Below are 72,089 nucleotides of genomic sequence, written 5' to 3' on the forward strand. Positions count from 1 at the left end.
TCGATTTAGTGCCAAACCCTGACGTATGTGGATGCTCAAGCGCTGGGGACTCGCAGCTTTCGTTGAAATATTGTTTTTTGAAGCTTCCTTACCAAGAGAGAATGTCGTATAATCGCAAACTGCTTCGTTTAGGGAAAAATAAAAACATTTAGAATTTGTTTTGTGTTCATTTAGAGCTTTTGTCGAAAGTTTTAAGGGCAAATATATATTGTGTCTAAAAACTGCTGCCTGGTTTGTTACCCAACAGTGCCTTGGCGCACTTGTCCGAATGGACCAACAATAGCACTGGACGTGGATTCGACTGACCCTGAATGAATGATGGAGAAATATACAGTATTGAATGTTTACAGTTTAAGGGTGAATGTCATGAAACCTGGCAAAAATTCATATTTCACCCCAAAATCAAAAGATATAAATAGCAAATCTCACATAATGAAAATGAAGCACATTTTTACGATCGTTAAGATTTTAAAAGCACATTTTCCCTCCAAATCTCATTACCGTAATGAGAAAAAAAAACTTTTCTTATTACTGTAATGTGAGGACAACATGGTAGCATTTGTTACAATGCCTTAATTTATAATTATTCAAATAGTAAAAACAGTGAAATAGTGTCACAATGCGAAGAAGTATCCACAATGTTCCTACAAATACCCTTCATTTTCGTCTTAAGAGTTTTGGGGTATTTTTCTGTTGATTTTGGGGTGTTTTCTCGTGAAACTCGCCTGTGCATGTATTTTGGCGTTCAGTATGGGTTTATTACACTTATTCTACTGATTCAGTCTTTAGAAAGTCACTCAAATGGTTTTAACTTTTTCTGATGTAAATATGATTATTCCACACTGACTTGATCTAGTTCAGTGTGTTTTAATGAAATGGAATGCAAGCTGATGTTTCGATGTCCCGCTGCATGCTGGGAAAAACGATAACTGCTGTTAAATTTCATGATTTTAGAACATTTACTGGAAAGAGAGTCGACCCTTTGAGCCATTGAACAGACCAACTTTATCTTACTCAACGAGTCGGTAAATGTCATCCAAGGGTCGATATGTATTTATTTTGATTTACTTTAAAAGATACGGTGTGTATATTGCTTGCGAAATGTATCAAGTGTGAATTTTGAGACGCTTTCATGCTTTTATTGAAATGTTTTGGATTTTATCGCAGATGTTTTGTTGCTTTTCAGTGATTATATATAACATTTTAAAGGTCCATTTAGCTAAAAAAATTAAAATAATTAGTTGGTTGTATTTCATCTTCCAAACTTCCAAAACAAATGGGTAGAGATTCTTCTGAATTGAACTGAAAGGGTTTCGCTTGACGTATTTTGTATCGTAATGGCTTGAGCAATACTTGGAATTATGTCAACTACGCTGAAATGCAAGTGAGCGCTACTGAATTAGTGTAAAGAGAGCATGATATCAGTATTGAGCCGCTTTCTTTGGATGACTTTGATTCATGCTTGTCTTGGAATATCGGCTTAATGTTTGTATGTGAGCTATGAGCGTTCTAACAGTGTTATTTCATGCCAATAAGAGTATTTATACTATTGTCTTTCTGTAAAAACAATTATCAGTGTTACAATGAACTTGATGTGAATTGGAATGTTTTAATTATTTTTTTGTTCGTTTTTTTTTTCTTCGTCCTGCAGATGTTTGTTAACTATGTGAAAGGGTTTTTCCTCCCTTTCTGCGGTCTTCCATATCACTTCATTTTGTACAGATGGCACAAATCTGTCATGAAAGGTTAACTTTGTATCATATTGTGTCATTCACTTCTGGGAGATGTTTATAAGAGATTTGGTGAGATAAAGACATTCATATTTTTCACGTCAACTGGGTATGGATTTTTATTTTTTACTCCAGAATTATGTATTTGATTATGAAAGAGAACAGCAGGTTTTTAATTACAGCAGTAAAACAACTGCAAGTCATCCTATTTTATGATTACTTCGTGTGGTGATCTAAACTTGAGGCTTTACTCGGCTGCTTCCTTGCTCTGTAAAGAAAAATAAATATTCATGTCAAAGTCAATGCTGCATTACGTCGCGAAAGTGCGCACTCGGAGGAAGACTGTGATGGTTTGGGGTGCGATTTGGGACGGGGCCAACGTATTGGGTCGGCACCAATGCTTTGATCCACTAGCGACCCCTGGTGGGCATTCATGTAAGTCACGACAATTGCATCGTGAAACCAGATCTGAAATGGAGATGCAAAGTCTGAAAGGTCTTAAGTGAACTCGGCAGAAAGCTAACACTCTATTTTATCAAGAAAACTCTCAGAAAACAAAAAGGTACAACAGCTGTCACTGGGGCTTTTCAGAAGGTACATTTTGGACCTTTTAATTGTGCTTTTGAAAAGATACCGCCCCAGTGACAATTTTTGTACCTTTTTTTCTGAGAGCACTTTTTCTCTTGAATTACTTAGCATTGTTTTCGTAATATTAGTATTAATTTATGAAATTATCTAAATAAACAATCTAATGTCAAAATCTCACATTCTGTTTTTAAAGCCAAAATATCAAGCATTACAAACAACTGATACACATCTGCACACTACACGTGATGTACTGTGTACTTATTATTATTATTTTTTATCATGATTCATAAATAAACAAATTAATGCATATTAATAGAGTTAGCTATGTTTTATTTATTTATTTATTATAATTAGTCGGTGCCATTCCTAATCGTTTGCTAAATCATTCAAATAATATTTTTGTTTAATTATTTTTTTAGCCTAAAATGGTACATTTAGTGGACAAAATGTATTACAAATAATAATAATAAAAAGAAAAGAAAAAAAAAGGCAAGATTGTGAAAATGTATTTAACCATGTATTGTTTGCACTGCATCGTGGTGCACTTTGAGATGAATTGGAGATTCAAATGAAAATCCTTTTGACTGGTAAAGTTGAGAAATCAGCATCCGTGCAGTACTTTAACATTGTTTTCCCTATATTCTTCAAACCTATAACAATTAAAATGTTTAAATCAAACCATAAAGTAATTTGTATATTTTCATTTCAAAGATAAAAGTAGATTCCTTTCTCCGAATAAAGACAGCAACTGATTCTGTTATTAACAGATGTGGTGAAGGCATTACATAGATGACATTTACAACACACCTGTAACAATATAAAATATATATATATATAAAGACAGGTGAATGCTAGGGTTATTGATCAACACAAGCAATCTGATTGTAGGAAGGCTGCCATGCACTTCCATGTGACTATTGTGACTACTTCCTATTGTTCCTTATCTCTTACCTTATAGACTGACAATACAGTGATTAAGTTTTATTATGCCACCATAAATAGGCTACACATTTTAAACAACATGCTTTTAACAGCAAAACAGATGAATATTAGACAATATTTATCAGCTGTTGGCCCATTAACTTAAAGCGTATTCTAATGATAGGTTACCTCTGGCAATCGTTGATAAAAAATATAACATGGGAAACCATTTATCCTGTTAACTGTCACTCACATTTTTGAACATAGACTTAAAAGTGCATGATCCAAACCTACATTTTTTTATAATTCACGACTGAATTTTTTTTTTTACATGTTTTTTATGTATCATTTTCATGGTAATGCAATGTTTGAATTTAAAATGGGTTTCAAAGGATGGATTTTGAGATTTTAAGTTTTCAAGTGATATATAATTTCTGATGATTTCTAAACAAAGAAGACTTTTTTTGACAAAGGTCAGAACTCCTGTTATGATGTAGGTTCTTGATTTGCACTCTTGCCATACTTTAATCTATTACTTTTACTACATAATTTTTAACAAAAAAGATTGGTAAAATATATATTTAGGAGTCATAGACCTTTCGATATATAACGATATATAGTTTGTCATTATTAGATTAATATTTAATTGTAATATAGTAACGTAAACGTAGGGGGCCAACGGAGGGGCCCAGTGGCAGTTAACAGCATTTTGTGCACAAAACGAACAATTTTATTCTAAGCTTGCCCAAACTTCGTTCTAAACTAAAATGTTGAAAAGGTTTTGTGACCCGGTGAAAACCGTAATATTTTCAGAGTTGCTTTAACACGAAACCGGAAACTCATGAATATTCATGTTTACTCCGCCCAGTGACTCCGCCCACATTACGCAGACGCCGCATAGTTCAGAACACCGGAAGTGGAGTGAAGATGGAGGGTGTCGGTTTAAGCGCTAACAACAAACAGAAACAAAACCAAATGTTGCCGAATAAAACGCGCGGCGAGTTCACCAGAAACCAGAGGAAAGACTCCGAGGTAAGAGTCCGACGAAGCTGTGTGAATCCGTATGAATGTATATTGGCAGTTTTGCAGTCTGTTTTGACAGCCAGTGTTAGCCTAAACATCAGCAACATGAAGAAAATCATTAATCGAGCGACGCGGATTAAACGAGCAACAAATATGAAAACAGCATCATTACTCCAGCTTATTCCTGAACGTTTAGTGATTGAAACTCATAACCAAAGAAACAGTTACTAGTGAATATTCACAAAACCACTTAATGATTGATTCCTGTAAAAACATCGCCATAAATGATTCATTGTGAAGTGAATCTCTTCTCCTGCTGATTGTGATTATTACTTAAGAACGTTTCATATATGAACTTTAAATGTAACGTTTAATAGCACACCACAATTACAATAATGTTAACCGGTTACTTCACGTGTGCTTTAATATGCTAGTCAACACACCAAAATAACTATACAAATGGTCATTTAATACAGTTATTCACTGATAAAGACAAATGTGTTGCGTTTGTGTCTCAGGGTTTATCAGAAGCTCCTGATCTGGAGTTTGAATATTCAGATGCCGATAATTGGGCTGTTGAACTATCAGGTGAATATAATATAATTCTGAAATAATATCACAAAGCTTTTAACATTCATTAACAAACTGCAAGCAATAGTATTTTGTTGTCCTCTATTAAATGCTGTTTGTAGAGTTGTACAGCTACACAGAGGGACCAGAGTTTCTGCTCAACAGAAAGTGCTTTGAAGAAGACTTCCACACTCATAGTAAGTGCTGAGCTCTTTATTTTTCACTTGACTGTTTTATAGTAACACAAAACGGCGGGTTTCGTCATGAAAATGGTGTTTTTGTGCATTTAAGATGATCAGAATGTCATAAAAAGATCACATGCATGTGTTCCTGCAGTGCCCGATCAGAAATGGACCAAACTGGATTCGGTTCAGCACAGAGCTCATGCCATGCGTCTGCTGGATGGACTGGACGTGATCGGCCGAGAGCACCGCCTAAAAGTCGCCAGAGCCATCCTGTACATGGCTCAAGGTAAGAATCTTTATTCATGTGTTAATTGACATGAAGACACCGTGTACATTAGATCCGGTTTGTCTGTTTTCAGGGACGTTCGGCGAGTGTTCTTCAGAAGTGGAGGTGCAGCACTGGATGAGGTATAACAGCTTCCTGTTGCTGGATGTGGGAGCGTTCACTGCACTGCTGGAGCTGCTCAACATGGAGATCGAGTGAGATGAACCGCACGCGCTCATATTCATAATACACATCTGTAAGCTTTGATATCTCAACTCTGTGTTCAATGTCTCGCAGTAACAGTGCTGCATGCAGCAGTGCGGTCAGGAAACCTGCCATTTCACTGGCTGACAGCACTGACCTCAGGTACAGCAGCACACTTTATACACACACACACACACACACACACACACACACACACACACACACACACACACACACACACTCACTAGTTGTTGACTAATAAGGCAGAGAGTGTTCTTTTCCAAATTTGTAAAGAGGCATTTTTAATTTAGCTGATGAATGCATGTAGAAAAAGTGACTAATGTAAAAATTTTCGTTACATTAAACAAATATTTTTAATGATTATTTAAAGTAAATTAATATATTGTGTTATTGTAGAATTTATTTTGATTTTAAAAACTAATTTATTATTTTATTGTTACGTTTAGCTACATTATTTGGCAGTTTAATTTATTACTTTGTTAAAATTAACTACATTTTTGAACAAGAATTACAATATTTCAAATCTCTATTTTTTTATTGTTAGTAGACTTTTTATTAGAAGCTTTTTTATTTTTTTACTGTTCAATTGAACTATATTATTTGTTCATTTGAAAAGTGATTTATTATTGTATATTGTTTAAAAAAAATTTAAATGTCTATTTGTCATTTTGTTACATTGTTACATTTAAAATGATTGCTCTTTTTAAACCACAATTAAAACATATGTAAAAGATATAACTATATTTGTCAGATCATTTATTATTTTACTGTTACATTTAACTACACTATTTTTGTCAATGTGTTAAAAAAAAGTACTTTATTACAGTTAACTACATTAAACAAATTAAATAAAATATTTTAAATATGTCTGTTTATTTGACGGTTTGAAAATGATTTTTTTTTTTACAGTTAACTACATTAAAAAATGTTTTACTTATTTGTCATTTTTAATTTATTTACTTCATGTTGTACTTTTTTGAACTGATCATTGGTTTAATTTTTAAGAGCACTCCCAGTTCTCCATAACTCTGTGCGTTCGTGTTTTCAGGGTGCTGCTGAACATCATGTATCTGATGGTGGAGACCATCCAGAGTGAAGAACCCACAGACAGTCCAGAGTGGAGAACCATCAGAGAAACCTTCAAGTCTGAACTGGGTCTGCATGCGTTTCAATTGATCTAAAACTGGATGATTTATTTGAAGATATGCGTTGAGTATGGAAGACTACAACTGTTTCGGATGTTTCCTGGCAGGTTCTCCTCTCTATAACCATGAGCCCGTCTCCGTCATGCTGTTCGGGATGGTCACCAAGTTCTGCAGCGGCCACGCGCCCCATTTCCCAATGAAGAAAGTCCTGCTGCTGCTCTGGAAGACCATCCTGGTGAGTTAGCGTCCTGTTCTAAACCGATTCAGACCGAGGGATTGTTGTCTGAATGTTTCCTGTCTCAACCCAGTTCACTCTGGGAGGGTTCGAGCAGCTGCAGTGCAGTAAAGTCAGTAAACGGGCAGCACTGGGTCTCCCTCCGCTGCCCGAGGACAGCCTCTGTGTGGTGCGGAGCATGAGAGCCGCGTCCCCTCCGGCGTCCGCCTCCGACCTCATCGAGCAACAACAGAGACGCGCCCGGAGAGACCACAAGGTGCCCGAACCCAAACTTTGACAAACATTAAACTAGGGAACGTAAAATGATAAAGAGAAGATTATAAACCTTTGACATCGTTTCCTCAGGCTCTGATAAAGCAAGACAATCTGGATGCATTTAACGAGAAGGACCCGTATAAAGCCGATGACACCCGTGAAGAAGAAGAGGAAAATGATGATAACGATAACTCTATGGAGGCGGAGCCTTTCCCAATAGAGCGTGATGAGGTCATGCCGCCACCCATCCCGCATCCCCCCACTGAGAGGGTCTGCTTCCCCAAGGGTCTACCCTGGGCTCCGAAAGTCAGGTAGGAACTGTTGGATATGGTTTACTTATTAAATATACGTTTTTACTCGATTTCTTTTTTAACAGGGAAAAGGACATCGAGCAGTTCCTGGAGTCCAGCAGGAGTAAATTCATCGGCTACACATTGGGAAAGTGAGTGTGTTTCATGACGCTTCTATGTTTATTTCCTGTGAGCCGCAGTGATGCATGAGTGCGTTTGTGTTGCAGTGACACGGATACTGTAGTCGGTTTGCCCAGACCCATACATGAAAGCATCAAAACTCTCAAACAGGTAATTAACATATCAGTCATGACTGATTAACATAACCCCACCCCTGCTCATGCATATTTAATATGTGGTCTTTCAGATTTCTCCCCACATCCTTCATTATGAAATGAATGGCTTTATATTAATTCAGATTGGATTATGCTAGACCAGTATTCAGTTTGACTGATAAAACATTTGTCTGTTTATTATTTTATGGTTCCATTTACTAGATTTTCCAACATTTAATTACAATAGTTTTAAATATATAATCTTGTTTGCATTTTGTAATTTATTTACATTCCTATTTTTTAATTAATTAATTGAACATTGATTCCAAAATTTTAAGAATCATTTTTAATCCTCTATAATAATAATAATAATAATAATAATAAGTTGTTGTTATTATTAACAGCAAAATGAAAATTAAATGTAAAATATTTTTAAAATAAGTTTATAATGATATACTTCTAACCCCTTATTTTCTTTCAAGTTTTTAGATAAACAACCAAATTTATTTTTATTGGTTATAAATCAATGTCAAATTTATATTATTAAAAATGCAAGACTAATGAATGATATTAGTTGCTGGAAGAGCTATTTATCATGATTGATAATATTAAACAATTATCAAATATATACCTTATGCGTTTTTAATGAGCTATTAATAATTTAGTTGAGTTATATAATTATAAAATATAGTTGAGTCAGTGTGTGTGTGTTGCATTTGTCATGAATCAATGCTATGTTTTTATTAGTTAAAACTGATTATTATATTAATAGCTGAGTTATAATACTTTATAAACACATTAATTTGTTTATTATTGATAATTTATTGTAACTTTTATTTCATTGTGTCTTTTATACTTCTGTTGGCACTTTTATAAAAACAGTAAACCATTTTACCAGTGAATGTTATATAGAGTTCTGTGGCTAACTGCTGTAATGAAATGCATTAATGTCTGTCGTAACATTTAGTTTGTGTTCACTTCAGCACAAGTATGTGTCCATCGCTGAGGTCCAGATCGCTAAAGAAGAGGAGTATCAGAAGACCCCTCTCTCCGGCGTGAGTCACTGTACACCGACAGAGCTTCAGTATGACGTCTGATGATGAGCTTATAACACACACTGTCTGTGTTTGTGTGTTTAGGGTGAGGAAGAGCTGGAGTTGTGTGCCATAGAGCTCTTATACCAGGGTATTTTACCCAGTTTACCACAGTATATGGTGAGAAACTGTCCCTTACACACCAGTCCCACTGCATTTGAGCCATTCTCATACTGACAGGCTTCGTGTGCGTGTGTGTGTGTGTGTTCAGATTGCTCTGCTGAAGATCCTGTTGGCTGCTGCTCCCACATCCAAAGCCAAGACCGACTCCATCAACATCCTGGCGGACGTGCTGCCCGAGGAAATGCCGTAAGACACTGTTAAACAGCATAGCTTTCCCTGAATCTAATGATCTGAATCAGTCAGACAACTGACTCACTGATCCGAGTGATTATCTTAGAGAGTCAAATCAAAACACAAGCTCACCTCATCATCACTCCGCTGAGTTGTCATGGCAACAGCGCGCTCATGTCTTCAGATGCTGTAAAATTATCCCCTGCGTTATCAGTATTCATCTCATTCTCGCTGGAATATGTATGTGTGTCTCAGGGCTCTTTTAGTGTCATTTTTGATCATATTTTACGTTCTATTTTTATTTTAAATAGTTTTAGTGATTTTCTTGTGGTTTTGTCATGTAAAGTTTTTTAAATAAGTCTATATAGTTTTTTTTATTTCGGTTTTACTTATTTTAGTACAAGTAAAAGAAATGTTGTCTTGGCAGCTAACTGAAATTAAATGTTTCTATATATATATATTTTTTTTTATGTTTTATGAAAACGTTTTTCAGTTAACTAAATACCCTGTTTGAAGTCAAAGTATTATTTTTTTTCTCAAATGTTTACCTTTTTTTTCTTTTTTTTTTATAGATACGTCTTTTTATTAAAGGTGCGGTCACATATTTACCATTGCTCTTAAAAATTTCATGAGCAAAATTCTGTCATGTCAGTAGAATCCGTGAGATTTAGGGTTTAATGATAGAGTAGAAACTAAAATGTCAATAAAAAGTTTAAAATGAACTTTAACCACTTTTAAGCCCCGTCCACACGGAGACGCATTTCTGTGAATATGCAAAAAAAAAAATTTAGCGGATAGGTGTTTTGTCCACACGGATCCAGCGTTTTCGGAAGATGAAACCGCTATTTTTTTAAACCGGGTCCCAGTGTGGAAAAATCTGAAAATGCAGTCTTCGCGTTTTCATGTGGACAGCAAATCCATGTATTTTCTGAAACGATGACATCATCAGCCCACGTTTCGCCCCGAGTCAAACAATGCTACGTCACACAACAGCAACAAAAACATGAACAAACACTGAAGGATTTTTTTTTTATTATCTAACATTAACGCAGATTAATAAATGCAATGTTCCATGTTCGTTTGTGTACCACGCGCAAGGTTTATGAGCATAGTCCATGTCTTCTCCATTTTTAGTGTATCTCTGTGGCAGAATTACAGCGCCATATGCTGGTCTGGCATGTTTACTACATCGTTTTGTGCTTTTGTGTGGATGCAGACATTTGAGACAAGGGGGAAAAAAAGTTAGGATAGGGAAAGCTCTGGCTTCGTGTGGACGTAGCCTTAATAGACTTTCCTAGTATCTTAACTAAAGAGGTGGGCATTTGCTGTTGCTCTTCAAAGTTTCAATTACAATAGGAATTGACTTCTGTGTGAGCAATGCTTCATACATTAAGCTAATGAAAATAGACAATGGATATTATTTGCCCCGCAAAATTTTGATGCAACTTTGCTAATGTGAGCATACCTCAAGTGTGCATGGTTTGACAGTCTGTCTGTTACCTCTCTCTAGCACTACGGTTCTTCAGAGCATGAAGTTGGGCGTAGATGTGAATCGCCATAAAGAAATCATTGTCAAAGCCATTTCAGCCATACTGCTGCTGCTGCTGAAGCATTTCAAACTCAACCACGTCTATCAGGTACACAGACAAACAACTTTGAAGATATTTGTCCAGATAATTGTCTTACCCTAACGGTACCCCACATTTTAGACTTGCAGTAACTGCTTGTGCTTCACAATTATAGGAAAAGTTTATTTTGTGAGTACACTTACACAACTTTCCTGCTTTAGTTTGAGTACATGGCACAGCATCTGGTGTTTGCCAACTGCATCCCGCTGATCCTGAAGTTCTTCAACCAGAACATCATGTCCTACATCACTGCTAAGAACAGGTGAACCTTCATGTCAACCTCTGTTCATTTCAGACCCTCAAAAGATCTCTTCATGTGTCAGAATGACCTGGAGTATAAAGATTGCACGTCCTTTAACCGCTGTTAATTGCTCACGTGATGCGCTATGAGTAATGACATCTGCCATATCTCTTCTTGCAGTATCTCGGCTCTGGATTTCCCTCACTGCGTTGTTCATGAGCTTCCTGAACTCACTGCTGAGAGTCTGGTGAGAATAAAAATATGCACCTGAATGTGTCTAATGCTCATGTGAGTGAGTTTTTGAGCTCTTTGATGTGTTTTGATCACAGGAAGCTGGTGATAACAATCAGTTCTGCTGGAGGAACTTATTCTCCTGTATTAATCTATTGCGTATCCTGAATAAACTCACCAAATGGAAGCACTCCAGGACCATGGTGAGACGCCACACACACAAACCAAACAGGTTTTGCTTTAAAACAAGTGTTATACCCGTAAAGAGTGTTTATTAAAATTTGACGCTTTTCTAGATGTTGGTAGTATTCAAATCAGCTCCGATCCTGAAGAGGGCGCTGAAGGTCAAGCAGGCCATGATGCAACTCTATGTGCTCAAACTGCTTAAAGTCCAGACAAAGTATCTAGGAAGGCAATGGAGAAAGAGCAACATGAAAACCATGTCGGCGATATACCAGAAAGTGCGCCATCGCCTCAACGATGACTGGGCTTACGGAAACGGTGAGTAGGTGACGAACCTAGGGGTTTATAATAAATGATTGAAACCTGAAACATTTGTAGTGTCAGAACTAAACGAGTTCTGTCTCCGACAGCAGACCTGGACGCTCGCCCATGGGATTTCCAGGCGGAAGAGTGCGCCCTACGTGCTAGCATCGAACGGTTCAACAGCCGACGCTACGATAAGAGCCAGAGCAACCCCGAATTCCTCCCCGTGGACAACTGTCTGCAAAGCGTGCTGGGACAGAGGATCGACCTTCCGGAAGACTTCCAAATGAACTATGACCTTTGGCTGGAGCGGGAGGTCTTTTCCAAACCCATTTCCTGGGAAGAACTCCTGCAGTGAATGAAGCGTGTTACAGCACTTCTTCACTACAGCGGTTGTGAAAATAAACCAGGCCAAAACTCTGTCGACTACACTACGCTTACTAGAGTCCAGCAACAGGGACCATCTCCTGCGTGTTTGTGTAATATAATGACGCGTCTGTAGTAAACCTGCAATTTTTATTCTTAGAAAGGGAACTTTGATAGTCGGAGGTGTTAAGAGGTCATTTTTATGTTTATTTTATTGTTCTTGCTGCTTTTTTTTTTTTTTATTGTCTGTAACAGAATATTAAACCTGAGGTTATTGTGAAAGACTGTAATTATCCCGGAGTGTTTTTTTGTGTGTGTTTTTCATTGTATGACTTTGAGCATTACATTTTTTTTGTTTTACCTTTGATTGTTCAAACCAGTTTTTTTATAAATCGCACACAACTCCCTCACATTCAACCCACTCCAATCCAATCAATAAAAAAAACACCTCTACATAAAAAAAATGAGTGGAATTATTTTTGCTTGGTCACAATACTTTTTTTATGGTAAAATTAACGTCTTACCATTTAGGTGTAGGTTGAAGTTAATTTTGCTGACCACATTAAAACGTTTGTGGTATCTTCTCTCCTGTTCCAGCACTCTACAGAACACTCATTTGAAAAACATTTGGTAGGTAAATAAAACTTGAGGGGGCAAGACCTAAAAAAAATTAAGATAAGAAAATATAACTTTAAGGGGAATACTTGAATAAATTCAAAATCAACGTCTTATCTTGCTTCCTCCCTTAACAAACATTGGAGAATACATGGACATCTGAAAATGGCATGCAGCATGTAAGAAATTTACCTACCAATTAGATTGTTTTATAAACACCAATGAAGCAGTAGTCCGGTACTAAAATCACACCCAGTTCCAGCTGTGCGAAAACGCCAAAAAGTGGGTATTTCCACAATTAATTCTGATACTATGACAAGGTTCCCACGGTGCAAAAGACCCTCTTGTTAAGGCGGGCGTACACGGTGTGATTTTTGCTGTCGTACAAGTTCGCATGCGATTTTTTTCAATCGTGTGGAAATCGCGTATGCTCGTATGGTCGCGCCTCGTATCATTTGCGATGAATTACGATGTGGCTTACGAGCACTTCCCGACCTCCCGATCATTTTTAAACAAAAAGTTCGTGAGCTATCGGTTTGAATTCGTGACGTGTGCTGTTGAACGAGCCGATTTGTTGATTTATCTGAAGTTGACCAATCACGAACTAGGAAAACCACAGAAGAAGAAAGACGAAGACGGCAGTGCCACGGCGAATGTGGACTATTGACCAGGAGGATAAACTCGCTGAAGTCTGAGAGGAACAACGAGCACTGTATGAGGTTTCTAGCAACGTGTTCCAATGCCTTTTTAGTTCTCTCTCACACACACGCATATGTAGTTTACAGGGACACTCCATAGACGTAATGGTATTCTATAATGTATATCCCCATACACTACCTCTATACAATCACGGAAAATGCATGTTTAAAATTTCTATTAAACACCGTATAGTATTTCTTAAAGCCATTTGGTATAAGGGCACAGGAATTGTCCTCACAAACCATGTTTACATTGTAATACCTATTTCAGATATTTATAAACCATATACAAGAACACACACACACACACACACACACAGGGTGACCAAACTTCCCGGTTTCCTATTGCTGAAAAATAAGCTGTACGTGTAGGAAACAGTCACGGCTCGTATCAATATTTTATGTGCAGTTATGAGAGCGGGAGAGCAGTTATATTAGGCGCGTTCCACTTGAAGCAGCACTGCTCAGAATGATCACCTGTATGACGTCAAAGTACCGCGAGAGCGATTCGAATGCATTGTGCTCTCTTATCGCTCTCGCTGTACTTTAATGTCATACAGTGATCCTTCTGTGCGTTCAGCGGTGCTTCAAGTCAAATGCGTCTATCAACTTTGTGCGATTGCTTCTGGAATTCGCAGGTTGTAAAATCGTGTCGTATATCATTTCATCCGTACGATTTTCAGATAAACTCACTCGTGCCGTGTGCATGGACATACGATCTTCAGACCATCCGAATTCGCACCGTGTACGCCCGCCTTTACAGGAAGACTGAGCTACAATGGATCTATCGGGCTAAATTGTACCGTCCAAGCACTCCTTGTTTCATTTTTCAAGAAGACCACCCCATTGAAAAATAAGTAGAAAAGAATAATTTCTCTGCATATTCTCACCACTCGCCATTTATGGGACTGTTTTCAGTTCTAAGCAAAGTTGGTGTATGGAAGACAGAACATTCAGTATACTCGAAAGTTTCTTAAAAAGACACTTTCAAAAAATGCAGTGATTTCCTTGTTTTATTTCTTAGTTAGAATGGGTATAACTTAACATTTTAACAAACTCCAAAAGCTGAATAATAAATAAAAGCTACTGATAAATCTCTGAAATAATTAACAATCAGTTGATTAATCATTCTAATCATTTCTGATTAATCGTTCATCAAAATCGTTTCTTGATGCAGCCCTACCTCACACCTGGAAGGACAGGATCAGAACTTGAACTACTTACAGTAATTTCCGACATGCAGACATGTAATTTATGACAAATTAGAGAAGATAACTGAGTGAATCCCATCCCACATGAATGGCAGTGATAAGGCTTCTCTCCAATGTGGATCCTCTCATGTACTTGTAGATGTGTTGAGCGTTTGAAGCTCTTGTCACAGTGTGAACACTTATAAGGTGTTTCTCGATTATGAACTGACTGATGCACTTTCAGTGCACCATATGAAAAAAAAGTCTTCCCACACTCAAAGCAAACATGATCCTTTGCACGGCTGTGTCTTTTCTGGTGATATTTTAAAGCAGCAAACTCACTAAAACTCTTTCCACACAAAGAACACGCATGAGGCTTTTCCTCTGTATGAATTTTCAGGTGCTTCTTCAGGGCACTTGTCCTAAAAAACTGTTTACCACAATGGTCACAATCACATCGTCTTTTTCTAGAATGAGTACGCAGATGAGCTTTAAAAGCACTTGATATTCTGAAACTCTTCTCACACTGATCACACGAGTACGGCTTTTCTCCAGTGTGGATTTTCATGTGTTTGTTAAGGTTTCCTTTTTGTGAAAAGCTCTTCCCACATTGATCACACGTGTGCGGCCTCTCTCCAGTGTGGATTTTCACGTGATCGATAAGCGTTCCTTTTAGTCTGAAGCTCTTCCCACATTGATCACATGAATACGGCTTCTCTCCAGTGTGGATCCTCTCATGTATTTTCAGATATTCTGAGCGTTTGAAGCTCTTGTCACAGTGTGAACACTTGTAAGGCGTTTCTGTAGTGTGAACGGTCTTGTGTTGTTTCAGGTCACCATCCGTATAAAAAGCCTTCCCACATTCAGAGCAAGCGTGATCCTTCACACCGCTGTGTCTTTTCTGGTGTATTTTTAATGCAATCTTCCGAATAAAACTCTTTCCACATGAATTACATATGTAAGGCCTCTCCTTTGTATGTCCTTGTAGGTGGCCCTTCAGGAAATCTGCTCTGGAGTTATATAGTCTTTCTCTAGAATGAGTACACAGGTGTACTTTGAAACAGCTTGAACTCTTGAAACTCCTCCCACATTGCTCACATGTGTACGGCTTCACTCCACTGTGGGTTTTCTTGTGTTGATAAAGGGTTCCTCTGCGTGTGAAACTCTTCTCACACTGATCACATGAGTAAGGCTTCTCTCCACTGTGGATCTTCATGTGATCATTAAGGCCTTCTTTCCGTTTGAAACTCTTTCCACACTGCTCACAGGTAAACGGCTTCTCTCCACTGTGGGTTTTTACGTGTTCGTAAAGGGTTCCTCTTTGTGTGAATCTCCTTCCACACTGATCACACGTGTACGGCTTTTCGCCAGTGTGGATCCTCTGGTGTTCATTAAGGGTTGCCTTTTCTGCAAAGCTCCTGCCACACTGATCACACGTGTGCGGCTTCTCCCCTGTGTGGCTTTTCATGTGTTTGATAAGGTTTCCTTTGTGTGTGAAACTCCTGCCACATTGATCACACGTGTGCGGCCGCTCTCCAGTGTGGATGTTCATGTGTTCTTTAAGGTTTCCTTTTTCTAAGAAACCCTTCCCACACTGTTCACACGTGTGTAGCTTCTCTCCAGTGTGGGTTCTCATGTGTTTGTTAAGGTTTCCTTTCTGTGTGAAATTCTTCCCGCAGTGATCACATGTGTGCGGTTTCTCTCCATTGTGGACATTCATGTGTTGATTAAGCATTTCTTTGAGTCTGAAGCTCTTCCCACATTGATCACATGAATACGGCTTCTCTCCAGTGTGGATCCTCTCATGTCTTTTCATATATATTGACCGTTTGAAGCTCTTGTCACAGTGCGAACACTTGTAAGGCGTTTCTGTAGTGTGAACGGTCTTGTGCACTTTTAGTGCACCATATGAAAAAAAAGTCCTCCCACACTCAGAGCAAGCGTGATCCTTCACACCGCTGTGTCTTTTCTGGTGTATCTTTAATGCAACCATCCAACTAAAACTCTTTCCACATAAATAACATATGTAAGACTTCCGCTTTGTATGAACTTTAAGGTGGTCCTTCAGGATATCTCCCCTAAAAAGTGTTTTACTGCTTTGGTCACGGTCATTTAGTCTTTCTCTAGAATGAGTAAGCAGGTGATCTTTAAAACCACTTAATTTTCTGAAACTCTTTCCACACTGATTACATGTGTACGGTTTCTCTCCAGTGTGGATCCTCATGTGTTCAATAAGAGGTTGCTTAAGTCTGAAACCCTTTCCACACTGATTGCATACGTGCGGCTTCTCTCCAGTGTGGATCTTCATGTGTACATTAAGGGCTCCTTTTTGTGTGAAACTCTTTCCACACTGATTACACGTGTAGGGCTTCTCTCCAGAGTGGGTTTTTAGGTGTGCATCAAGGTATGCTTTTTGTGTGAAACTCTTTCCACACTGCTCACATGTGTAGGGCTTCTCTCCAGAGTGGATCCTCGTGTGTTCATTAAGGGTCGTTTTTAATCTGAAGCTCTTCCCACATTGACCGCATGAGTACGGTTTCTCTCCAGTATGAATGTTCACGTGCTGTTTAAGGGTTGCTTTTAATCTGAAGCTCCTTCCGCATTGACCGCATGAGTACGGTTTCTCTCCAGTATGAATATTCACGTGCTGTTTGAGGGTTGATTTTAATCTGAAGCTCCTTCCACATTGACTACATGAGTACGGCTTCTCTCCAGTGTGGATAACCATGTGTTTTTTAAGGTTTCCTTTTATTGTGAAAGTCTTTTCACACTGATCACACGCATACAGCTTTCCTTCAAGATTACATTTTATGCGAATATCAAGATTTCGCTCGCATGAGAGACTCTTTCCGCTTTGAGGCCAAGTGAAAGATATATTGTCTCTGCAGGACGTTTCTTCAGTTTTGACATGATGGTTCTCCCCTTCTTCAATCGGGTCTAAAATTAAAGTAAAAAAAAAAGATAAATCTTAAAAAAATTGCAAAAAGGCGCAATGTGTAAGTAAAAGGACGTGAAAACTGAGACAACAGTGGGAAGTATAAACATTTTGATGCGTTTATTTGAATTGGGTACATTTATTATCCAATTATTATTTTAAAGACTATATGCACAGGTTTTGAAGTGATAACTTTTTATAAATGTTTGATTAACGACATTTTATAAGTTAGGGTTGTAACATTTTTTGAATTAAAAATATATTTAAAAGTTAAACCATTGAGATATTTATTCTGACCTCCTAATGTTTGCAATGTATGAATACTTCTCAAACCACCTTTCATTTGTTAAAAACCAGTTAAATAAAACTATACTGGTTACTAATGTTCCCTGAGATAACGGGAATGAGCATTGCATTAGGAAGGGAGGAAGAGCTGAGGGAGTTATAACTTTCCCTTAAAGGGATTGAAAGCACATGAGGCACATAGCTTATTCTCAGACTAAGGCCCAATCCCAATCCTACCCCTTAGCCCTTCCCCTTTCCCCTGGGTGTCTCGATTCTCTTTTGGTTGGAGGGGTAGGGGTAAGGGGAAGGGCCAGATAGGCCTTCAAATGAAGATTTTTCGGGACCACACTTCAAACGAAGGTGAATGAATTATCTTGGCAACATGGCAGCTACCGCAAACAAAAAGACACATAAATGTAAGATTTTTTGGCATAAATAAAGATTTTAATGAAAAGTAATCATTTGTTTTATGTTACATTCAATTGTGAGTTCATATTAACGGTCATGTTACTCAAAGAAATGTTTGCAAAAAATCGCTAATATTTGCTAAAGTCATATCATTACAGACTGCATGATAGTGCCACAGCATAAGTCTGATCAGGGCGATAACTGCCATAGACTAATCCCCCCAATAATTAGAAATCGCTAAACCATTTGCTCAAATATTGCCTATTCGAGAGAGAGAGAGAGAGAGAGAGAGAGAGAGAGAAATGGAGGTTGCGTGTATTCACGTCTGTGGGTTTATCTTTTTATTGTGAGTTTACTTAAAAACAGCGATTGTATTCTCTCGTTGCTGGAAAATATAATGTAGCGATTCATTATTTAAACTGTATTTAATAAAAGTCGTGGGGCAGCGTTGACAAGTAAATTTTCTCCTGGATGTGTGAGCTGCGCGATTTCCGATATGTGTGTGTGTGTCAGTAAGCAGCTCATTAATACAGAGCGATAATTACAGGCTCTAATGCACACCAGTATATGTGTGTATTGTAAGAGCTAGACGACGAATGATGACGTGTGAAGTCATGGTAGTGGTGTCCCAATCCTTAGGGAAATATCTTCTCCCCTACCCCTTGACACTTTGTTTCAAGGGACAAGGGGAAGGGGTAGTGGTATAAAATAGAATTGGGATTGGGCCTAGGAACAACTTAACTGTCATTAGGGTCAAACTCGAAGCAGGACTTGTCCACTGAAGGAGCCTGCAAGTTGCTCACTCACTTGACCAAAGCCAAAACCAGCGGGAGGACAGAATTTAGCAAGAGAGACCGGAGGTTAGTCGTTCGGAGCACCTCAAAAGGAGGGCCTCAAAGAGCCTTGAGTACCATGGACAAACTGTAAGACTGTATATTGGTAAGCCACCCTCTTGAACGCAAATCTCAGGAATGGTCTGTGACGGGGGCTATATGAATATGAATTTATGCATCTTTCAGATCCACCAATAAAACCAATCCCCTGGGAGAATTTGCAAGAGCGTAGCATCCTGAACGGCTGCTTTATCAGGGTGCAGTTCAGATCGAGGATTGGCCTGAGGCTGCCATCCTTTGGAATGAAGTAGCAGCGACTGTAAAAGCTCAACTTGACATGGCTCTCGCCACAATACCCTTTGCTAGCATGGTTTGGACATTGGCTCAGAAGATGTGGGCAGAGACCAAAGTGTAAATCATGAATTAAAGCGAGGTGGTATGAGGGGGGTCCAGCCTCGGTGGAACCTAAGCTTTTTGGACTTGGAGCATCAAAACTGCTGGGGCTGCTCTGGCTTAGGGTGGGGCCCCTGGGGCTTTGGGAAGGGGCTTTGGTTAAGCAGGTGCTGATGATGCTTTAAGGCGCTGCTGAGACATGACACTTTGGATTGGCTCAATGGGGAGGAATAACATACGCTTGTGATGACTTCTGAGATGGCATGAAGTGTTAAGGCTGATTTATACTCGATAGATCCGCAAGTTCGCACGTGGCAAATATGACGCCCTCACAGTGTTGCCGGATGTTAGCTTTGAGTGCGCACAAACTCATTTCACGTGGTGGTGTGCACAGAATTTTTTGACATCCGTAGAGGCACCCCTTTAGTGTGAAACCCTTTAATTATATTTGCTTATTAAAAACTGCATATTAAACTAAACAATATTTTTAAGCCAATTAAAGAAATGTGTCCATCTAACTGTTAATGACAGGTTAGCTAGCAATAGTAAGGTCATTAAGGGACGCACAAGGCTGAAACATCCTTTGAAATGACAAATAATGTCCACCGGTGTGACACCTATACTGTCACACTGGAGGGCAAAGATGTCCCACACGATGTCTCTTTAAGAAGCATTTTAAATAAACAAGATTTAACTCCTTTTTATTTATTTATTTTTAACATGTTCAGTGTTCTTAAATGCAATAATTACATTGATCAAAATTGTTCTGATGTTTTTGTCCTTTGATGTGACCAACATAAAAAAACTACAGATTTTTTTTTTTTTTATCTTAAAATATCTTAGAAACATTTGAGTATTGCATTCATGGAGATATAATCATCACTCATCTTAAAAAGGTATCATTTTCAGCAGGTTTATAACAATGTGTACAAAAATGAAGATACATCTCTCGTGTCATTTTTATATTATTAAGAGTTTTCTTTTCTCTTAATTTTCAAGTATGAGTATAACTGTACTAGCCAATGGCGATTCTACTGCCAATGGTTACATTGCTTAACCTTTGTGATGTTATTTCTTTTAAAACAACTCAGTCATTTTTGTATAACTGCAACCACTGAATCTGATGGACTGCTTAAAGTTTTATAAACTTAGTGAAGAATCAGGAATATACACCAACCTATTTGTTGTTCAGTATCTTCCTGTTTTATTCCGCAGGGCTCTGGGTCAGTCATGTTTTCGACTTTCTTTCATATAAACTCTTTCATAAACTGTTGTGGGAGGAGCTGAACTGTAGGTGAACTCCTGTGTGGTTGGAGCAGATCTGCCAAAATCAAAAATTAATCAGTTGTTAGATTTTTAAGCAGCAATGGAGGCAAAAAAGATTACATTTTGTCTTAATTGGAATCTTTTTTTTTTTCATATTAATTGTTAGGCCTTCTAAAAAAAAAAAAAATTGTAAATGTAATGTAGACTAAGATGGTACAACAAATAGAGGGTAGAGTTCTAAGTTCAGGGACAATGCACATACTTTTTCTTAAATTTGCACACTGAACTTGGGTTAGAGATCTTAATTTAGAAATCTGAAAGTCCACCAGATTAAATAATTTATCTTTAAAATGTACAAAATGTTCTCCGACACCCTGATGGGACTGAGGTCCACCCATCATAATCTCACAAAATCATGTGGAAAAAAAAAATTGATACTGTTCTCAAAATCAAATCATCTTATAATAGAAATAAGCTACTTAAATATGTGCTTAGACCCTCTCATCTCCCTACCATCTTATCGTTAGTTACCGATAGTTTTGAACACTAGCTGGTTATGTATTTGCTCAAACTAATTATTTTGGATCATTATACAAAATAAAAAATAAAAGTTACAGACTGCAGCTTTAATGCAGACTATAAGATTAATAGAGAATATTTTGAATTTGAGACAAAATATATTTTTAAACGCGGCTGCAATAATTAATAAAATAAATAAATAAATAAATAAATCACAATGCAGCTGGATCAATCAACCTCTCGCTGTGACGCTGCACAAGATTCTGCTGGGTCTTAACGCCTTCAGCAAACGTTCACAAAACAAACAACGATTTCTCCAAAAATAAATTATTTTCAATGAAGTGCTTGTTATTCATATGGTCTGGGTGGTCAGACTGCGTAAGCCTGCGTATACGGGACTGACTAATACCTTAAACACGGGACGATTCCGTACTAATCAGAATGGTGAGCAACCCTACTGCTAGGCTAAATGTTTATTTCAGTTAGCAGACGCCAGAAAAGAGGCACAAATACAACTCTACCAGATTAAAACAACACAAAAATGACATGTACAGCTTTAGCAAACTGTGTTTTCATAATTGTATAAATATACGAATGACCTCACCTCAGAATTCTCAAAGCTGTGTGATTGGGATAGCCATGACTACTTTTTCTTCTTGTTTAAGGGATAACTGCTGCAGGTTGGAGAAATGGGCGTGGCGAAAGGGTCCTCATCGGTGAACGACCAATCAGCCTTAACCATACAAATACGTCATTGCTTTAGACTGAAAAAGGAAAGTGTGATGCTACATAAATATATTAGTATTAGGTCAGGTTAATAATGGATAAAATAAGGCGTTAAAAAATGATTAAATCATTTAACGCAAACAAGACCTGTGCGTTATCTTACATTGCATGCAGCTGTCAACTAAACAATTACAGAAAGCACATACTTTGTGCTAAAAATGAGCCCAAAATGTTACAGAATTAGCCTAATTAAGAATAGATGTAAGATACATTTCCAAAAGTACAAACATTATAATTTAAAAAAAAAGTTTAAAACGTTATTATTATTATTATTATAGGCTATTTTCAAAGGAATTATTCAAATTATTCAAAGGAATATTTGTTAGTTTTATTTATCATATGTACTTATGATAAATAATGTATTTGCAATATGTATTTGCGTATGTATTTTTGCAATATGGTTTTGTAAAATCTGGCTCATTTATTCAACCATTGTGATCTGTTTGCTATTTTTAACCCACTACTTGATTTTTTTGTTAATTGTTTTAAAACGAGTTAGTGTCAGTTCGACTCACAGCATTTTTTTGTTGTTGCTGTTGTTGTTGTTTTTTTTTGTTAGGGACAATGCTCATTGATCAACAGACAAATAACTTGCTGTAAACAAGCCAGAGTTAGCTACAAGTGCTAGTTTCCATCTGTTGTCCCTAGCCAGATCTTAACAGGCACCCTAAAATACAAAAGTCAATACAAAGACACTATAAATTTAATAAATACAATAGCGATGTAATAAATACAGCAGGAATTTTAAAACATAAATATACCTTCAAACAGACAATATATTGCTCAACTCACCTAGCCCTCGATGTAGTTACAGTATAAAGTGAATACAATATAAATAAAAAAGGGAAATGAACAAAGAAGAAAAAAGTATGTTCATGGACTTAAATATCTGGTGTATGGTTACAATTATAATTGTCCCTAAGCCAAACTTTAAGCTGTTTTTTTTTAAAAGAGGAGATACTATTACACTCCCTTAACTCATTGGGCAGACTATTCCAAATTTATAATATGCAAATTTAATTCATTATAATGGTAGTATTTGAAAATCACAACAACTGTGAAACCAAAGCATACAAAAATGTATTGTCTGTATTTAATACATAGACCATACCAGATATTTAAATTATCACTGAATTAGGAAATGTCTCTGATTTCTATTTCAGAAATCTGTATCACTTCAATTCTGCAATGGTGTCATCGCTATTGGAACACCTATGGTGTGACGAATGTTTAATGTAGATTAAATGTTGCAATGAATTATCCACACTACAAACTGGAAATAGAGAAGATATAGTTTGCTTATGTTTATGAATTTAATAAACTCAGTTATCATTATCCTGGTAGCCTTCAGTAAAATCACCAGTCTAAAATGATTAAACATGATGGGTATTTATTTACTTTTTATTCACACTGACAGGAAATAATATTTCCCAATAACTTTAAACAGATTTTTACATTTTATGAGCATTTTTTTACTTTATAATCACTGTTAATAAAAATCTTTACGATTGAACCGAATCATTTAAATGGTTGATTCATTCAGGAATGAAACACTATCATGTTGCTCAGAGATTCAAAACAGTGCCGTGACTGTGTTTGGAATGATTTTTGTTAGCGAAATAGAGCAAAAACAGGTAATACAGGGTATAAAACAAAAGTCTCTTAAATAACTTTTTTTTTATTGAGCTGATGTAAAAAAAATCAATATCACATTTTTAATCATGGTAATTTATTTGGAGAAAAACAGCACTCTTCATATATGAAGTGGTATAAACATTCACACACACATAACTTGATTTTGGAACAGCCCCATGTCTTACTATTCTAATTTAAATGATTGATTAAAATGTAAGAATTTGACAAAATATCACGAATAAATATAATAAGGTAGGTAAAATTTTAATACTAATAACTTAATATTACATGGTTAAAAAAAAAAAAAAAAAAATATATATATATATATATATATAATGATTTAATTTGATTTTGGAACAGCATAATGTCTTTGTGGGACAGTTCTGGGCCGAAACTGCCTGCTGTCTGGGTTTAGATTATTGATTAAAATGTAAGAATTTGATAAAATATCATGCATACCAGTACATCTAATAAGGTAAGGGAAAATTGCCTTATAAATGTAAAAATGTCCTTTTAGATCAATTAAAAATGTACACTTGCAATGTAGAATATATATTTCTGAAATTATTATTTCCATTACTTAAGGTTTTCTTGTTGTTCCTGTTGTTTATTTGATGTCCTCTTAACCCATTGATCCATTTGTCCACCCTGTCATCTTGCTGTCCACCCTCATAATCTTTTATGAAAATAAACAAGTTAGCAAAACCTTTTGTGTGATTTCTTTATAAAGAAATGAGGGCCAGTTTGTATTCATTGAAAGTTCGACCATATATCTTTTGCCGTTTGGTTTTATTTTAATAAAGAAAGTGCAACTTTTGCATATTTTATAGGGTTACTAATATGTTGCCGTAATTTACATTTTTCAAAAGACTTCTCCCACTAAGTAAAATGTATTGTTGAGAAAGGGACAACTTATCTTTCAGAAAACCTACATTTTATAATCATTATGAAAATGTATACTCGACTCTAAATTTGTGGCATATTTTGTGGTTTAATCAAAAATTGTCTGCTTGCAGTTATTCTATTTTAAGTGCAGGATTTCTAAAAGTCTACGAGTCTCCTTAATATAACAAATATGAAGTTTAATAGAAAATCGCATATTTTTATTTTGGAAATGATGAAGTCTCACCGGCACGTGCCCAGTAAAAGGTGTCTATAGCCACGCCCGTTTGCAATCTTCAGCTAAAAACGAAAGTTACGAAACCGCTAAAACTGCATCTTTGGCGGTATGCAGGGAGGGAGAGTTTGCGCGGAACTGTTTTCTTGGTCCCGCTCCCGCGATTTTTTGTCCATTCCCGCTCTCATGCTCCCACAACCATTCTAATAATTAGAACAGCCAGGTAGGATATAATAAAGTTTGAGTTTTTATACTTGGGGAGGGCATGAGCTAGTTTTGTCACGCAGACCTGGAAATTGATGGCGCAGAGCAGCTCTCAGTTAAGTGAAGCGTACGCTGATTTCTTTTAAAATAGCAAAACAACAGTGTTTATAACTCCATCAGTCATGTTATGCGCAAAATCGCGGGATGGCGGGACCCACGCGCGCTATGTTTTTTGGACCGCCACTTCCGCCCTCTTTTTTTTATCCTCCTTCTTTTTTTATGGATGTCAATGGAATCTTCAACATGTTTTACAATTAACAATACTTGCGTTGGGAACTGTAGGCTATATTATACCTTTTTAGAAATATATATATTTTCAAGAGAAGACATGGAATCTCGCGACAGATGAGACTCATCCTTTTATTTATATTTTTTTTATATTTGAGCCCCTAAACTCTCTGCACAGTTACATTAAGGGGTTATGATGATTTGCCCCGCCCACTATAATCAATACGTGGACGCAGACCCTCTTTGTTCTCACTCAGGTGCGTTAACAGATTACAGACTGTCTGAGCCGTTCAGGAATATGGTTTACACATTTATTTTTTACTTATGGCTTTTAGAGGGTAAGTTACACAATTTAATTGTATGGCTTTATGTAGCCCAGTCCTACATAGTGAATGGACCAACCATGCGTTTTGAAATAAGTTGAATCAATTATTTCACAAAATTATTCGGTGAATGAAATACTGGTTACGTCTGTCTGTATGACGGAGTAAATCATCATGCATGAACATGCATGAAAACACCTTTTAAAATAATATTGCAATGTTTCATTGAAAGTGTTATTTATTGAATACAATTAACAAATCCTTTAGTATTATTATATGGTCTGTATAGTATGCCTTTATGCGTTTGTTAGTTTTATGGAGAGCTTGGTTAATCAAGGACAATTCTTCCTTTTTTAAGTACAAATGTGTCATTAAAATAAAAATGCATTACTTATTTGAAAGCAAGCAAAATTAGCAAAAAGACATGAACTTATGCTTTTAGAGGGCACAATTATAAAATTTACCTCAACCTACTTTAAGTATCATTTATTTAGTCGTGTTTCACCATGTCAGATAGTGTCTCTAGAAGTAATTTATAACTTCAACTAGAATGAATATTTCATCATGTTTCATTTATTTGACAAGCAACTTTGTTTTGTAGTGCCAGGGGCATCATGCACTTATTTTTTTGAGGGGGCACAAGTATGGCACGGGGTTTCTCATGCTTATCATGTGACACACTGCAGCCGCAATACCACTGTATAACTGATATAGACTTATGTCCCTACTGAAAAAAAAAAAAACGTATATGAGTTAGCTTTATGCGCATCCATTTGGATTACTTTGAATGGTTTATGCTCCAGGGAGAGAGTTTAAAAGGTATGAAGTGTGTAATGATGGACTAAATATCCCTTCCCTGATTGTTCTCACTCAAAAGTGCCCTTCGGAGGCAGAGCGTTTGAAACATAGCCCTAGATAGTTACTGGAAGGTGAGTTTGGAACTAAACACATTGAATAATAGTGGCAATCATGACTTGATTCAACTGATCAAACTTTAATCAAATATAAACCTCTGACAAATGCATACATGTGAGAAAAAAAAAGGTAAAGTTTGATAAAAGGCCCCCCCGGGGTCAAAGCAGTATTTTCATCTCATCATATTTCACTCGTTAACATCATTTACAAAATGTATTTTTACTTTTAAATGTTTTGCAGGTTTTAAGTTGACACTGCAGGGAATTCAGTCATATTCTTTCTCCCAGAATCCATCACACTTGAAAAAGTCCTCGAGCTTATCGACTGGAAATGGTAAATAATTATCTCCTTGGATGTAGACCAGTAATGTCAGGATGCTCCTTGCATCTGGTGTGTTTTTATCATTTATATGCTTAGCATTTTTAAAATTTCACTCATATTTTGTTATTTTAAAGACAGACTCTGCAATATATCCGAGAAGAGATTCTGTGATTTGTTGTTTTGTTTTTAAGTGTGTTTTTTTGTTCATACAGTTAAAACAGTGACGATATCCGTGATGGAGGGAGATTCTGTCGCTCTAAACACTGGAGTTACTGAACTACTGACAGAGCATCTGATACTGTGGACATTTAGAGATCAAAATTCAGAGACTCGTTTAGCTGAAATCTATAAAAAGATCAAATCTGTATATGACATTAAAGAGAACAATGAGAGATTCAGAGACAGACTGCAGATCGATGAGCAGACAGGATCTCTGACCGTCACAAACATTAACAAATTACACTCAGGACTTTATAAAGTACAGATCATCAATGGAGATGTGAAGCACAAGAGCTTCAGTGTTGCTGTCAATGGTGAGGTGCTGTCTAAAAAGTTGTTGTTTAAAATCAGCATCTGTCCATGCATTTTATATTTGATTATTTAAATTAATTATGATCTGTACACACATTAATTTCGGCTATTGATTTCTCCTAATATATTTTTTCTCTCATGTTTCAGGTCTTCTGACTGCTCCTGTCATCAGTGATTCTCCCCGAAACCTTTCCATTTTAGAGAGATCACTGAAGCAGTATTGTTCAGTTCTGTGTTCAGTGGTGAATGTGAGTCATGTGACTCTCTCCTGGTACAAAGGAAACAGTTTATTGTCCAGCATCAGTGTGTCTGATCTCAGCATCAGTCTCTCTCTACCTCTGGAGATCGAGTGTCTGGATGATTCATACAGATGTGCGGTCTCTTATTCATTCACTAACCAGACTAAACACCTCAGCAGCACTGATCTCTGTCAGACATGTTTAGGTATGTCCACACTGGAGGTTTTTCACCAAAATATGTCTGCTAATACTGTTTTGCAGCGTTTATCTCTAAATGATAAATAAAAGTGCTCATTGTCACATTGCCTGTGCTGTACCTTGGCACATAAACTACACTTTACTGTTATACACTGCAGTGTATTTTAATAACTAGAAACTTTGCATGTTTTAAGCAAATAAATGGCAGATTAACTGACTATTCAAATTTAGTTTAGTTCCCAAAGAAGTTCAAAATCAGTCTCACGGTCCTTTTCCTGAGTCTTTACTCGTTTTCAAGAAACATCTAAAGCACCAGCACTTAACCAACTAATACTAGCACTTTTCCCTTTCTTGTCTTTTCATTTATATATATATATATATATATATATATATATAAACCTGGCTATGGGTTTTGTACTAGACTAACTGAGACTTGTCATGGCACTTGTATACTGTTGTTGTTCTCTTGTTGATCTGGTTGCTTCTGTTGTTCTCATTTGTAAGTCGCTTCGGATAAAAGCGTCTGCTAAATGATTAAATGTAAATGTAGTTGCGTCTTTTAAAATATATATACCCCACTAGATCTGTTGTTGTTTCATCTGGATTGAAGTCTGGTGAGACTGGTGTACAGTAATGACTGGTTTTGCTTTATTCATTGCAGATGGTCAAGCTGTGTCTGTGAAAGCGCTGATAATCGCTGCTGTATTTCTGCTGCTTCTGCTAGCGGTCTTAGTTTTAGCTGTGAAGATGTTCTGTCGCAGCAGGAGATACAAAGAAGCAGCACAAGAAAGCAAGTATTACCTCTTTTTATGACATTATAGTGCACAAAATTGCAGACAAATTCTTGTAACCTTCATTTCAAATCTTTTATTTTTATTTATTTTTTTGTAAATGTATTTTTACTAAACAGCTAGGACTACTATGGAAGAGGTGGATCATGCTAATCAAACATTTACTAAAAACAGAGCTCAGGATACGGTAAGATATGTTTGTTATTATCCGCCCTTTTTATAGGTGATGTATACTTTTATTTTTCTTGCCATTTTCTTTTGTGCACTGAATAATGAAACCTAAATCATTTTTATCTTGTTCATATATGACTCAAGATCTCAAATGACACTCGTGATCTACTGATAGGCTAGTATTTTGGTATTAGTTCAGTTTTTTTGTGTTGTTGTGCATGTACTCACATCTTTAAGCTCTCGTGAGAAGATGTTGATTCCAGCAGGATGTTTAATTTTCCATTTTCATTCCAAGTCTTGGTGAAATTTGGACTTATCACAGTATTTTTCCTAATGATTTAATGATATTATTTGGTAATTTTGCTGCTTTGATTTTCTAAATCTTTGTACTGTAAGCAGATGTAGTTCCAGCACTGGTTTACTATCTCTTTCTGATGTGTGTCTCTTTTCTTACAGGGAGCCAATGGACAGAATCAGACAGAGAATTCAGAGGTGGCTTTCAGATGATGATCATTCAGACCATATTATCATAGCACTCAGTTTATTAGCACAAGTATTTTGGGACATACGTTTCTATGTAAAAAAACTTGAATCCTCAAAGGTAAACTACAGTCTTTATTATAAATGGCTGTATTTCATTGTAGTGGTACTTCACAACAGACAGTCATCTGGGGTCCCTAGTCTGTTTTTGACGCACGCTGCATCCAAACCACACAGAAAATGCAAAATAGAAGTAAAACAATCATGTACATTTAAAAATTAACACCTTGTACTGACTCCCAATCGTAGGTTTACATTAGGCTACTATATTCTTGCTAGAAGGCCAGAAATAGATGACGAGAGGTTCCTCCTCAAAGTTGAAGTTGTAGGAGTGGAATAAATAGGATTAAACACAAAAAAAAAAATCAAGAAAAACAATGTTGGACAGGCAAATCACGGCCTTAAGAAACTGTGTATTCTGATTAGTATACAGTATGAAATGAAAGATTTAATCCAAGTATGCACTTGAGTGTCATATTGCAGAATGTCACATTTTCTCAAATAAAGTTTTTCTAAATAATGCTGACCAAAATGTATTTTCGATGCTTCAAAATATTCTAACTGACCCTCTGATGTCACATGGACTACTTTGATTATGTTTTTCTTACCTTTCTGGACATGGACAGTATACCGTACACAGCTTCAATGGAGGGACTGAGAGCTCTCAAACTAAATCTAAAATATCTTAAACTGTGTCCCGAAGATAAACGGAGGTCTCACGGGTTTGGAACGACATGAGGGTGAGTTATCAATGACATAATTTTCATTTTTGGGTGAACTAACCCTTTAAGTTTCCTTTGTTTCTGGTCAGGCATTGTCTCTAGGCATGCAAGTTATTACATTATTCTTCCGTTGTATTACTGTCTTTGTTTAATAAACATTAACTGTATGTAGATCCACCTTTCACTGACATTACTTTAGACTCATTCTTCCCACTGGTCGCTCTAGACTTTCTCAGTTCCAGTGAACTTTCGGTTTCATTTTTTGTGCATACAAATAAGTTGTTTTAGTGACATAAGCTTCCAGTACACAGAGACAACCACACACACACACACACACACAGACAAAATACTACTACTTCTAATAAATAAATAAAAAGACAAATATTGCACAATAAATAAATTGTATAAACAGTTGTGCTATAGATCGAAAGGAATTAAATGATTTCCTTACAAAATTAACTCCCCAAGCCAAAACTCAGGAGTTCATAGAAAACAGATACCATTCTGCCATGCAATAAAACAATAAAACTGCTCTGGAAAAGAGATCTTCAAGGAGTGCAAACAACACCTATTTATGACCTCCTTCCTCCCTCTCCTCTCTCCTCCTTGCCTCTGACTCTCACTCTTCTCCTCCAAAAGCAAGAATATCCACATGCCATGTTATATCTAGTGAAAATGATGTTTTTTCCACTTCATGTTAAGTGTCATTTTAATGGTCTCTGTGCGATTGGTAAAATGGTCTCTATTTCACAATAGTCATTTATATTATGAGAAAGATCAAGAACTTTTGTAGAATTGTGTTCTGCTGAGAAGGAGGTGTGTTCCCCTTTAGGGGTTTTTGAGAATGTTTAACTCCAACCAGGTTTGACCCTTATGTGACCGCGATAACCTATTGAACCAAAATGACCGTTATGTTTTTACAGCTGATTTGAAGATTTCTTTGTTGTCTGGTCTGGGTATTTAAGGGGATTGACAAAACTGTATGGGGCAATTCTGTAGTCAGATCAGCCCATAGTGTGGAGTGTATCTCATATGCTCCATACTATGTATCTTTCTGAAGTCAGGTATATTATTATTTACTCAAAACTGTAATTGTGTTGAACACATTGTGCCCATTGAGCACATTGTATAGTTGTTTGTGTTACTACCTGTGCACATTGTCTAGTTAAGTTTATTCTCTAAAACACCCGAGTGCTTTGCTATACATTTTAGAACATGTGTCTTAAATTAGAATAACTGTTACGTGTGTGACTGTTAAATTTGTTTGTCTCCTTCGTGGATCACGTGGTTGTTGCCCATATGACTACAGTGTCTGTGCAGGAGCAAAGTTGCTACATGGTTACAATGTGATTCACAATTGCACTATCGTTTCTAAATTGGCTTCTAATTGTTTCATTATGTAATTGACATGATACAATTATACCGGACTAATAATAAATTGTTATATTTGATTTATCCTAAACTCGTCTGAAATCATTATGACTAGTAAACTGTGAGGAGGCTTTTGTTACCGCAAAGTTACGGCCAGGGTAAGTCAAACTGAAGGCTCAGGAATGATTGGAGCAGTAGGCACATCTTCGGAGACCTTCTGATTTCTGTCTATCGCTGGTGTTAGCAAGTTGTATGGGAAAAGACTAAATAAACTACACTTTTGTCATAAGCAAGCAGTAGGCGGCAGGCAAAACATGTATTGGTCTACCTACACCCTCTGACTAGCATCAGACTGGCGAGTTTGTGATCGTAAGATCCACGTAAAGCTAGCGTGAGACTTAAAAGAGACATTAGGTCCCCAGTGGACGGATAATTGAAAGTATAGTGAATCCGGAATAATCAAATATCAAAAGACTCGAACTCACAACCCTTCGATTGTGAGTCCAACTCTCTAACCATTATGCCACGACTTCCCAGCGCTGACCAGATGGCAAAAGTTCAAAGCTCCTGTGGTAGGTCTTCCACAGCTGGCGATGTACAACCTTTGTTGTACAAAGCCTATTTCACAATGGAGTCAATGTGAATGTCCCACTTCAGGTCCTGAGAGATGGACTGCAGCTACAGTGCTGTTCATGATGGTGAGCGGGGGGAATGCAGGGGGGTTTCTCCTGAAGTCCACGATCATCTCCACTGTTTTGAGCGTGTTCAGCTCCAGGTTGTTAAGACTGCACCAGACAGCCAGCTGCTCAACCTCTTGTCTGTAAGCAGACTCATCACCGTCCTGAATGAGGCCAATGACTGTAGTGTCGTCTGCAAACTTCAGGAGCTTGACAGAGGGGTCTTTAGAGGTGCAGTCTTTGGTGTGCAGGGAGAAAAGTAGAGGGGAGAGAACACATCCCTGAGGGGCGCCAGTGTTGGTGGAACGGCTGTTTGACATGAATTTCCCCAGTCTCACTAACTGTCAGAAAGCTTGTGATCCACTGACAGATGGAGCTAGGAACAGAGAGCTGGGTCATTTTGGTCTGGATGTCTGTTGGGATGATGGTGTTGATAGCCGAACTAAGTCTTTGCTTTGTCCAGATGTTGCAGGATAAAGTGCAATCCCATCTTGATTCGATCCTCCACGGACCTGTTAGGTCCAGTAAGGGTTAAGGGATGTCCTTCAGATAAGACAGAACCAGTTAGAAATCAGTGTTGAGTTCTACTGTAAGGATAACCCTTCCTGCTTTAAATGTTTCAAAACGATTAACAGTTGAAAATATTTTAAATATAGAAAATAATCAAAAAGTAATCAAATGTAATCTGTTAAACTAATTTAATAAAGCAATTGGCATAGTTATACTACATATTACATTTTAAATAGGGTAACCTTTAAACTGTAACATATTACATTACCAAAGTAATTTTCCCAGCACACAAAAATTGTCAAAGATTCATGTATCCACTTGCTCTTTCCACTCCCTTATGTTATTTTCACCGTATGCTGTTGGATTTATAATAAGACTTTTATAAAAAAAGACTTTTTGTCAAAGTTCACCACTGTTTTTTATTGAAGTGTTTGACGAGTTTGAAGATTAAAATTTTCTGCAAAATGTGATTTGAGCTATCATCATTTTAATGCATTAACCATCTATATAAGTACTGTCAAAGGGTGAGTGATTTATGTCTCTACTTAATAATATTTTGAGGTCATAAAAGTAGCCTAAACTTAAGAGCCCTTGAACAGATCTGAAAAGACCAAATGAATGAAGGAATGATTAGTAATAATAATGATGATGACGATAACAACAACAACAACAACAAAAATGAATGTGTTATTTTCTTTTCTTTATGTAGGCTAATTCACATAGTTTAATTAAATGTTTTCTTTTTTCAAATGTTTTTCTCTTTGTAGGCCACTGATGAAGAACATGCATTGACTGCGATGAATGCTGGTCAAAGAAGAGAGCGTCCTTTCCCCTAAACTGATGCATCAGTGGTTTAAAGGAGGACGCTGTCCTGGATGATGAAGATGTCAAATGCTGTGCTGATTGGGCTTCTTCATGACTACATCAGTTATGCTGAAGAGATCATGAAAATCGACTGTGATGCATAATCTGTATTCATGGACTATGAAACAAACTGGAAGTGTATAATTTTTAAAAACAAAATGTTAAATGCTTGTTCTGTGTCGTTTAGTAGAAATGGAGTTTACACTTTGTCACACATGTGTCTGTTAAATGTTATAATATCAGTGTTACTGTTGTGGTTTATTTGTGTACTGTCATGCCAGAACAGTTTGTAATGAACTTAACTAATTGTATAATTATTGTATAATTATACGATAACTGTACAATAATTATATGACAATTATACAATAATTATATGATAATTACACAATAATTATACAATTATTGTATAATTGTGGTTTTGTATATTTTATATATAAAAATGTATTTATATGAAATTTGATCTTAAAAGTTATATTCAACAAATGTTCAATGCTGTATTTATAATCTCTGTGGCTGTTAATGCCATACGTTTCTGTATTTCCTCTTACATGCATGTACATTTTTGACTGTTTTCTCGTCTTTAATTAATATTTACCTTTTGATAGTTATTCTTTGTGTGTAGTGATTTTAAAATGAGCAATGCTTAGCTCGATTTGGGTTCATTTTAGCCTAGCAATGTAGTAATTTTAAACCATGAAAAAGCAACACAGCATGCTAAACATAATAACCCAGCTTGTTTGATTAAAATAACCCATCGCTGGGTTCGTCCCTTTTTGACCCAGTGCTGGTTTGCCAAAACAACCCAAATTGTTTTTTTTTTCAACCCAGCAGTTTTTAATGTAACGAATTGACTGAGATTAAGACGTTCACCTGCATAACTTTTGCACAAAGTTTGTACGTTGCTTGTGTGTGATATCCATTGGCTTGACTTCATGGTTTAAAACAGAAATATTTCTAACATTGAAAAGTAACCAGTTAACCCCCTGCCCGACCCGTATCTAAAACGTACAGGGGTGTGTTTCCCAAAAGCATAGTTGCTAACCTAGTTGGATGGCAATGGGAAATTTAATTGCAACCAACAAAGTTAACTTAGTTAGCAACTATGCTTTTGGGAAATTCACCCCAGAACAGTTACACCACTGTGTAGTATTGAACTGAGCCGTGAATTTTGTGAATCATTACACCCCTACCAAACATGCAAACCAGTGCTATTTAAGTCTAGACATGACTCAGTTATTATAAAGTCAATGCAAGTGCAGACAAGACTGCAATCAGAAATCAATGGAGCGTCTCATGCACATGGCTGCAAGACCATCAAATAAATGGACACCAAATCAAATTTTCTGTTGTTTCAGAATACCTATAAAATGAAAAATAGAAACAACAGTCACTTGTAGTGAACAGTGCCAGCAGTGCATCTGCAGTTTAGCTTTGTTAAATACTGACATGTGCTCCAACATGCTTTGTCTGTCCTATAATGACTAAGCTGTATAACAGACTGTGTGCTCATCATCTCAAAACAACTGTTGAATACTCTGCCTGATCTTGTCCATTAGTCACCCTGTAAGAAAAGAAGTATGCATCAGGAAGAGAGAGGAAAGTAGTACTCATATCAGTTATAAATATAATATAGAACAAATTGTCTACAAAGTCTATTTAAATGGGGAATGACATTTATTTAAGTAATTCTATCACTATCAATATAATCCAACATCTATTTAATATAAGAGTTTCATGATCATAAGAACTTGCAAATGAAAAATCCACAGAAGAACAGGACTACATCTAATGCACTTTAAACCAACAGCATATTGTTAGGGCGATTTAGGCTCTCAAATTATGTTTAAACAAGATAGTATTCACTTGAGATTCAGTCAGAAAATAAGCAAGCTTTAGCGCAATAAGAACAACTATTCATGTTGTCTGAGTGTTAAATTATGCAACATCATCCACAAACCGAAAGACCAGCGAAACAATTCTAGCGTATTGGTTTTCATCCAGCAGACAAAGAGATTTGTCAATAATAAATGTATCTTACTGTATCCGGAGCTCTTTGTGTGGTTTATGTTGCATCAGTATAAATGACGTCTTCCTCAGGAGTCTGAGCTGTTCAATTATAAATTTATTAATAAAAAAAAACCTTTTATGAATCTGAAATAATGGTTAAAAGAATTTGTTGGCACTACTTTTGCAAAAAAATGCACTGATAGTGTACGAAGTTGATAATACTTGCCTTCTTGTTTTGCTAGTTTGTATTTTTTACGCCGACAAAACACCAACACACCTATGCCCACTAGCAGCAACAGCAGCACAAAAATTATAGGAAGGGTGAGAAATAAACTTTGACTGGCTCCTGCAATGGATAAAACAGCCATTACCTTAAAGGAGACTCACAAGACTTTAACCAAGATGAAATAACAGCATATCTGTACCTGGACATGTCCCACAGAGGTCGGTGATGTTGAGGTGTGTGAATGAATAGGACCGGTTAGTGAACGAATAAGCCACAACACAGCTGTAGGAATCATCCAGACACTCAATCTCCAAAGGTAGAGAGATGGTTTTGTTGAGATCAGACACACTGATGCTGGACCATAAACTGTTTCCTTTGTACCAGGAGAGAGTCACATGACCCACATTCACCACTGAACACAGCAATGAACAATTCTGCTCTGAGGATCTTTCTGATACTGAAGGGTATCGAGGAGAATCACTGATGACAGGAACAGTCAGAGGAGCTAAAAACATTAAAGGAAAAAATTCAGGATGAATTGGTCATTGAAATATCTGTACAGATCCTTAATTCATTTCTCTAAAAATAGCAATGAATGTTTAGAATCTCTAAGACAAATTCTATAGAGGTCTGGGCAGTTGATATTCTCAATAAGCAAAAATTCTTCTTAAAGGGGTCATATGATGTGATTTCAAGTGTTCCTTTCTTTTTGGAGAATTACAAGCTCTTGGTGCATAAAGAAGATCTGTAAAGTTGCCAAGACTAAAGTCTCAAACCCAAACCCTGACTCACAGTGTGTAAGTACGTTTACATATGCAAAGGATTTACCACTGATCATTCAAACCTGAGTTTTGAGCAGATAACAAATACATACATGGTAATATTACGCAGTGTGATACAAAACACACCGCAACGTGTAATAAGACAAGGTTTTGTCTCATCGTGCCATTAGATGGCATCACAGTGTGGAGAGGGGCGTAACATTTCTGTCACACGCTTGAGGTATCCGGCCAATCAAAATGCACTGGATAGCTGGCCAATCAGAGCAAACCTCACTTTTCAGAATAATAAACTTTGTGAAATCAGATAGGTTTCAGATGTTTCAGAAAGGAAAAAACAATAATGTACAAAAAATATATGGAAAATATATATATATATTTTTTTGTACTTAAACCGCATAAACACTGCATTACACCAAATACACAAAACTATGTTATTTTTAGCAGCATCATATGACCCCTTTAAGCTTGGCTGAATCCTCCCACTAACAGCCTTCAGCGGTCCACAAACAACACAATAAAGAATTCATTATTGACTCACCATAGACAGCAACACTGAAGCTCTTGTGCTTCACATCTCCATTGATGATCTGTACTTTATAAAGTCCCGAGTGTAATTTGTTGATGTTTGTGACGGTCAGAGATCCTGTCTGCTCATCGATCTGCAGTCTGTCTCTGAATCTCTCATTGTTCTCTTTAATGTCATATACAGATTTGATCTTTTTATAGATTTCAGCTAAACGAGTCTCTGAATTTTTCAATGTCCACAGTATCAGATGGTCTGTCAGTATTTCAGAAACATCTGTATTTAAAGTGACAGAATCTCCTTCCATCACTGATATAGTCTCGGTTTCATCTGTGTAAACACCAAACACACCTGAAACAAAACAAAACTAAATGATTAAACGCTAATTAAAGCAACAGCATCAAACTTAATTCTGACATTACTTGTCTACACCTTTACACTTTTTTTTTTGCAATATTTTATTAGCCCAAGTTCCTGCCGTGTCAACTTTACAATTTAATTGAAACCGTCAAAAAATAATTAATAATAATAACAATAAAAGTAAATTATGATACTAGAGCATGAAAGAAAACAATAACTTAGGACAAACATACTGAAAATGTACAACTTACCACATAAAAGCCATGAGAAAAAATAGATAAATGTGTAAACCATCTTCTTTAACAGCTCAAACAATTCGGAAGCATAAAACAAATCATTATGCATCATTATTCTAGGCTAGTAGTAGCAAACCTCTCCGATCGAAAAAGCAAACAACAGCTGACTTCAAGCTACTCGAGTTTGCGCAAGGGTTGGGCTACACACCTCTCTGTAATTTTCGCATCAGGTAATTGTAGTGACAATTTAAATAATTAAACAATTTAGAGCAGTGGCGTGTCCGCGAGGGTGGAGCGGCTACAACTGAGCTTTGCCTCCCCAAAGGAGCGTATGTGATCTTAGTCCATTGAGAGCGGAACAGCGTGATTTTGATTGAAGCGGGTTTTATTTTTATTTTTTTTCTCTGAGAGTTCCGTTTTTCGCTTGCTGTCAGTGCTCCATTATAAAGGACTGGAAAGAAAATTTAATCTAAATTTAATCTTAAATTTAATTCTGTCATTGTCAAAATATTCATTTTGGGGTGGAGTATCCCTAAATGCAATCCATATCGCAAAAAAAAAAAAAAGAAAAAAGAAAATATTATATATACCTATATATTGACGGTCCTTAAAAGTAGCCGTGTGTGGAATTGGGTGTTTAATGAAACTTTGGTAGTAAAGAGTGCAGGACTGTGTACATGAAAATGACTGGGTTAAAACTATCTTGTGTAAGTTTATATAAATATTTTATTACATTTTTGTAAGCAAAAGATGGTGAAGAGATTTAGAAACTGAAACGGAGGAATTTCATGAATTTCTAAGAGCTATTGTGATAGTTTGTTTGTTTGACATCTTTAATTTAATTTAGCCTACTATATGATCTGTTACAACAAATGAAGACATTTCTTTTAGGTAAAAAACCTCCAAAGAGAACTTTACATATGCTGTGGTTTTAATTCTAATTGTCACGGTCATTCAATTATTTCAGCAAACTCAGGATTTTAGAGAACTAAAAGAGTCCTATCTCTTCTCTCTGCGAGAGATTAGAAGTCCAGGAAGTAATCAAACTCTGTGACCATCTGGGTGAAGAGCATGAGTCATTCGAGTGAAATAAAAGCCTGATGGTGTATCAGTTAACTAATGCATATACGGGAAAGTTCAGAGAATATCGACAGATAGAGATGCCGGCCATAGACCAGGCCTGCCAGTAACTGATGCTCTTTGGAAGTAATCCAGCAATAATGTTGTGAAAACATTAATTTCATGAATTTTTAATCCGAACATGAAGGTCTATATCAGATGTCTTGTAAAATTGAGTTGCTACTGGTAGCTCTTCTCTTTTAAAGTGCATTTTCCGATTGGCAACATATCCACAAAGAAGCGTCCATTTAGAGATTAATGTGAGATTAACCCATTTATTGTCAACACAAAATTTGCACGTGTGTGTGGTTTTCTACAAATAAAGACATAGGAAAATGTATAAATACAAATAACAACAAATAAAAGTAGAAACAATAGATATACAATAGCAATCTCCACAATGATTTATTAAAATACAATTAATAAAGTAAATAGGAGAACAAATGTGGCATTATATGCCAAAGTGCACAGAGAGAAATTACTAATACTGAGCAGCAGAAATATGACACCTCTCAGAGAGTGTCTAGTGCATTAGTGCACATGCAATTTTACCTTTGTGGTTTTCTTACAGAAAGGTGTTACAGAAGATAACACAGTGTGCTCAAGTGTTATGATGAGTGAAATAGTTACCTACATGAGAGAAGTGGTTTGGAAATTGGATGGATTTAGAAAAAAAAATAGTTTTCATTCTGAGCCTATTTTATGTTAATAATTTATATGCAACCAGTAATATATAATGGATTTCAGCATTTAATGCTATTTTAGTAGTAGTGCTTTCACTTTAATATTATTATGTAAAATCAGGGTCCTGACGTGAAACCAGTTGAGAACCACTCCCAGGCAGAATACACATATTATTATTAAAGGGGTTATATGATGCTTTTTTTTTTTTTAAAGATCCTTATTTTGTGTATTTGGTGTAACAGAATATGTTTACATGCTTTAATCTTCAAAGAACACATTATTTTTCAAATAGTGTACATTATTGTAGGTCTTCTATGCCCCGCCTCCCTCCTTCAGACAAGCGCAGGCTGCTCTGATTGGCCAATTGACCCAGTGCATTGTGATGGGCCAAACACTGCAAGCACTCGTCAGAAAAGTAGCGCCCCTTTCCATAATCAGAAGCTTAATTTTTCAAAATAAATGTAAAAGTTAATAATTTCCTTAGTTTTACTATCAGTTCAAGCCAAAAGAGGAACAGTCTTGTGAAAGACCCGGTGATGAAGCTCATATGTGTTTGCAGTACACAAGCCACAGACGGTTAAACAGCTGACTGTAACGTTCGTGCACCAGAGAAACACAAGGAGAGGGAGAGATCCAATTGCACGTAAATTTATTAACAAATGAGGGTAATCCAAATAAACAGTCCAAGGAGACAAACAAAACAAAAGAGGGAACCGGAAGGAAAGGAACGGGAACTCGGAGGAAGAGAAGGCAAGGGTAGGTCTCGGGAGATGAGAACACTGGTAACACAAAGGGTAAGGACTCCATACAAACAACAGGGAAAGACAGTTATTTATAAGGAGACTAATGACAATAGATTGCCTGCACCTGGTGCAATTAACTGGAGTGCAATTACTGTGAAGACAGGACCAGACTAGAGGAATTATAGTGCCTATGGTGAAGTGCCTAAGGAGAAGTGAGCTCACTAGTGGACACCAAGGGAGACAGAGACTAACAGCGTGACATTACCCCCTCCTCCACGGAGCAGCTGCCAGATGCTCCACCCAAAACCTAAGGGAAAACCAACAGACAAAGAAACTGGAAAGCATATCATGTGTACAAACATCTGATAGACATCTTTAAGATGTAGATTCCTTTTCAATACTTCACTCGTACTGCGTCGATAGACTCATAAACTTATTTTTTCTCCTGAATTGAAGCCTTATTCAATCACACAGTGAAACTGCACGTCCATCGGTTAGTGCAGTTAATAGAAATGAATCAATGGCTCATCAGCGGTGCTGCACAAACCTATGGCAGCGAAGCCCGCCAGAATGGCTATACAAGGGACACTTCGCCACAGGCATTCAGATTTCTTCTCCTTCAGCAACTATGATTCTTCGCTGATCTCCACTGAAGTGCTCGCCGTTGACTCGCCTCGCAACTGGAATGCGACTGCCGCCATCCGGAGAGAGAGAGAGAGAGAGAGAAAGAAAGAGCAAATTCCTGTAAAAGAGCCTTTTTCCCCAGCTTTTTTTTCAAATGCCGGCTCATCATTGCAGTTCCAAAAGATGATGGGCACAGCGAGTGTGTCGCATGCTTGGGGAAACCCCACACTAACGCAGCGCTTGTTGAGAATTAATGTTCTCACTGTGAGAATATGAACCTCGTCTCTCTGTGCTCACAGATCGCTTTTATATTCAGAGAGTGATCCCGCTCCTCACGCCCTACCGTTTTCTCCCTCTTTTAAAGCATCAGAATGAGAATGAGCTCATGCCAGCTCAGCCCCCACGTGCCTCACTTTCTCCACCCAGAGGGGATTCCCCCGTCTGCTTCATTCAGCCTGACCAATGTCCCTCTGCTGCCGCAAGCGATTTGGTCTTGTCTGACTGATGAGGAGCTGCTAGATGACAGCATGTGTCTAGCTGCTTCGGATGCTGAGGAGCTGTCGGGCTCGCAAAACTCTGCCCCCTCGACGCCGTCCGAGCCCTGCCACATAAAACTTGGGTTGGATGCCTAACGCATACACGTTCTCTCCAGGGCAGTGGATGAGCTGCGTCTGGAATGATCTCCTTCAGTGGAACCATACTGTAGCCATCTGGATAAGTGTTTTCTGCCAGGGCGCCGCCGAGCCTCCCTGTTCTTACCAGAAGTCCATAATGAGCTAACTAAGTCATGGCATGTCCCCTACTCAACGCGCCTGCATACTTCATCTTCCTCTGCCCTAACCTTCCTTGACGGCGCCGAAGAAAAGGGGTATGAATGATTGCTGTCGCTGGACGAATCTGTTACCGTGCATCTCTGCCCGCCCACCACCATTGGATGGAATGCCAAGACTAACCAGCTCATTCATCAGCAGGACAAGCAGACGTGGCACTCCACTCCATGGCAGTGTTACAAGGCTTCCAAGCCAAACTCCTTGCCACCACCGACGAATCTAGCCCGGACGCCTCAACACTCAGGGAGCTGAGAAGCGCGATGGACTTGGCACTACATACTACTAAGAGCACAGCAAAGTGCTATGATAGCACACAAAAAATAACACACACCCATTCACAAAAAGAGCAGTTTTCCTCTCATATTACTCACGAGCACTATGTCCCCATGCAGCGAACAAGCACTCAAGCTAATTCAACCCCTCTTTGTACGGGCCACATACTGGCAAGCCATTCCCAGAGTGTCAGAATGGGTATTGGAATAATAAATCATGGCTACTCCCTACAGTTCGCACGACGACCCCCGAGCTTCTGCGGGGTGCTCACCATTTCAGTACACAACGAGAAAACTCACGCTCTGTGCGCCAAAGTGGGAAATCTGCTGGCAAAAAGAGCCATGGAAGTTGTTCCAGCTCATAGCGACTCAGGACTTTACAGCCAGTACTTCCTAGTTCCCAAGATGGATGGCTCCTCGTAAATTTACAAAGTACATGAATGTGGCTCTCTCCCCTCTTATGCAGAAGGGAATTCACATTCTCAATTCCCTCAATGACTGGCTGGTTCTGGCTCATTCAGAGTTGGAGGCCTTGAGTTACAGAACCCTGCTCCTCAGCCACCTGGAATGCCTGAGCCTCAGGGTGAATTTTGCCAAGAGTTTACTGTCTCCCAGCCAATGGATACCGTTTCTGGGAACAGTGCTCGACTCAGTGACAACGAGGGCAACGATGGTGAAGGAGCGTGCTGCCGCTCTACAGTGCCAGCTGTCATCAACACGACTCTTCAGACTAACATCACGACTGCTGGAATGGGCCCAGAGCAACCTGGGTTCCCATAGGGCAGTGCACTTACTGGGCAAACTGAACCAGGGTGCGGACATGCTGTTGAGAAGCAGAGTCCATTCAGAGGAGTGGAGGCTTCACCCGCAGACATTTCAGAACATATGGGAAATCTTTGGTGAAGTGGAAATAGACCGCTTAGCCTCAAGAGACAACTCTCAATGCCCTAAATATTTTTCCAAGATTTTTGTCATACGTCCCGATAGCAGGCCAGCTGGTGGGCAAAAACGACCTTGACGTCCGATTTATGAGAGGTGCCAGAAGGCTTAATCCGCCTCACCCTCCTACTATACCTTCAAAGGTGCTGAGAGCCTTAAAGGGTGCCCTCTTTGAACCATTACGATTCATCAGACTGAGGGCCCTATCGCTGTAGAGCGCTCTGCTACTGGCACTGAAACCAAGGCATTGCTATACACCAAAGATGCTCTCCACACCCCACAGAGCACAAGTGGTTACTCTCTCTGTTACAAAACAGAGGAAGATCAAGAGATGAATCTACTATGTCCTTTAAGGGCACTGAATAAGTCTGCGCTGATAAGGCAATCAGAACAGCTCTTTGTATGCTTTGGAGGCCGCACCAAGAGCAGTCCCTTCGTCTTGGGCATGGTTTAGCAGTGTGACTATCACAGAAATTTGTGTGGCGGCCGGTTGGAACTCGCCACCCATATTTGCTAGATTTTATAATCTAGACGTCCCTGCACTTCATGCTAGGGTACTTCCTGTGTAACCTCACTGATCTCATTCTGCTTCTATTCTGCTATTGTCATATCTTGGTATCATATATCAAGTATGATTGCATTGGTCGTTCCCCCGTTCTTAGCACGGCATTATTGAACCGGGTTACCATATAATCTAGCGACGCAGTACAAGTGAAGTATTGAAAGGGAATGTACTCGGTTACAAACGTAACCTCGGTTCCCTGAAATACATGAACGAGTACTGCGTTCCTTGCCATGTTGAAAAAAATGCACGACTCAGTCATCGTTTTAATCGAAGTAACCTCAATGCCTGTGGCAAAGCGGCCTTAATTTAACCAGAGGCCACACCCATTCTGGCAGGCTTCACTGCCATAGGTTCGTTCAGCACCGCTGCCGAGCCACTGGTTCATTTCTATACACTGCACGAACCGATAGAAAGGCAATTTTACTGCGTGATTGAATAAGGCTTCAGTTCAGGAGAAAAAAATAGTTTTTACCATAGCGTCTAGCAACGCAGTACTCGTTCCCGTATTTCAGGGAACCGAGGTTACATTAGTAACGGAGTACGTTTTACTTACATTCTAAATCATAAAACACCTTAAAAACATCTAGGAATAGGAAATATCCTACAGATTGCAGATGAGCAAACACTAAAAAATGTCTTGCAGATGCAAGTGTATAAGAAACACAAAAAAATGTCTTGCAGATGTAAATGCAGACATCAAATAGAGATCTCTGTGATGTATGTGTGCTATCAGTGTTTGCAACAGAAACTCTAGATTTAGATACATACTGAAACTATAAAACTGTTCTATATTATTATTATTAAGGGTCTGATATAAATATATTAAAAAGATATTTCTGAGTAATGACTGAAACTCTTACAGCAAAACAACAAATTCAAATGACAGTCATCTTTACAATAGTTTGCCAGCTTCCTTTCTGTGTGACACCATTTTATTAAACACAACAGGTAAATAACTTACAGCTATTACATCAATCATATAAATTACAATATTGAACATTAAATATCAATATATGGCAATAAAATCTTAAACTTACAAAAACTAATTTCGTGTTTCTGGTGTCAAACTTCCTTCACATTTATCTACATATTCATTTCTGTATCCTAATTTTATTTCTGCAGGCAGACGCCAGAGCAGACTCACAGATAGTGCTTATCTGATGATAACAATACATCTTCCACTGCTTCTTTTCAGGTTTTATTAGAAATGAATTGGCGCATTACTGCCACCGACTGGTATGTAGTGTGCAATAACAGTTCCCTTCCCTTTTTATACCTTCTCAATTAATTTAGTTATTTTAGATATTGAAAAATAAATAACAGGTGGTATTTTGTAAAATATCTACTAGTTCGACTGCTTTTATTTTTCTATCATAAAAGATCATGAGAGTTTCTTGAGAGAACGCAAAGATGCAAAGGCAGTGGAATCTGATTTTTCCTCCCATTTCATATTGTTTTCCGTCTCTGTACAATGACTTAAAAAAATATAAAAATAGAATTTCTACAACACGAGATGAATGAAACACCAATAGCACATCAATAATAGTCTATATCAAAACAAATCTAAAATGACAAAACAAATCCCTTTTAGTAGTTTTTTGGTAGGGAATATTGACACGTAAAAAACGCTCTACTTTCCTTTATGAATAAGAGGAAGTACAGTTAAGACTCATAGACCAAAGATTTCAATCAATCAAAGAAAACTTAAAATAAATTTGTTTCCAGTGTCAAGAGCAGGAGTCAGCTCTACTCTTCAAAGGAAAAGAGATTGTGCCGAAACACAACTCTTCATCAGGATGAAGCTTCTTTCAGCAAGTTTTTTTCCAAAAAAGAAGAGACAGCGAAAAACTCTAACACAATTAATCACAAAATGTTTATTTCTTCTTTTTCATCATTCTTAGTAAACATTAATCTAACATCTGTTCTTAAAAAGAGAATAGATTAAAGAAGGGTGTCTCTGACCTATGTGACTTTAGACGACTTAAAACACTTAACAGCACGACAATTACTTGAGAATATAAGCTTATGAATGTGTGTACATAAAGCAAAGAACTTCATTTCTAGTAGGAAAAACTACTTTTATTTTATTCACTCACTAAAATCACTCCATAAAAAGTAATGTAAATGGATCAAAATACAAAAATCACAAAGCAAAATTATTTAAAAAATACAAAGTAAAAAAAGAATAAAGATTTTGTTCATTTGGAATGAGACCTGTCTTTTTTGAGTTTATCTTTATTTCAGACTAGAAACTGTTGGTCTTGCAGATGAATTCTGTTAACTCTAACAACTATAGACAATGTTTTGTTGGGTCATGTTTGGTGAGGACACAGTATCAAATTTAAGTGTTCTGGATCTAAAAATGAACTATACTGTTATTTCAAACCTTTAGATTTTTGGTTGACTGAGTTAAGAAGATAACCTTCCCACATGTTAGGCAGCGATATGACTTCTCTTAAGTGTGGACCTTCTCATGTGTTTTCAGATTTGATAACTCACTGAATCTCTTGTCACAGTGTGAACACTTGTAAGGTTTCTCTCCAGTGTGGATCCTCTCATGTGTTTTCAGATTTGGTAACTGACTGAATCTCTTGTCACAGTGTGAACACTTGTAAGGTTTCTCTCCGGTGTGGATCCTCTCATGTGTTTTCAGATTTGATAACTCACTGAATCTCTTGTCACAGTGTGAACACTTGTAAGGTTTCTCTCCAGTGTGGATCCTCTCATGTATTTTCAGATTTGGTAACCGACTGAATCTCTTGTCACAGTGTGAACACTTGTAAGGTTTCTCTCCAGTGTGGATCCTCTCATGTATTTTCAGATATTTTGACTCAATGAATCTCTTGTCACAGTGTGAACACTTGTAAGGTTTCTCTCCGGTGTGGATCCTCTCATGTTTTTTCAGATTTTGTGACTGAATGAATCTCTTGTCACAGTGTGAACACTTGTAAGGTTTCTCTCCAGTGTGGATCCTCTCATGTATTTTCAGATCTTGTGACTGAATGAATCTCTTGTCACAGTGTGAACACTTGTAAGGTTTCTCTCCAGTGTGGATCCTCTCATGTATTTTCATATATATTGACCGTTTGAATCTCTTCTCACAGTGTGAACACTTGTAAGGTTTTTCTGCAGTGTGAATTGTCTGGTGCTGTTTCAGTTCAGCATCTCTAACAAAAGTCTTCCCACAATCAAAGCACATATGATTTTTCACATCACTGTGTCTTTTCTGGTGTATTTTTAAATTACCCAGCTGAGTAAAACTCTTTCCACACAAAGAACACATGTAAGGCTTCTCTTTTGAATGAACTTTTAGGTGGTTCTTCAGTGTATCTGTCCTAAAAAAATTTTTACCACACTGATCAGTAAAACAGTAAAACGGTCTTTCTCCAGAGTGAGAACGCATATGTAATTTATAAGAGTACTCCTTTCTGAAAGACTTCCAACACTGATCACATGTGTATGGCTTTTCTCCGGTGTGGATAGTCATGTGTTCCTTAAGATTTATTTTAATTCTGAAACTCTTTCCACATTGATTACATGTGTGCGGCTTCTCTCCAGTGTGAATAGTCATGTGTATCTTAAGATATCCTTTATGTGTGAAACTCTTCCCACATTGATCACATGTGTGTGGTTTCTCTCCACTGTGGATTTTCATGTGAGACTTAAGGCCCCCTTTTTGAGCAAAATTGCTTCCACACTGATCACATGTGTACGGCTTCACTCCGGTGTGGATTTTCATGTGATCATTAAGGGTTCCTTTTAATGTGAAACTCTTTCCACATTGATCACATGTGTGTGGTTTCTCCCCAGAACAGATTTTCATGTGTCTCTTCAGGCTTTGTTTTAATGTACAACTCTTCCCACACTGAAGGCACCTGAAAGACTTCTTGGCTCTTCTTTTCAATGAATTACTTTTAGTCTGTGAGTGACTCAAAGATTTTTTTAGATCAGTTTTAACATGATGGTATTTCTCCTCCACTTCACTCTCCTCATTCTCTTCCGTCAGGTCTAAAATAAAAGTAAGAAAGGTTTAATTTTGAGTAAATCATAAAATTTTGAGACATTAAATAGTCAACCTTGAAATAAACTGCTATAAAAAAATATTTATTTTGAAGAATTTATTAAAGGTATAGTTCACCCAAAAATGAAAATTGGATCATGATTTACTGTATATTTATTCTCCATGATTTACTTTACATCCTAGGCATATCCGACCTTCATCTTTCAGGTGAAAACAATCAGTTACATTTAAAATTGTTCTGGCTCTTCCAAGCTGTACTGTATAATGACAGTGAATGGTGTCCCTGTTTTTGAAGCTTAAAAACTGCATTCAGCCATCACAAAACTGCTCCACACGGCTCCGGGGTGTTAATAAAGGCCTTCTAATGTGAAACGATGCATTTAATGTAAGAAAAATATAGATTTAAAAAAATTAATAAATTATAATCTGCAGCTTCCGGTTGCTCAAGCGGGCACATTCACAAAAAGGCGTTCGAGCGCGTGTTTAAAAGAACGGCGTTAGGTAACAACGTTATTTTTTCAGTAACGCGGTAATCTAACTAATTACTTTTCCCGTCGTTACAACGCCGTTAACGTTACTGAACGTTAAATGTGGTGCGTTACTATGCATTGATTTAATAAACGATGCAATCCGAACTCACCCCTGGCTCACACAGCGAGTGATGAGGTGGGTTAATAACGAGATAAGCGATTATGATTGGCTAAGCCAGAGTCATGTGTTTCATGGTAGCCAATCAGAGCCAGTGTTTTTACACACATGCCGGCACACGCAGCAGCGGCTTCACACACACACACACACACACACACACACGCGCAACAGCTACACAGAGATTCACAGCAGCAGCAGAAATGGCGAGTCAGGAGCAATCCGATGAAAAGTTGGCATTTTCAAGGTGGAGATATAAGCACTACTTCAGATTTATTGTGGTCAAAGGCAAGAACGTGCATGTAATGTGTACATGTAATGTGTGACACGCATCTACAAAGCTAGTGGCCAAAAACACTTTTTACAAAGATAATACTTGGAAGTGCAGGATAAAACTCTTACTGTCTGTTGACGTGCAATAAATATCGAAAAGTTATGTACGAACACCTGTCTGTTCTACTCATTTCAACTGCAAAAAAAAAAAAAAAAAAAGAACAAATTCTCTGACATATAGCAATTTTTTTTTTTTACAGTAACGCAAATAGTTACTTTCCCTGGTAACGAGTTACTTTTATTATAGAGTAATTCTGTTACTAACTCAGTTACTTTTTGGAAGAAGTAGTGAGTAACTATAACTAATTACTTTTTTAAAGTAACGTTCCCAACAGTGCAGCTCAGGGAAACCATGTGAAGAAGTACATTATATCTGTTTTAAAATGGTGCATTCTCCTCTTGCCTTATATCGAAATCCTCCGACATTTTCCCCTCAGAGTCTTTGTTTTGCATGTACATACTAAATACATTACCATATATTTCTGATTATAAAAATACTCAATGTATAATTACACTAAGGGTAGGAAATTTACCAGTGCAGATAAACCAGTAGAAATTTGACAACCGCTATAAATATTACATTATCATCACCGTTACACTCACAAAATCTTGCAGTGTTGCGTTGCCCACTTGACTGTAAATCTGTACAATTTACATCAAAAAACAGATGGATAATGAAAGCAAAGGTTTATGCTTGCAAGATGTATGAAATGTCTCTTAGGGATGTCTGTTCCCAGGAAAATTCAAGATTTCACATATAAATACAAAAGGATTGACACTTAATTAAGGAAAGCATATGGAGTAAAACTTTACATATATATATGTAAAGTTTTACTGAAGTGGCACTTGGTTTCGCGTTTCCCTATTGTGGGACTGCCCAGTTTCGGTCTGCTAAATAGTGAGGCGTAGCCAAAGCCAGTGAAAGTACTTAATTAGCTGTTTTGGAAGCCCTTGTCAGAAGAAACAGTCGAGCAACAAAAAAGGACAGCAGATTGTAAGTGTTTTGCCTAATTTTCTCATTAGACTAGCTACTGTGTGATAGTCATTGCTAGGAAAGTTTGGTTTAATTACTGTGTGCCTTACCCTGGTAAATACCCTTTCAGATCTCTACTATAACTACTAACACTCAGAGCAGGCAATGTACGTCGAAGGAAGGCCTATCCTTCAAACCTACGGCCTGCCCCTCTGACCTCTACTACTTTGCTCTCTATTCCAGTTGGTCTCTTGAACTGACAATCTGCTGTTAACAAAGCAGACTTCATTTCTTTTATTGCTACTCATTCCAGTCTCAACCTCATGGCACTGACTAAGATTTGGATCCAACCTGAAGACAATGCCACTCCCGCAGCCCTCTCCACTAATTTAACTTGTTCCCACACTCCTCGTATGGCTGAATGGGGTGGAGGTACTGGTCTCTAGGGGTGCTCCAATCACGATCGGCCGATCGTTAATGCGCATCTCGTCAGTAAGTCAGTCTCGACCAGCATGCACCACCCCATCTGCCCCCTGGCTGTCCGAGGTTCTCCGTGAACATCGCTCTAAACTCAGGGATGCAGAGAGGATATGGCATAAATCAATAAACTCTACAGACCTCAGTGTGTATCAGTCTCTCCTCTCTTCCTTCTCTGAAAATGTCTTCACTGCTAAAACATCCTACTACCACAACAAAATTAACAACTGTTGTTACACTCGGACACTCTTCAAAACATTCTCTTCTCTTCTTAATCCGCCACCACCTCCTCCATCGACTCTTACAGCTGACGACTTTGCAGTTTTCTTCACAAATAAGACAAGAACCATCAATGACCAATTTTCCACATCGCAGACGGAGGACAACTTCACAATGACCAATGCACACTCTCTTCACTCTCAGAGATGGGCGATTTTCATGCACATCTCACCAGTAAAGTCGCTCCTGTAATTAGAAGTATTAGGGGCTAAATATCACGTTATTTGTATTGGGGTCGCTTCTACCTGCGGACATGAAAAACAACCTCGGACTTGGCAACACTGGTTGGCATTAACTACACCGAGCCGTAATTCACTGACAATCTACACAAAATCGATGTTAAAATCGCAGGCGATTCTTTGTCGATTTTGAAAACAATTTTGTGTTAGTTGCCAGTAGACTACGGCTCTGTGTAGTAACCGCCGCTCCACCTGTACCAGTGTTGCCAAGTCTGCGATTGTTTTTGATATCCGCGGTTTGAAGCAAACACAATACCAATAACGTGATATTTAGCCCCTAAAATGTGAATTTTACCAAGGCAACCCTTCCAAAATATTTATATTTTAACCCCGGGAAGCAATTTTTATCGGGGGAACCTCCTGGAAACGCGATTTGGCTAGTTTTGGACTAGTTTTGAGAAGCAACTGGTCAGGATTTGTTGTAAAAACCTGGCAACCCTGATCTGAACGCACATGCTTGAGATATACTTCTAATTACAGGAGCATCTTTAGTGATGAGATGCGCATGAAAATCGCATAACATTTTTTGCACAGCCCTAATACAACATTAGGCAGATTAGACCCTTCCTGTCAGAAAAAAGCCACCCAACTTCTTGTCCAAGCTCTTGTTCTCTCCAGACTGGACTATTGTAATGCTCTCCTGGCGGGCCTTCCTGCATATACTGTCAAGGCTCTGCAACTGATCCAGAATGCAGCAGCAAGGGTTGTCTTCAATGAGCCAAAAAAAGCTCACGTTACTCCTCTCCTCATCATGTTACACTGGCTACCAGTAGCCGTTCGCATTAAATTCAAGGTACTGATGCTTGCCTACAAGACGACCACTGGCACTGCACCAACATACCTAAATTCACTAGTTCAATCTTATGTATCCTCCATAAGTTTGTGCTCTGCAAGTGAACGACATCTTGTGGTGCCATCCCAAAGACGTTCAAAATCACTCTCACGGACCTTTTCCTGGACTGTGCCCAGCTGGTGGAATGACCTCCCAATCTCAATTCGTACAGCTGAGTCTTTACTCATTTTCCAGAAACATTTAAAGACTCATCTTTTTCGCCAGCACTTATACAGCTAATACTAGCACTTTTCATTCTAAAAAAAATAATAATAATAAAATCCCTGGCTATGCATTCTGTACTACACTAACTGAGACTTGTCATGGCACTTGTATACTCTTGTTGTTCTCTTGTTGACCTGACTGCTTCTTTTATTCTCATTTGTAAGTCGATTTGGATAAAAGCGTCTGCTTAATGATTACATTTAAATGTTCAATAAAGCCTTATTTTGACTTCTGCTTCTTGAGCTTGATTTTGCAGGACATAGCAGATTTTGACCACGACAGATGGTCAGAAGTGCAGTGCTTAAAGGCGTCCATCCGGTGTGTTGTCACATATTTTTTAAGCAAAGATGGTGTCCACAAATATCATCAGTAAAAGACAGCTTTTAATAGAAAATATCAATGTTATTTAAAAATTTTTAAAAAAGTTGATTTCAAATTTTTTTTAAACAGATTTACATTTTTTATCACTGATTTCCTCATTTAAAAAAAAATAAAATAACATGTGATATTATAAATTAAAAGGTGTCCATCTATTACTTCTCAGACAAAAAGGTTGCACGTTTTCTTTGTGGAATTGAAACATCAAATAACTACGGAGCCCCGCACATGACATGCAGTAAATAACAAAACTCAAGTGAAATTTTAAAACAAATGGCAAATCAAATGAATAAATAATAGAAAGAAATAAAATCTCTTCATATAAATAACTTTTTCTTTAAACAAAGATGCTAAATACATGCACCATAAGCAGATTTTGATTTAAATTACATTGCATAATTTCGAAAAATAAAGCAAAAACTGGATGGTTGGATTTAGCTTTGTGAGACTATACAACAAAAACGTCTGAATGAAACAAAAACAGCACACGAACTGAAAGAGAACTCAAATTCACTCTCTGGCTATCATTTGCTAATTTATATGATTTCACAGCTCTTATGGCTGTTCGAACTATAATCACAAAATCTGATGAGCAGTTTTTTTTTTATAACTTTATCATAAATGAAGAATCAGAAAAAAACACCAACCTTTTTGTTGTTCAGTATCTTCATGCTCCATTCTGCAGGTTTCTGGATCACAAGTTTTCTCACCGTTTTCTATATTGTAGTGTCGTCTGCCGCTGATCTGAAGTATCACACTCAGTCTTGGGATTTTGTTTCTAGAAGATAGACTTTGTTTCAATGAGAACAAAGCCGAGAGCTCTCTGTAGAAAGGATCTCAATTGTTATTCGGCTTCTCCTTATATATAGTTTTCCTGTTTACACAGTGGAAGGCGTGTTCTAGACATTTCATAGAGTTTTCCTTTATGCAAACAATTTGATTCCTCCCTAGAGAGAAGGGGCCCCCAAGACTTGTTATGGTAAGGTTTCCAGATGTTTCCCATCTCAGGGTCTGTCCATTTTCTGCTATGCAGGCTTTTTCTTTTTACACACAGTGTTAGATTATAATGGAAGTATAACTGCTTGTATTAATGGCTAGATTCACCTTGATTATACTTGATTAAGTCATAAACTGATTAATAAAAAATCTTCAACATTTCCCCCCTTGAGACTTTGTAAGTCTTACATTTGCTTATTTTTCTGAGTGCTACTTCATAATTCAGTCTTATTAGTTAACACTACCTAGTGACTAAATAAATCACACTGTTTCATCACCAGTGACTAGATAATGTCATCCCACTCTGGAGTATGAGGCGCCGTGTAGGATTTAAATCAAACTTCGCTTATCAATACATACATAAAACACGTGCATATACACCTATAAATTACTCGCATATACATGCATACTACTGAATGTTCAAAAATACATATATAAAATACACGTGAACACTAATATGAAATCGATACCAATACATATAATGTTAGCAATGTATGCATACACACTTGTGAATAACTTGCGTATACATATAAACTTGACACGTGCATACAACCTACAGACACTCACATATACATATTAACTTGATCCATGCATATACACCTATTAAACACTCGCACATACATATAAACTCGCTGCATACAAACACAACTGCACATACTCGCACATACATATAAACTTGATCAGTGCATATACACCTATTAAACACTCGCACATACATATAAACTCGATGAGCGCATACACATCCATAAAACACTCGTGCATACATAAACAATAACATTTACTAACGTATACAGTTCAGATGAGAAAAACATGTACATGTATATATGCGAGTGATTTCATATGTGGATGTGCGTGAATTTTCAGTATAAACGGAAGGCATTTCAGTATAAACGGAAGGCATTTCAGTGTAAACGGAAGGCGTTTCAGTTTAAAAGGAAGTCGTTTAAGCGTGTACGGAAGTAACCTGTCTAAATACCGCATTTGCAATTATGGACCGGGATTGTGCTACACCTGAAGCATTTTGCGGAATGTTCTTTTTTCGCCCACTATTATAAGATCAATTACCATCAGTTTGTGTGGCCTGCTCACCTGCAGTCTCTGTCTGCAGTCAGAAACACAATCTGAATCGCGCACTTTGTTTCGGCCTTCGAGCCCTGGTGGCATACAAAGCATCAATAACACCGCAAACGATGCGATCATCCGCCGGCGAAGTTCACGGACCGTGATATCACACTTGTCAGTGGTAAAGTAACTGGCAGTTTCGATCTAGAAAAAGGTGAGAATTTCACTTCTACGCAATCTTCACGAAATAACTTCCAAACGCTATGCAAGTTAACGTTACACATACACAGAGGGAGAGAGAGAGCGAGAGAGAGAGTTTAACTGCCTCTAGTTAAAAAATATAAAATGTGTTCCCAACTAAGTCCCACGTAGTGAACTTAGCCATTTTCAGAATTAAGTGTTTAAGCTATTTGCACAGAATCGGAATATCATAACTTCATAATATAGTGAGTATGTTTGCAAATATTTTGAACAAAACAAATAAAATAAAAGCGATCCATGTGTCATGCAGATCTATCGTGGCTGTGTTGTCACATGACAAGCATGACGCGTCGCCATGGAAACATTAAGGCGGTACATTCTAAAATAACGGTCGCCTAAAGAAACTCATGCTGGGGCTCAGCTAGAATATTTAAACTCATGTGCGAAAGGGTTTTATTTCTAAAAATGGCTAAGCTCAAGAGGGACTGGGACTATTTCGTGAAGATTGCATAGAAGTGAAATTGTGAAATTCTCACCTTTTTCTAGATCGAAACTGCCAATTAACTTACTGCTGACGAGTGTGATATTATGGTCCCTGAACTCGCCGGTGTTATGAAATGTTCAGTGTCTGAGATATTTGGTGTCATTGAGAATAAAGAACTATATATAAAGACTCGTATACAGTAACAACTATTTAACTTTTTTTTTCTCCTTAAAAAAGGTTTCACATGGAAGTGCATGAGAGCCTACAGTTCATGTGGAGAATCTGTTTGTTTGTTATTAATGTACATGTTACAAATCAGCAGAGTTTGATACTTGCACTTCTGCCTGTTATTTTGTTCCTAGTTTGCAGAAGCTCTTCTAATGGGGGAGACTCATTCTCAAGTTATATATGAGCCACTTCTGCACACATACATGAAGACATGGGTAAACCTCAGAATTAACTTAAGTTTTTTATTATCTGATGCAGGGGATTGTGGATGTGTACTTTATCAGTGTAATAGTTAAACATCATATGCAAAAAAAAAAAAACCTTGTTTGATACAAATTTTGTATTATTAACCAGTTTTAAAGTTTTACTACATTCTGTTCCTGAAATCCACAATTTTGAAATCAAGATAATCAAAGGGTAATCAAATCAAGCACAACCTAATAAAACATGTTTCTTGAATAAAGGGTATTGTAAAAAAAAAAAAAAAAAGAGCATGGTCTGTGGACAATTCATCTCAAAGTGCACCACAATGCAGTATATGATTAAAGACAAAAACAAAGTGTATAAAGACATTTTACGACCTTTTTTTAACTATAGAGTACATTTTATCTACTAAATGTAGGCCTATCAGTTTTGGGGAAAAAATTTTTTGATCAAGAATCTTCCAGTTCATGTGTGTGTGTATATATATATATATATATATATATATATATATATATATATATAGGCTATATATATATATATATATATATATATATATATATATATATATATATATATATATATATATATAAAACATTCAGATTTCGTTTTGTTATTAAAAACTTTTTTTTTTTTTTTTGAATGATTGAGCAAACGATTAGGAATGACACAGATCCCTGTCCATAATTGCAAATTTGGTTACTTCCGTTCACACTTAAACGCCTTCCATTTACACTGAAATGCCTTCCGTTTATACTGAAAATTCACGCACATCCACATATGAAATCACTCGCATATATACATGTACATGTTTTTCTCATCTGAACTGTATACGTTAGTAAATGTTATTGTTTATGTATGCGCGAGTGTTTTATGGATGTGTATGCGCTCATCGAGTTTATATGTATGTGCGAGTGTTTAATAGGTGTATATGCACTGATCAAGTTTATATGTATGTGCGAGTATGTGCAGTTGTGTTTGTATGCAGCGAGTTTATATGTATGTGCGAGTGTTTAATAGGTGTATATGCATGGATCAAGTTTATATGTATATGTGAGTGTCTGTAGGTGTATGCACGTGTCAAGTTTATATGTATACGCAAGTTATTCACAAGTGTGTATGCATACATTGCTAACATTATATGTATTGGTATCGATTTCATATTAGTGTTCACGTGTATTTTATATATGTATTTTTGAACATTCAGTAGTATGCATGTATATGCGAGTAATTTATAGGTGTATATGCACGTGTTTTATGTATGTATTGATAAGCGAAGTTTGATTTAAATCCTACACGGCGCCTCATACTGGAGGGAGTAGCAGCATAACATATTACATCATACTCAATCATATATTATGAATATTCTTCTATATATTCTTTAGTCTATTCTCTGTTTAAGAACAGATGTTAGAAATTCAAGTTTACTAAGAATGCTGAATAAGAAGAAAAAACATTTTGTGAGTAATTGTGTTAGAGTTTTTCAGCGTCTAACAAACACGGCAGTCTCACAAACAGTGCTTACCCGGTGACGATCTTTTACTGTGATAATCAAATAATGCAGCTTCCAGTGCTTCTTTTCAGGTTCTATTAGAAATTAATTGGTGCATTACCGCCACCGACTGGTATGGAGTGTGCATGTACCTTCTCAATTCATTCAGTTTTTTTAGACACTGAAAAATAAATAGCAGGTATTTTGTAGAATATCTTCTTCTCTGCATTTATTTTAATTGCAATAAGTTTATTGAGAGAACGCAAAAATGCAAAAGCATTGGAATATGATTTTTCTTACCATTGCATATTTGTTCTATCTCTTTACAATGACTTAAAAAATATGCATAAATACAGTTTCTACAACGTGAGATGAATAAAACACCAATAGCACATCAATACTAGCCTACATCAAAACAAATCCAAAATGACACCCATCTTTTTAGTAGTTTTTTTTGGTAGGGAATATTTACACGTAAAAAACGCTCTACTTTCCTTGTGAATGAGAGTAAATAATGATACATTGTGTAGACTATAGGAAGTACAGTTAAGACTTGTAGACCAAAGATTCAATCAATTAAAGAAAACTTAAAATAAAATTGTTTCCAGTGTCAAGAACACAATCTAACACAATTAATCACAAAATTTTTATTTATTCTTTTTCATCATTCTTAGTAAACATGAATCTAACATATGTTCTTAAAAAGAGAATAGACTAAAGAAGGGTGTCTCTGACCTGTGACTTTAGACGACTTAAAACACTTAACAGCAGCATGACAATTACTTAAGAATATAAGCTTATGAATGTGTGTACATACAGCAAATAACTTCATTTCTAGTAGGAAAAACTATTTTTATTTTATTCACTCACTCACTAAAATCACTCCATAAAAAGAAATGTAAATGGATCAAAATAAAAAAAATACAAAAATCTTAATAAAGCTCCAGTGTGGATTCTCATGTGTAAGGGCTCCTTCTCTTGTTAAATGTTTCCGGCATTCTCTCTGGTGTGGACTCTCACGTGATCATAGGCTGTCTTTTAATGTAAAACTCTTTCCACACTGGGGGCAGGTGACAGATTTTTTGGCTCTTTTCGTAGTGCTGGAGGTGTCATTTGATTTGGATGGAAACTTCGCATTGTGAATCATCTGAGTCAGTTCGGGAGTTTGTAGCATGATCGCGAATCATTTGAGTCAGTTCGGGAGTTCGTAGCGTGATCGCGAATCATTTGAGTCAGTTTGGGAGTTCGGAGCGGGATCGCGAATCATTTGAGTCAGTTAGGGAGTTCGGAGCGCGATTTATTTGAGTCAGTTTGGGTGTTCAAAGCAGGTTTGAAAATAATTTCAGTCAGTTCGGGAGTTCATATCGTGATCGCGAATCATTTGAGTCAGTTTGGGAGTTCGTATCGTGATCGCGAATCATTTGAGTCAGTTCGGGAGTTCGGAGCGGGATCGCGAATCATTTGAGTCTGTTCGGGAGTTCAGAGCATGAATCATTTGAGTCAGTTTGGCAGTTCGGAGCGTGAATCATTTGAGTCAGTTTGGGAGTTCAGAGCGGGATCGAGAATCATTTGAGTCAGTTCGGGAGTTCGTAGCGTGATCGCGAATCATTTGAGTCAGTTCGGGAGTTCGTAGCGGGATCGCGAATCATTTGAGTCAGTTCGGGAGTTCGGAGCGGGATCGCGAATCATTTGAGTCAGTTTGGCAGTTCGGAGCTTGAATCATTTGAGTCAGTTCGGGAGTTCGTAGCGTGATCGCGAATCATTTGAGTCAGTTTGGCAGTTCGGAGCGTGAATCATTTGAGTCAGTTCGGAGCGGGTTCGCGAATCATTTGAGTCTGTTCGGGAGTTCGGAGCGGGATCGCGAATCATTTGAGTCAGTTCGGGAGTTCAAAGCGGATTCGCGAATCATTTGAGTCAGTTTAGGAGTTCGGAGCGTGAATCATTTGAGTCAGTTCTGCTCAGTTCCACAATGAACCCTTTTTTCTAAGAGTGTTGTGTCCAGCTCTCCATTTACTGTTTTGTCCATCCATTGTTCCAAAGCAATGTACACTGATTTAAATGAAAACGGCTTGAATGAAGTCTACAGCATCATTAAAGTAGAATCAAGAATAAGCACAAACCTCTCTGTTCTTCACTACTTTGTTCTATCCTGCAAAGTTCTGTATAACTTTGAGTTCTCACTGTTCTTTCATAAACTTCTTCTTCTTCTTCACTTGTAGACTGATGGGAATATTCCAGCATTAACTGGTGAATTGTTGAGTAGATAATCCAAGTACAATGTAAGAATAAAATAGTAAAATGAACTCAGAAATAAATGTACATATCTGTAAGCAACAAATAACAATGTAATTGAATTAAACTTAATTTACCTTGTCAATTAGCTGAATCTTTTATATATATATATATATATATATATATATATATATATATATATATATATATATATATATATATATATATATATATATATATATATAACATGTTTTATAAAATGCTATAATTGAATAAATGCTGTTAAGAGATGCAAATCTTGTATATCAAAAGTGGTGATCATGTAGTTTCACAATCTGAGATAAATAAACCATCAATATTACATTAAAACATAAGAATGACAAGCGTTTTAGAGCATCTGACATTGTAGTGTAAGTAAATATATAGGCACAGGAGCATACTATTGTCCGTTTACATTTTTATATAATCTCTAACTATATTCATAACAACAAAAGTGTTAGATCCTTAATTTGTTAGTCTTCTGTATGTGCAGTAACTACAATGATCTTAAAACTATTAAAATTGTGGAGCACCAAAGCAATATTTTCAATATTCAAGTTTCAACGTTCCATATTCAAGTTTATAAAGACTTAATAAATACAAATGCACAAAATAATTACAAAAATAATAAATAATGGTTTTGTAATCGTCACTTTGTTCAAACTCCCTGTACCTGAAATGTTAGAAACAATACATTGAGTTTATATCAGTCAGTCACCAGAGGGCGCTATAGTCAAGATTTAAAATCTAGTCAGTGCATGTGATGTCTTTGACCCTGTCATGTGCCTTACTTTGTTGGAGTGATTATTATAAAAGTCAGATGCTTTCAATAAATCTTGTGGCCCACGTGACTGTATATTTTGGGTGATTTCCACACACAACAGATGGGTGTTGAAAGCTGTAAGCATGTATGAATGTCTCATGGCCCTGCTGAAAAAAACAAAATCACAATGGTTTTCACTGCAAACACGTTGGATAATTTAAAGACTAATTTAAAAACAGACGATTTGAAAAAGGGAATATTTAAAACAACAGCCAAAAGAACAGTCAGTATTGTCAGTTATATTCCATTAAAGCTCTATCCACATGAAGAGCAGTGATACGGCTTCTCTCCAGTGTGGCTCCTCTCATGTGTTTCAGAGATGATGACCAACTGAATCTCTTGTCACAGTGTGTACAATAGTAAGATTTTTCTCCAGTGTGAACTCTTTGCTGCAGTTTCAGTTCAGCTTTTGTAGTAAAAGTCTTCCCACAATCAAAGCACATGATTCTTCACACCGTTGGGCCTTTTCTGATGTAATTTTAAAGCTGAGTAAAACTCCTTTCACACAATGAACACTTGTAAGGATTCTCCTTTGAATGATCTTTCAGGAGGACCTTCAGGGATACTGGCCTAATAAATGTTTTACTGCACTGATCGCAGATATACCGTCTAATAAGAATGCAGATGTGATACTGTTATTCTGTTACATATGTTTATTTAAAAAAAAATTCAAAGTACACTCTCGCTGGAATTTTTACATAAACACGTGCATATACACATATAAATTACTCACGTATACTATTGGACTTTCAAAAATACATACAGTATATGAAATACCCATTCACACTAATATGAAATCCATGGCAATACATATTATGTTAGTAAGAAGTGCATATACACTTGTGAATAACTTGCATATACATACAAAGTGGATGGATGCGTACACCTATAGACACTCACTTAAACGTATAAACTCGATCCGAGCATATACACCTACAATACCACACGCACATATAAACTCGCTGCATGCAAACGAACTTATATATACTCGCATATACATATAAACTTGAACCAAGTATATAAACACTCGCACAAACATATAAACAAAGAGACTCATGAAAAACTATCACAAAATATAAAAACAGTCGTGGATCATCCAGGTAACCAAACGAACACCTTGCACCTGCAGAGCCTCATCACAAGCTGATCGGACACACCTGAAGCTCGTTCGCTGCCGGCCAGATAAGCCGTACTCGACGCCACAACGAGGAGACTGATATCTCCAATGCGGCTGAGATCTAACCTGTGTTTACTCCTCTCTCTGCAGACACCAGTGTGTGACCGATCAGCGCCCACAAGAAACTGCACAGACGAGCACCCAGCACCGGGAGACTCGCACGGAGAGCACAAAAACACTCAGCACGCCCACTAATCACCTTAACGGCACTCTTGTTAATAAATCCACCCTCCGGGGTATTTATTTAGAGCTCTCCTTGTCGTGTGTTCTCTCCACCCCGTGACAGATGGTGGAGAATGCGGGCAATAGCAAGTGGAAGTACACCGACAAGTGATCTCCGTTGACAAATTATTGTTTTTTTTTCTCTTCCCCTGTATTCCCCAGATCGCCGAGCGCTCCTCCCCACGGATGGATGAATTGCTGCAACGCCTGGCGGAAGTAGTCTCCACCAGCACCAAATTGTGGAGCATCTGGCCTCTCGACAGGGTGAGACGGAACAGGAACTCGCCGCCCTCTGCCTCGCCAGCTGCCAACGCATACCGGTCGTAGACCCCCGGGTTCAAGCCACCCAGCTGTTGCCCAAGATGTCAGTTCACGATGACATAGAACTATACCTGCAAATGTTCGAAAACACGGCGACCCTGAAGGGATGGCAGCGCGATGACTGGGCGCGAGCCCTTGCCCCCCTGCTCACGGGATAAGCACAGAGGACAGTATTCAGCATGCCTGCGGCCCTGGCAGACTGCTACGACGACGTCAAGCGAGAAATCCTGGCCCGCGTGGGGCTGTCCCCCGTGTGTGCGGCACAACAGTTCCACGAGTGGACCTTTCAACCCCGGGTGCCGGCTCGCGCCCAGGCCGCTGAACTAACAAGATTGGCACAACACTGGTTGATGGAGGGAGACCCCACGGCCGCCCAAGTGATGGAACGCGTGGTGATTGACCACCTCCTGCGTGCCCTGCCCCACGTCCATCGTCAGGCGGTCGCTATGTGGAACCCCAGGACGACCCTAGAGCTGGTGGAGGCGGTCGAGCTGGCCGAGGCGGCCCGAAGCCGGAAGTGGGAGAGCGAGCGCCGCCATTTCCCCGTAGGGTGGTCCAGGGACAATGGGCGCCGGAGGGCCTCCTTCAGCCCATGAGCAGGCCGACGGGCCCTGGTCCCCGGGCTGAGCCGAAGCCCATGGATCCCACTTCGACTCCCGCGCGGACCTGGCTGGCAGGCTGTATATTACATCAGCACCTACCGGTAGGAGCCCCGGAGGCCCTGTTGGATTCCGGAAGTGCCGTGAGCTTGGTCCAAACACACGTCCTCCCGCCTCGGAGTGACAGTAAAGCCCAATTCCCAATAACCTGTGTACACGGAGACACGCGACAGGTCCCTGCCCGCTGCGTCACCATCTCTGGTCCTGGTCAATCGAAGTCAGAATAATAAGAGACTTACCAGTACTGGTGCTGCTCGGGAGAGATTGGTCGGCCTTTGAGGTCTTGTTGGCCGCCGCTACCCAGCCTGCCAGCCCCAGAGGGGCCCGTCAAGGCACATCCAGCAGAAGCCGCGCCGCCGCCCTGTTCTACTGGCTTCGGACAGTGGGAGAGATGGTGAGTCCTCCTCCCAAACTAATAATCTGTTCTATGACGTCTATCAACAGGTCACGGGAGGGGGCTCATTTGGCCGAGCCCAGCGTGAGGATGACAGGCTGAAACACTGCTGGGCCCAAGTGTGCACACTGGAGGGCAAGGATGTCCGGCCAAAACCACATACTCTCCCGCACTTCATTGTGGAGAACGGCCTGCTCTTTTGGGTTGCCCAGTGGAGGGGGGAGGAGAAACGGTTACTGGTAGTGCCCCAATCAAAAACGGAGGTGGTTCTGCAGCTGGCCCACACACACCCCATGGCTGGCCACCTGGGGGCAGCAAACACTGCGCAGCGCATTCGTGACCGGTTCCATTGGCCAGGGTTGGACGCCAAAGTCAAGCAGTTCTGTCAGGCCTGCCCCATATGCCAGAAGACTTCGCCAAAACCGCCTCCCCCCACCCCGCTCATTCCGCTGCCGATCATAGGAGTGCCCTTCGAGCGCATCGGGATGGATCTGATGGGGCCGTTGCCGAAGTCAGCCCGGGGACACAAACACATCCTGGTGATTGTCGACTATGACACCAGGTATCCGGAAGCCGTGCCCCTTCGAAAAGCCACGGCCAAGAACATCGCGCATGAGCTTTTCCTGTTCTTCAGCCGAGTCGGCATCCCAGCGGAGATACTGACCGATCAGGGGACCCCGTTCATGTCCCGGCTAATGGCCGACCTCTGCCGCTTACTCCAGGTAAAGCAGCTTAGGACGTCAGTATACCACTGACTGACAGAGTGCTTTAATAAGACCCTCAAGCAAATGCTGCGACGGGTGGCAGCAGAAGACAAGCGCGACTGGGATCTGATGCTGCCATACGTCCTTTTCGGAGTCTGAGAAGTCCCCCAAGTGTCCACCGGCTTCACCCCATTTGAGTTGCTGTTCGGCCGACATCCAAGGGGACTACTGGATGTCGCCAGGGAGGTTTGGGAGCAACAGCAGCCCTCTCCCCAACGTTCCGTCATCGAACATGTCACCGAAATGCGGCAGAGGATCGATTGCATAATGCCATTAGTCCGGGACCACATGACCAAAGCACAACAGGCTCAACAACGGCATTATGACCGGCAGGCCCAGCCGAGGGAGTTCCAGACGGGGGATCGCGTGATGGTGTTGGTACACACAGCAGCTTGTAAGTTTCTGGCCACCTGGCAAGGGCCCTACACGGTCATAGAAAAGATGGGACCGGTGACGTATCGGGTATGCCAACCTGGAAGACGAAACCCCACACAGTTGTATCATATTAACCTGCTCAAGCAGTGGATCGTAACCCGGGACCAAGCCGCTGCCCTCGCCGCTGTGGAACCAGCGACCGTGGATATGAACCCAGATCTGTCTGCCGGACAGAAAACGGAGTTGCAGCACCTGGTCGGTCAGTTCTCCAATGTGTTCTCCGACCTCCCCGGGCGGACCAGTACCATCCAACATGGCATCAAGACACCACCAGGAGTCATCATTAGACAGCGGCCCTACCGGATCCCAGAGGCTCGCCGGCGCACTATTGAGGAAGAGATTCAACACATGCTGAAGTTGGGGGTAATTGAACCTTCCCGCAGCCCGTGGTCCAGCCCAATCGTCCTGGTCCCAAAACTGGATGGCACCTTCCGGTTTTGTAATGACTTCCACTGGCTCAATGAAGTATCGGAATTCGACGGATATCCGATGCCCCGGGTGGATGAACTACTCAACCTTCTGGGAAGGGCCCGTTTTATATCCAACTTGGACCTCACCAAAGGATATTGGCAAGTACCACTAACGGAGAAAGCCAAGCCCAAGACAGTGTTTTCCACTCCCAGTGGACACTGGCAATACCGGGCCCTTCCCTTCGGCCTTCACGGGGCTCCCGCGACGTTTCAGCGGCTGATGGACGTCCTATTACGGCCTCACCAGCAGTACACCGCCGCTTACCTAGATGACATAGTCATCCACTTGGAGCGGTGGGAGGACCATTTGGACCATCTGCGGAAGGTGCTAGGGGAACTCTGGAGGGCTGGACTAACCGCCAACCCCCGAAAATGTCACCTGGCCCTGTTCGAAGCGAGGTATCTGGCATTCCAGGTGGGCCGGGGACTGATCAAACCTCAAGAAAGGAAGGTCAAGGCGGTGCAGGCGGCTCCCCGGCCCAGTATGAAGACGCAGGTACGAGCCTTTCTGGGGTTGGCGGGGTACTATCACTGTTTCATCCCCAACTTCTCTTCCATAGCCGCCCCTCTGATAGACCTGACTAGGAAGGGGCAGCCCGAGCGAGTGATTTGGAGCGACTAGGCAGACGAGGCATTTCACCAGATAAAACATGCGCTGACCTCCGAACCGGTCCTCCGCGCCCCGGATTTCAGCTGCCCCTTCTTATTGCAAACAGATGCCTCGGAATCAGGATTGGGAGCTGTCCTGTCCCAGCTCCAGGGAGGTGAGGAACATCGTGTTTTATTCATCGGCAGGAAGCTGACGGCGGCCGAGAAGAGCTACGTGGAAAGGGAAGCGCTCGCCATGAAGTGGGCTATCCTGGAGCTGCGCTACTACCTGTTAGGAAGGAAGTTCACACTGTTCACCAACCATGCGGACCTACAATGGATGTCCAGAGCCAAAGAAACCAACGCTCGGGTGACCCGGTGGTTCCTCGCGCTCCAGGATTTCCACTTCACGGTTCACCACTGCGCTGGCACCGCCAACAGCAATGCTGACGGACTATACCAGATCTGGTCAGCTTTCTCAGGTCTGTCAGGGGCCACTTCCCTACCACCCCCAATTTCCCCCTTATTACGGTTGCATCTTTCCACCAGGACCAGGTCAATGCAAAGGGGGGGGGGGGGGGGTGACGAGCGTCCCGAGAACAGATCAGCGTTGCCCTGGAAACGAACACCTTGCACCTGCAGAGCCTCATCACGAGCTGATCGGCCACACCTGAAGCTCGTTCGCCGCCGGACTCGCACGGAGAGCACAAGAACACTCAGCACGCCCACTACTCACCTTAACGACATTCTTGTTAATAAATCCACCCTCCGGGGTATTTATTTTGAGCTCTCCTTGTCATGTGTTCCACCCCGTGACAATATGTAAACATCCCCTGAAAACGTGATATGTACAATTTTGGGGGTCACTTTTGGTCATTTTGACGTGCAATTTCAGATTTGTGTAATGTGATCATCGTGGAGTATTATGTGGAAAATTGCATAAAAATAATTCATTCATTCATGAATGACGGTGATTTAAACCAGTTGAACCTTTTTGTGAATTAAGACATTTTTATTCAAAATTCAGCATTTCCATCTCTCGATTCTGATGCGATACTTCAAAGTGCACATAAAAGCAGGTTGATGGAAACCCAGCTACTGTGACACACTACCTGCTCTTTTCGAAATGAGTCAAGATGAGATGCAATGTGGTCACATGTGGTACAGGTGGTGTATGCTGTGGAAGAGCTATGGTAATAGTAAGCTGACTTAACAGTTACTCAAAGGAACCTGGCCTTGATGTCAACTGAGATGAGACACAAGACAACAAACAAACCGTTGCCATGATGAGTTGGGCATTGTGTAACTGACAGTGGCAGTAAGACTTTGAACATTAACCTCAACGGAGCTACTGTTCAACATTATTAGACTTCTGTCTCTTTGATGTACAGGAAATAGTGGCCAACCAGAATCCAAAGTGACAGAAAATCTCTAGATAGTGAGAACGAGGGGGAATAGACATGAATAGAAATTAGCTAATAATAGAAACGCTTTTATGAAACTGATATATAATCTACAGGTTTTGTTAGAATGTTTATCATACCATGTTAAAACATAAATGAATATAACCTGTGGGTGTGATTTCTGATATGCATATGATACAAAATATTCTGTTGATCAATTATGGATATATAAAATCTAGTTTTGTCTTGCTTAAAGGAAATTGACAGGAAGAAGATGTAGATTAGACGTGCAAACCACAAAGTAGAACGAGTATTGTTTCCATACAGCTCAAAGAGGTCACAGTCTTCATCCTGTTTGTGTTTATGTAAGACATAATTATCTGATGTGCATATAGATTCTGTGAAGATATTTCATGTTTCATGATGTTGATTGTAGCTGAACTGTGAGAAGCAGGGCAATTTTCACAAAACAATGTATATTCCTTAATAACAAGCGTCAAGAGGAGGCTTCTGTATGTTTGTATTGTTCGCAAATATTTCTTCTTCTGTCATTGGTTTTTGCTCTCGAGTGTTTTCAGCTAGTTTTGTTACGAAATGCATTCTATCTATTGTGACATTATCAATATTTTTAAAGGGTGATGCAAAATGGAGGTAAAAAAATTATAATAACTCATGCTCAGGTCAACATGTTGAATATGTTTTGCATGTGTGTTTGATGTTAAAATGGATATAAGGAAATAAGGACTGTGTCAGAGATGGAGGGAGATTATGTGACTTTAAACACTAATGTTACAGAAGTACTGAGAAGAATCGATCACATACTGTGGATATTTGAAGTTAATAGTTCTGAAAAACAAATAGCAGAAATCAATAGTGGAAAATTGATATTTATACAGTAATTTGATGTTGAAAGACATACCTTCACCGCAGGATCTGCAAACACACAAGATCAGACGGCAAGCATTTCAATTAGAGATGTTCCGATACCCTTTTTCTCTTCCCGATACCGATTCCGATACCTGGGCTCAGGGTATCGGCCGATACCGAGTACTGATCCGATACCTGGGTGTATATCTGTATATACAGCTGTATATACTACTAGCCCTGTGTAAATTGCTAGAATTTTTTTATGGTGTGCTTCAGACAGATCCCTCAATAAAACATGAACAAATACATGGTGAACTACTGTATTTATTACAGTATTTTTATTATCTAACATGAATTTGACAGTATTATTTATTTTCTTATGCAAAAAAGAACTTCAAATGCAGCCAAAAATCTAACACCGCAAACTAAAAAAGGTATTTAAGTTTTACAATATAACTGTATAAAAAAACTGCAACAAATAAGTCTAGGAATATAAAAAAAGATCTATTAATCAGATAATCTCTAACAAGTAAAAAACAAGTAAAAAACAAGCAACCATCTAGGCATAATTATTATTATTATAGAGATGTATTATTATTACTGTAGGCTACAACAGTAGCTTTATATATTGTCAATTTACTCATGTAAACCAAACATTTATTTTAATGGGCTGCCATGAAGATCTTTGAGTGTCTGTGTTTATGATATGACAGTATTCTCAAATGAAACGGTAAATTCTCATGAAGTGACGGTTTATGCGTTCGTGTCCTCATGACACACAGCAGAGACTACAAAACAGCGAGCTCTCGCGCATCTGTGCCAGTCACCCACAGAGATGTAGATTTTGCGGGAGTAATATTTAAATAGTATTTTGCAGTTTAATATTCACAGACACTAGTATATATTCGGCTACTGTCTGGAGCCCTGCGTTTTGACTTACACGGAAGTGACTGAACGCAGTTGCCGGTACTGAATATACTCGAGAGTCTGTAACTACCGGTACTACAGAGACATACTGCTAACCACTGATCTATAATATAGTAGCGGCTTCACTGTCTTTTGGCAGTTTAGAATGTGATGAGTGATCCAGTCATATATAGATAAGGGCTGCTAACGCGTTTTCATTTCTTCTTCGCTGCTCTAAACAGGGGTTGCTTGTGGCAACACAGCACAACTTCCTGTGTTTTCAATGCATTTTGAGCAGCGAAGAAGAACCGTGCAGCGGTTAGGCAAAGCTTGCGGTCATAACTAGGTCTTTTTTAAGAAAATGGTATCGGATCGGTATATGGGTTCATGTACTCGCCGATGCCGATGCCAGAATTTGTTGTGGTATCGGAGATATTTCCGATACTAGTATCGGAATCGGAACAACTCTAATTTCAATAAATACTTTCTGGGACTTTCTGGGCTTTCTGGTGTTTACACTACAATTATATATCTGTATGTAGATAATGCATCTGCAGAAACCACAGGAGCTCAGAGAAAAACCATTTGTTTCCTCATGGTTTATACTGATTTGTTTATTCATGATGTGGCCTTAGACAAATAATGCACTTAAGCCTTGTCCAAATATCCACACTTGTGGTCTTTGCACTTAACTACTTGGATGACGTATTTCCTGTATTTGACCCAAGTGTTCAAGTGAGGATGAAGACCACAAGTGTGTGTCTAACTTTTCATTACCTGATGGGACACTTAGTGTTGTCAAGGTATCGGAGTACAAATATTTTGTTACCTTAAGTAGAAATTTGGACCATCTTGGGTACTTTCCTGGAGTAATTATTTTAAAGCCGACTCTTACTTCTACTGCTTACATTTTCACACAATTATCTGTACTTTCTACTCCTTACATTTAAAAAAAAATGGTTTGTTACTGCTATTTCATTTCAGCTTGTTTTCGTTCCGGCTTGTCATCATTAAAAAAAAACATTTATTTTGCGTCATCCGGATGAAGTGAATTTGATTGTGATTGGATGAGAAGTATAAACAAACCATTCCGACACCCTATTGGTCTGTACGCGATCCATCGCACCTGCACACATGACACAAATCACATCACACTCCAGCAAGGACATAGCATGTGTTGGGTTCGTTTATCAAAAAATATATTTCTTAAAAGTTATATAATATTATTTCTCAACTTAACCCGTCAGCCAGCACCCCCCATTATGGTGGGACATTCAACATAAAACACAATAACACATACAAGAAAAATGTTGAAAAATAAAACAAAGAAAAAGACGATCGCTAAGTTACGCCTCTATCAGCTGACAGGTGCGCCAGAGCACACGTCACGAGAGAGCGCCAGAATTCAAATTAAAATCTTCAGCTTTTCTTTCACTTTGTTTTTTTTTTTTTTTTGGTGGATCGTCTCATTCTGTTTGTGACACTGTACGCTACGAAACCATGCCCTTATTTTTACTACCAAGACGCAGTTTCTGAGCATGAGTTATTCCATAACAGACACAAACAATAATGTCCCTGAATAACTGAAACGTAAACAAAGGAATTATGATCCATATTACAACGTTATTGTGACTAAACGTGCTCCATGAAATGTTGTTCAGTGGACCCTTACCGTTCCAACGAAACCAGGATTTACAGCTGTGGATGTGTTTATGACTCGTTATTACGACGAATCTGGTATGGACTGCGTTTTTATTCCTCATGTTTTGATGTGTGCTGCTAACACAAATGTAGCAAATACATTTTTATAAGCTTTCCATTGAAAAACAGTGATCTTTATAATGCTATATAGTTTGTCAAGATTAAATTTGTCCTGTTTCATTTAATCTATTCTTAAACACTGACACGTGCGAGTCAAGGGGCGTTCAGGACGCCCGCGTCAGGGTGCAGACTTAGAGGTTTTAACTGGTTAAATAGTGCACAATTTGCCCCTGTGGAGCGGCCTAAGATTTTGTTCTTAATGGCATTTTTTTTTCTTACATTACTTTTAATGTAAGCTCATATTAATACTTTAAGTAGTTTTGAAACCAGTACTTATACACTTTTACTTGAGTAAAAAGCTTGAGTTGATACTTTTGACGTTTACATAGCTTTATTTTAATTTTAAATACTTTACCTTTTAAAATCAATTTCTAAATGTCTGTGCAGCAGTCCCTATAACATGACGCTTTTAATTTGTGGTGCTTCTAATTAAGTGATAAAAACCAGTTCCAAATGTTGTACAAAATAAATATACTAATCTATGCAGCAATAAAACGTGTAGCACTTGTAGGTATTTGGACAAGGCATTAGTACAATAATTCTGATTTGTCCTGATTGTTTAGGCCACCTGTTAAAACACATTTACCACATGAATTGTACATTTTTGAAACTTGTATGAAAACATAGCCTATAGTACAGTGACAAGTCATTCAAACTTCAAACACTGTATATTGGTGTGCCATCATGTTCCACTAGAGCAAGGCCATAACCAAGTCTTGACCAACTTGCATAGCCTACATTGCACTGCCATTCAAATGTTTGGGATCAGTGCGCTTTTTAATGATTTTAAAAGAAGTTTCTTTCATCAAGGCTGAGTTTGTTTGATCAAATACAAAAAAAATAAGTTTTATATTTTAATATACTTGGAAACAGATCTTATTCCTGTGAAGCAAAGCTGAATTTTCAACATCATTACTCCAATTACTTCCATTATGTCTATGCTTATTTATGATTTATAAATGTTGGAAACATTTATTTTTGAGGTGGACTTTTGATTATTTTTTTCAGGATTCATTAATAAAAAGATAAAAAGACAACAGTGTTTATTTTTTAAGACAACATTGTTTTAAACAGTGTTTGTTCAAAATATAAATGTTGTCTTAGAATATAGACTACTATTCCAAAGTTTGGGGTCAGTAAATTGTTTCTTTTTTAAAAAAAAATGAATGTTAAATGGATTAAAAAGTGATGTTAAATACGTTTAAAAAAAAAGAAAAAAGTATCACAGGATCCAAAAAATATTAAAAAGCTGTTAATAAATCAGTATATTATTTAGAATGATTTCTGAAGGATCATGTGACAACTGAAGACAGGTCTGCGTTCAGCCTCGATAAAACGGTGTGAAACGTTTTTTAAACGTAAAAAGTGGAGTATTGAACACTCTGTTCTGATGACGCAGGAGTTGAAACTATGGCAGCTGAGAGGGACATTCTTTGTGTTCTTATTGAAGAATTGTTAGAGCCTGAAGAATTTGGTATAAATACGTATTTAATACTGCAAAATACGTTCAGTGTTACAATCACTGCTCCTGCCGTCCAGAATAAAAGAGAACATCCCAGTCGAGTGAAGGGATTTGTGGAAACTGTGGTTCCTAATTATTGTGATGCAACATTGCCTTTGCGTTTCAGGATGATCTCTATGATCTACAGTATAAGACTTTATTATTTTTATTGTGAGTATAGGCTTCTCATTAATGCTGATCGCTGTTGTTGTGCTATGTTATTGTGATATTTACCATTTTTATGTTACATTCCATCCCAAGAAAAGGATATGGACCAGAAGACATTGCAATTACTAAATTATATTTCGACAGACTAAAAGAAGTATACTTGTGCTCTTAATATTTCAGTTCATTTTGCCTTTAATGTAAACAAACATGTGCAAACAATATAGGGCTACTTGCTCTTGTGAATTTATCTTTATGTTAATAATTGAGTTGTCTCTTTAGTACTATGTGGTTTAAATAAGTGTTGTTACTGACATTTCTGACACACCCATCAAACGAGAGAAAACCTATCTCAAAACCCTGTTGCACACTATTTCCAGGAAACATGTCGTTCAAACCGGAAACTGTAGAAAACGTTGTGTACCGGTCTGAGTTTAAACTTCCCCCTGGATTAATGATGCTGAAAATTCAGCGCTGTATCACAGAAAAAATATATATTTTAAAATAGCCTATAGTCACATAGGAAACTAATGACATTGTTTTCTGTATTATTATTTTTTTTTTACAAATAAATACAGACGCGAAGAGCAGAAGAAAATCCAGTTTAAAATCATTCAACATCTGACTGATTTTGAACATCATATAAAAGTTATGAATGTATATAAAAGTTATTAATTCAATAAATATAAATCACTTACGGATGCACACAAAGAAACATGTTGTCTACCGTGACTTTTGCTAATAATAAAATAGCTTTGGTACTGGATCGCAACAATGTATTACTTAAAAACGATGAGGTAAAATCGCTGTTTTTAAGTAACTAAAATCACAACTTCATTTTTTGTAGAAAGAGAGGCACAGAATCAGCTCATTCACAAATCACCCCTCTCTATCAAAATGGCCATATTTCTAACATAAAAAAAACAAATATTTG

At 38.3% G+C, this 72,089-nt stretch overlaps 5 protein-coding genes across 11 annotated transcripts in view; 3 read left to right on the forward strand and 2 right to left on the reverse strand.

The window, feature by feature from the left end:
• cacna2d2b (calcium channel, voltage-dependent, alpha 2/delta subunit 2b) overlaps positions 1-1,835 on the forward strand; it is a 26,019-nt gene extending 24,184 nt beyond the window's left edge. For all 6 annotated transcript variants that reach the window (XM_052538911.1, XM_052538910.1, XM_052538912.1 and 3 more), the window contains one exon: positions 1-1,835. This exon is cut by the window's left edge and continues 460 nt beyond it. The gene's annotated coding sequence lies outside the window, so the exon portion shown is untranslated.
• Positions 1,836-4,116: 2,281 nt separating this feature from the next.
• On the forward strand, positions 4,117-12,329 carry strip1 (striatin interacting protein 1). 2 transcript variants are annotated; one of them, XM_052538916.1, is made up of 21 exons: positions 4,117-4,271; positions 4,781-4,850; positions 4,955-5,029; positions 5,169-5,303; positions 5,377-5,497; positions 5,580-5,648; positions 6,556-6,662; positions 6,760-6,887; positions 6,961-7,143; positions 7,233-7,453; positions 7,519-7,584; positions 7,660-7,723; positions 8,691-8,762; positions 8,847-8,921; positions 9,013-9,110; positions 10,606-10,732; positions 10,885-10,985; positions 11,145-11,211; positions 11,294-11,398; positions 11,492-11,696; positions 11,789-12,329. In XM_052538916.1, exons 1-21 carry the CDS (start codon positions 4,167-4,169, stop codon positions 12,037-12,039), a joined length of 2,445 nt encoding a protein of 814 aa, XP_052394876.1. In that variant the 5' UTR covers positions 4,117-4,166; the 3' UTR covers positions 12,040-12,329. The 2 variants fall into 2 exon arrangements, with proteins under 2 accessions (XP_052394876.1, XP_052394877.1); XM_052538917.1 differs by having other exon boundaries at positions 11,792-12,329.
• A 2,026-nt stretch (positions 12,330-14,355) lies between these two features.
• LOC127942922 (zinc finger protein 721) lies at positions 14,356-21,915 on the reverse strand. The gene is made up of 3 exons (XM_052538924.1): positions 21,794-21,915; positions 20,582-20,725; positions 14,356-17,487 (listed from the first exon to the last, which is right to left on the reverse strand). The coding sequence occupies exons 2-3, from the start codon at positions 20,634-20,636 to the stop codon at positions 14,540-14,542; spliced, it is 3,003 nt and encodes a 1,000-aa protein (XP_052394884.1). The 5' UTR covers positions 20,637-20,725; positions 21,794-21,915; the 3' UTR covers positions 14,356-14,539.
• A 2,873-nt stretch (positions 21,916-24,788) lies between these two features.
• Positions 24,789-29,480, forward strand: LOC127942940 (uncharacterized). Its single transcript, XM_052538966.1, has 7 exons — positions 24,789-25,476; positions 26,698-26,790; positions 26,991-27,311; positions 27,457-27,753; positions 28,408-28,540; positions 28,661-28,724; positions 29,165-29,480. The coding sequence occupies exons 1-7, from the start codon at positions 25,413-25,415 to the stop codon at positions 29,213-29,215; spliced, it is 1,023 nt and encodes a 340-aa protein (XP_052394926.1). The 5' UTR covers positions 24,789-25,412; the 3' UTR covers positions 29,216-29,480.
• A 15,676-nt stretch (positions 29,481-45,156) lies between these two features.
• On the reverse strand, positions 45,157-53,239 carry LOC127942927 (zinc finger protein OZF). The gene is made up of 2 exons (XM_052538941.1): positions 52,352-53,239; positions 45,157-47,310 (listed from the first exon to the last, which is right to left on the reverse strand). Exons 1-2 carry the CDS (start codon positions 52,380-52,382, stop codon positions 45,758-45,760), a joined length of 1,584 nt encoding a protein of 527 aa, XP_052394901.1. The 5' UTR covers positions 52,383-53,239; the 3' UTR covers positions 45,157-45,757.
• Positions 53,240-72,089: the final 18,850 nt, after the last annotated feature.

Source organism: Carassius gibelio, chromosome A22, assembly GCF_023724105.1.
Source record: "Carassius gibelio isolate Cgi1373 ecotype wild population from Czech Republic chromosome A22, carGib1.2-hapl.c, whole genome shotgun sequence".
NCBI lineage: Eukaryota > Metazoa > Chordata > Actinopteri > Cypriniformes > Cyprinidae > Carassius > Carassius gibelio.

Coding starts and splice junctions, on each gene's coding strand:
- LOC127942922 (XM_052538924.1), bottom strand. CDS start 20,636: ATGACTGACCCAGAGCCCTGCGGAATAAAACAGGAAGATACTGAACAA. Junction 17,488..20,581: donor AGATACTGAACAACAAATAG/GTTGGTGTATAT, acceptor CTTTAATTTTAG/ACCCGATTGAAGAAGGGGAG.
- LOC127942927 (XM_052538941.1), bottom strand. CDS start 52,382: ATGGAGCATGAAGATACTGAACAACAAAAAG. Junction 47,311..52,351: donor AGATACTGAACAACAAAAAG/GTTGGTGTTTTT, acceptor CTTTTATTTTAG/ACCTGACGGAAGAGAATGAG.
- strip1 (XM_052538916.1), top strand. CDS start 4,167: ATGGAGGGTGTCGGTTTAAGCGCTAACAACAAACAGAAACAAAACCAA. Junction 4,851..4,954: donor TTGGGCTGTTGAACTATCAG/GTGAATATAATA, acceptor TGCTGTTTGTAG/AGTTGTACAGCTACACAGAG. Junction 10,733..10,884: donor AACTCAACCACGTCTATCAG/GTACACAGACAA, acceptor TTCCTGCTTTAG/TTTGAGTACATGGCACAGCA.
- LOC127942940 (XM_052538966.1), top strand. CDS start 25,413: ATGATGATTTGCCCCGCCCACTATAATCAATACGTGGACGCAGACCCT. Junction 27,312..27,456: donor CTTCAGTGTTGCTGTCAATG/GTGAGGTGCTGT, acceptor CTCATGTTTCAG/GTCTTCTGACTGCTCCTGTC. Junction 28,541..28,660: donor GAAGCAGCACAAGAAAGCAA/GTATTACCTCTT, acceptor CTAAACAGCTAG/GACTACTATGGAAGAGGTGG.